General features: G+C 42.6%; 1 protein-coding gene and 1 long non-coding RNA gene across 3 annotated transcripts; both read left to right on the forward strand.

Annotated features, from left to right (window-relative positions):
- The first annotated feature begins 9749 nt into the window (after positions 1–9749).
- LOC125292561 lies at positions 9750–10827 on the forward strand. 2 transcript variants are annotated; one of them, XR_007193220.1, is made up of 4 exons: positions 9750–9826; positions 10362–10430; positions 10577–10703; positions 10817–10827. It is a non-coding gene; the product is annotated as an uncharacterized LOC125292561 (long non-coding RNA). The 2 variants fall into 2 exon arrangements; XR_007193221.1 differs by lacking the exon at positions 9750–9826 and having other exon boundaries at positions 10320–10430.
- Positions 10828–15373: 4546 nt separating this feature from the next.
- On the forward strand, positions 15374–40458 carry LOC125291770 (guanylate-binding protein 1-like). Its single transcript, XM_048238616.1, is given in 15 exon segments — positions 15374–15617; positions 15755–15864; positions 16062–16157; positions 17120–17222; positions 17225–17302; positions 17608–17685; positions 20650–20699; positions 21389–21498; positions 23116–23303; positions 24022–24264; positions 29862–30142; positions 30645–30857; positions 33495–33597; positions 39361–39540; positions 39992–40458. Coding segments are annotated over 12 exon segments (1902 nt in total). The 5' UTR covers positions 15374–15617; positions 15755–15864; positions 16062–16157; the 3' UTR covers positions 40267–40458.
- The last annotated feature ends 31631 nt before the right edge of the window (positions 40459–72089 follow it).

A 72089-nucleotide genomic window follows, 5' to 3' on the forward strand; every position in this document is an offset into this window, starting at 1 on the left:
TAAATCACATCACCATAGTCTAGAACTGACATAAAAACTGCTTCAACAACTTGTTTCCTACATTCCATAGGGAGGTTGGCTTTGTTTCTGTAGAAGAAACCATTTTTTTGTCTCAGTTTTTTTAACTAGGTTGGCTATATGGTAATGAAATGTTCCAGTGGCAGAGTCCTTCTCATGGCTAATTTACAGGTTGAGTAACTACGCCCAAGCTCGTCTGTCTGGGTTCTTATCTGCTTATCTGTTCTCACCTCCAGCTGCTCTACTTGATCATCAATGACTCATGGAGACATCCACGTGTGTGTGTTTATGTGTGTGTGCCTATATGTGGGTGTTCAACAGTCCCGCCCCTCCTCCGAGAGCAACCTAGACAACACAAATCTTTGGGACGTCACCTCAACCAAGAGCAACCTAGCGGCGAGCGCAGCGCATACCGTGTACAATGTTCAAGTTCAAAGTCTAATTGTCACATATACTTTGCAATACAGTGAAATGCTTGTGCCACAAGTTGCAGGGGGTAAAAGGGAGGTCTAAGAAGCACAGTGGTGCCATATAGGCAATAAATAGTATAGGGGGTGGGGGGGGGGGGGGGCATCATACAAAGAACGAGACATAATGTGCGGCTAAGCATGCACAGACACCCAAACATACACAGATACACAAGCACACCAGTCGACATGCACCCATTAGAAAGCCTACATAGAGCTTCTGTGCATACCATAGACTGTATATATAGAACTGGACAGTGTGGCTGCATTCAGCAGTGTTCTATGGAATTGAAGCCGCCGAGGCGACGCCATCTTGGAAAATTTGGAGCCCATTTGTGCGGCTGCGCAGCAGAAGTTGAAGCATGCGCAGTGAAGAGGAGCCGCGGTCAGGCACGCCCACTCAGCGAGTTAAACACGCCCCTTGTCAAGTGAAACCCGCCCCCTTCTCCTTTCCACAACGCAGGTCGACTCGGCGCCGAAGGCTAGCTGGCTGGATGAATTTTGCGGCCGTGAGTTAGCTAAACAGTACAAATAACAATCTTCGGTTTGTTTGATTTACTCGGATTTTATTAGTTTTTGCTGTTTTCAAATATCTCAATCTTAATGTATGCCATCTCAACATGGAGTAACCATTGACTGTACATGGGGATTAATAACACTAGACAGTCAGACAGACTAGTACAGTATATGATGTGATAAAGCAACGGTATGATGTGATAAAGCAACGCAAGTTGAACATAATGTGGTGAACGTAATGTGAAGCATGGACCTCATCAACCTGTCGTGTTAATATAACTACTAGCCAGTTTGCCAGCGTTGCATTTTTTCTAACGTTAACGACAAAGACACGTTAGAGCTACTTCTGTGATGGTAGGTCGGTAGCATAGACTGTAAAAAATAGATCGGTAGGTCGGTAGTTGTAGACCGCATAAGTGAATGATCAATAAATGAAACGCCTGCATTAAACACTACGCCTAGAACCAGTCACTTCCCAGGGATATCGGTGAACATTTGAGAAAGACATTAGTTTGTCATCTAACGTCCATGATCAGTCATACTGATAACGTGGCATGTCCTCCCCCTTTCTCCAAGTCCCCTGACATCCATCTCCCTGACATCATCACCCACCGTCACTGGATCAACCTGAAGCCCCTTATACATGGGACATGGCACAGCACCACTACGTTCTGAAAACACATGACTTTCAATAACTTGCGTGGCACCAAGAAAGGTCTGCCACTGCTCTGAACCTTCTGTTAAAGGAGAATTCCGGTGTGATATTGACCTAAAGCCTGTTGAAACATGATACCGAGTGTGAACGTATGTCTCATAGCCCATCCAAATAATTCAGTGGAAATGCATGGATTCCAGTTGCTGCTACTGGAAGAAACTGGAATCCATGCATTTCCACTGAATTATTTTTGGAATCTGATCCCTTATCATACCTGTTCATTCTTACTCGTTGCTCGACTTATCGTGACTAAATTCAAGATGGCTGCAAACGCTAAACTTCGTGGAGATACTGTCTGTATAAATCGTCTTGTAAGTAAACTACCAGTGCTTTTTCAAAGTTCTCAATGTCTCGTTTTAAATGTCAGGGCCTACGGTAGTCTACCAATGAAGTGTGGAGATACATTGAGCCTTGTAAATGGTGTAAAACAGTGATTTATTTGCATGGCTAGCCCGATGCCGAAGCACCACCATTGAAAAAGCTGTTGGTAGCATCGGCTAACTAGCGCCAGATTTTGGAATGCAGGGGACAAGCCGAGATGGGCTATGAGACATACGTTCACACTCGGTATCATGTTTCAACACACTTTAGGTCAATATCACACCGGAATTCTCCTTTAATGTGACATTATTCATACTTGAGGCTGTACACATCCCTTTGTTTCTATTTTCTTTATTGATGTCACCCAAACTTCAACTTTCTGTATGCCCCTGAACTCACACAAATTGTAAATTGCAATGCGCCATTTAACCAGTGGTGTAGTCTAGTTAGTTAGTTGTAGTGGTGGGTATACTGTGAGCAACCCCAAATGTTATTAAATACGTATCCTTGCCTATTTTAAATGGGTATACCGAAATGATGATGCTTTTTAAATGGGTTTACTGTGTAGTTCTGTGTATCACAGACTATACCACGGTCATTTAACTGCCTTGGTATTTAAAAGTCAGAGGCCATTGCTTAGTATTTAACAGTAGTCTACACAAAGATGTACACATTATAACTCCTCTCCTAGTTACTCTCCATTGGCTCCCTACAGTAGCCAGAATTAAATTTTAATCTCTCACTTTGGCCTATAGGACACTGACTGGATCTGCTCCTTGTTATTTTAATTCAATGATTAAGATATACATCCCCAACCACCTACTGCGGTCTTCTGATGAGCGTCTGTTGTGTCGACCAGTCTTAAACGCTAGGTCAAATTCAAGACTCTTTTCCTCAGTGGTTCCATGTTGGTGGAATGAGTTGCCCTGACTTATAATTCGTTCTTGTGATAGTTTTTGGTCTTTTAAACACTTCTTATACATTATGGTTTGTATGCAGTAGTACTGTTTTATTTTCATTATAGGCTGTTGATTAATTTGATTAATTTAGTTTATTATTGATATTCTCCTTAATGTAGTCTTACCGTGTTATTATTATTATATTATTGATTGAATGCGCATTATTATTTAGTATTGCTCCCCCTTCATTTTCATTGTTTATTTCATTAGGCTATTGATTGATCCCTGTTTTAAGTATTATATTGTTTTGTATTTGTTAAGGGTAACCATAACCATCATCATCATAATGTGGTATTTTCTTATGCACTTGAAACAAAGAATAAAAATGTTTCTTTAAACGTAGTACCACTTTAAACACATCACACACTGAACAGCAAAGTAGCTTCCTGATTATGTGTAAAATGTTTACAGAGTATCCTGATGTAGTAGGTCCATGTTCTCATATTTTTACAGCTGACATGAAGGCTGCAGCATTACATTTTTTATTTATAATGGAGCACCCTCTCTGGTGAAAGACTAGCAAGCCTGTGGTAGAGGCATACGATTACAGACATATTGAGAGAGCCTATCAATGAGTTGTCACAGTTTTCAATTTAGACAGATTATTTTGAAATGGGGTACGTCTACGGGAGGATTTACACATCACTGGCAAGACCTGATCAAATCATACCAATGCAAAATGCTTCTCCAGCAGTGCAATCGCAGGTAACAACGATACCTTAATGCATTTTCAGATACCGCTGTTCTGAGCATACTAAGCAAATTGCCCATTTGTAACTTTGAATCCCTCCTCACGTTAAGCTATGGTCCAATATGTGTTCACTAAAACACAAGTAACGTTATTTGTCGGGCTAATTCATAAATGGTCATGGTTGTTGACCTAGCAGGCTAGGTGACGTTTGTTGCCATTCGTGCAAAACTAAGCAAGAGTTAACGTTAATGAAACTTAACATCGCCTTCTCCCAGTGACTTAAGTGTATTCAAATGAAGTTGCAACGATGATGGCGGCAATCACTGGTTACGTTAAACCATTTGAAACAATCAATATAGCAGAGCCCCTTTTTTTTACCTATCAACTGGCTAATGCTAGCATGATTTAGCATGCTATGAGCTAATATACTTAGCATCTACGAAAGAACAGCACATATCTTTTTTCACAAAGAATCTGTCACAACTAACAACGATGTATCTTACAAACAACTACACAATGTATGACTATCAATATGTATTTAGTCAGACTGTGATAAGATATAGCCTAATGATAATGACAGCAACACTTATTTAGGTTAGATTATGTGTCGAAATCAGGTGTCGTTAAAATAAGGGAGCGATGACGTGGTCGTGTCTGCAGCCTAGATGGTAAAACATAATGGACAAAGTGTCGTGTCTGCAGCCAGCCAGCTAGCTGTCAATCATACGTGTAAACACGCCCTTTTTAGATATGTTAATATAACATAAAAAAACAATTTCAGCGAGAAAAGAAAAATTGTGTGTATTGAAGCATCTTGAAAACTATTTTTTCGAATAAAAAGTTGTTGATACAAAAATAGTTTTAGGTGAGAAAAGTGACATTTAGACCATGCCTTAGGCTAACCAGCTACGACGTGACTCATACTTAATACAACTAAAATCCCATGAGCCTTATCAAACTTACATTTTAAACATTTGCAGCGTAACGATGGTTTAACAAGGTTCCATTTTAATCTGAGACAAGAAGATGAGAAAACTGTGTTTTGTCAGGCGGCCACACATCGGTCCTGACAGCCCTGGTATCCATCTTGATTCCCAGTGAGTAACGAGACAACAGGCCCGGGAAAAGTGTAATAAACATTTCCATGGCAACGGCGATCTCCAGAAATCAAAGGATCTGCTTTTACTAGCTGTAGTACTTTTCCGTTAAATCGCGAATAAAACATTTTTTTGTCAAAACAAGTTTGACGTCCCATAGTCATCACATAGTCGCTTAGTCATAGCTGGTTTTAAGTCTACCATGTGTAACCTGCGCTGTGTTGAACCTGCGCGATTCAGCCCTGCAGACGTCTGGACTCGAACCCGCAAACAGCAGCACCTTGGATCGGGAGGCGAGCATGCTGACGGTTGAGCCAATAGCCCAGGCAGATGGTAGCTCTGGTAGATTATTTTCAAGATGATTTATACAGACAGTACCTTAACCCTTTAGCTGCCAGGGTTTAAAAAATATAAATTGGATTTTTACATCAAAATTTCAAAAGGCCATGGGTTGCAAGTGGTCAGATAAAGTCCTACTGTAAATGTGAAAATCATTGAGTATGACCAGAAGTTTATGAAGGGGGTACATTTACTCATCTGATTTGCATATTAAGACGTCACTGGATGGCAACCACCGTGAATTATGCACATTTCAGTAAATACTAGACGTTGAACATATTTGAACAGTTTTATTTTCTTTTTTTGTCATTTCACTGACATAACAAATGAACAGGAAAACAGTCACATGTAAATCAACAATAGTAAACTATTACTATAATCACAAACCCTATGCTACTATACAATAAAGTAGCCTGGTCAAATCAGTTCCATATCGCGGGTGACTTTGAAGTTCTTCAGAGCCCTATTTTTACAACCCCTGCTGTCTATACCACGTGCACTACACTATCATCACTATTGTCACTGGCACCTCCAGCTATGTTGGGCAGAGGGTCGAAATAAGCATGGTATGCTTAGTGGACACTGTCGAAAAAGATGCACCTCCATTCACAGGCGGCTCCGTGACTATCAGTCAATAGACGATCGATCATTATTCTCCAAAAGGCAGATATTCTCCTTCAGAATCAGAATAGGTGAATAACAGATCCAAGACTTCATCACCCGTGAATTTTTTTTTCAACATTTGGTGTATTTCTGCTTCAATTTGTGCAAAACTATGGCCCGCATCGCTTCCGCGTTATGGAGGAAGAGCACGTCTTCTTCGTGTGTTTCTCGCGTGTTTTTTGCGAGCTTCCTGAAAACTTTGAAAAAAAGGTTGAGCTTGAATCGAAGCTCTGGGTGTCTGCCAACTAGTGGTCAAGAGTACAAATGAGATTTTACACTGTACTCGCGTCTATCGTCTGTTTTATTCAGTAATGACGCTTGTCGCAATATTGCGACATGGGCGGTTAGAGGGTTAAGGAATTTTACCGTTCGACGCCATCTTGAATTTAGTCACGATAAGTCGAGCGACATCATGTTTCAAGACACTTTAGGTCAAAATCACACCGGAATTATCCTTTCAGCATATAGTGAGTTTAAGCATATAGTGAGTATATAGTGAGTATATAGTGAGTTTAAGCATATAGTGAGTTTAAGCATATAGCATATGAGTCGCTAACGAGAGAACCAGCCATGCGACTTTAAGAATAGCGGCCTGAAAACATCACGAGAATCGTGAAACATTACCTTGTTAGTGGATATAGCTCTTTGGAGATAGTTTTATCCTGCTAGTCCTTCACCTCCACAAACATTTTCATTATGTACAGGGGGAACAAGGCACAAGAAGTAGGCTATTTACAACGACAGACAGAGTGAAATTAAACACGGTATTGGATTAACATCTCTAAAAAAAGTAGGGTTAGGCACTGAAACACTTACTTTAAAGCAATATCACAAGCTCATGTCAAAATCTAGCAGTAGGCCTAACTAAATGTTAGCCTGGGTGCCATTCCGAACCTAGTCCCGCCCACAGCATTTGAGGTTGAGAAGTTCGGTCTGGCATTGCTCCATTGTTGAGCAACTATGCTCGCCCTAGATCGGGCGGACCAATCATTTCGGACTTTACGATGATGGACAGGTGAGCAACAGCGCCTGGTCTATCATGTCATCTGAGCACGATTAGATTAGGCTTAGCCAGAGACTTTCTAAAGAGGAGACACAACACTCAAACAATCCTCCATAGAAATGCATGGGGTTAGTTTGTAACCGTTGTCTACACATATCCCACCCCTTCCTCGGCAAAACGTCGACATGTGAATACATTGAGCCAATCATGTGGTGTGATGTGAATACATTGAGCCAATCATATGGTGTGTTGTGAAGACATCGTGCCAATCATGTGTTGTGATCTCGCCGCTGGAGCAAGATTGGTGTCGTGGAAGCCTTGGCGACGCCAGCGAGTTTGACCCAACGACTGTGCCCGATGAGTGCCCATAAAACGTTTGTATATGGCCGCCGAGTGGAGGGACTTGCCTAAAAGGACTTTGGCTTAGCCTATGTTTGTGTAACGGGTAGATCAAGTGTACTACATGTCTCAAGATCCCTGCCTATGTTCCGCCTTCACCTGACGTAGGGCATTCGTCTTTTTAAATTTAATGACCCCGCAAAAGCTCACCTGTGCTGTCTTGCTGGGAGAATTGTTTGGTGTCGGCGTTTGGTGTCTGCTTTCTCGTTGCTGTCCCTCCGAACTCATCTGCTGTACCATTTGTGTCGTTTCAGTCAACGCGTCTTTGGTATGTGTTACTTATTTTATCAGTATAAACAGACATTCACACTGGCGGGATGTTAATCCTGGTAATCACAACCAGTATTGCAGTGTTGCTTTATCTCTGTCGTGGTAACTGATTCAGTGACGCATTGCTTTATTCCACATTGTATTTTGTTGCAGCTTAACCGGGTGTTTTTGCGACTTGTGAATGTGTGCGGTTGTGCCGGTAGCGCACCTCATCTCTCTAGCCTACAGCCTGGCTGTCTTACTGTGGAGATTCTAAGTTCCTGAAACTGGTAGGCATTCGTTTAGAATGTATTGTTGGTTGCCTACCCTTTGCCAAGTCACCCCAGATGCTCACTATATTCATTGAATGGTTTTACTGCGTGTATGATTATGTTTAAGTAGCTCTTCTGAATGTTGTATGTCACTTGTTTACTTACTCGTTTTGTATTGAATGCATATCTTACTAGTGGCACGTTGGTTTTTAGAAATGCTTCCAGTGTATAGGTTTTGAGTATAACTATATTGGACTTCTTACATATATATTGATGTAATTCTGTGCTGGTCTATTTCAGGAGGTGTGCCGTTTCTCCGCACCCTCGAACGTCAGCATAAAGCAGTCAATCACTGTTTTCCCCTGGCCACTTTGTAACAGTGCACCCAAAGGTTGTTATTTTGTTTTGTGGAAAATTGTATGTTTTGTTTGGGTTTTTCTTTGTGTAGCTCTACTGTATAGTTGTCCTGCTCTTTGTGTTGCGGGCTGTCTCACCTGTCCGTGATATCCAGATCTGACCTCTTCAACTATCCCTCTCCCCCTGCATTAGCCTATTCAGAGTGTGTGTGTGCATAATATATCAGCTTGCCCATTTTGGGGTGTATTGCACTAGTCCGGTGGACCGCCCATAGAGCCCCATTGTGGACCCGGAAATGTTGATTACACCAAAGTTTTATGATAGAAATATATAGTATATAGTAGTAATAATAATAATATATAGTAGTAATAATAATAATATATATACTACTTAATGAGAGTAAGAACGTGACCAAACCATGTTTAAATAGTGATTTTGATTGCTGAGTCAGATATGGACTCAGCATCTCCAGTAACCCCTAAAAACATACTAACATTGACCATTTTGGCCAAGCAGCTCCTATAATATGATCAATATAGGCGATTAAGCTAATTTAGGCTAATTAGCTTAATTACACAAATTGCCCAACATATGCAAATTAGCATCCGGCAGTTTCTGCATGCTGGGGACCCATACTATATATTTCTATTATAAAACTTTGGTGTACTCAACATTTCCGGGTTCACCTTTCTGTTACTGGGTTCGTTGTGTGCGCATTTTGGGGTGTATCACTATTGTGAGTAGAGAAGTAATTTTTCCCATTTAAACGCTTATGGAATAGTTTCTTCTAGTGTGTGTGAATTGCTTTGCAGTCCCATAGACCCTCCCCTTGTGTTCAGTCTGGGTACTACGCCTTATGCCTCCACTTCGTCGTGGTTGGCCTGATACCCGTATCCGTCCCTCAGCAGTGGCTATAGTAGAGAGCTGCCCCCTTTTTTGTTTTTGTTTCCCTTGCCTGCCACTAGGGTGGGAAATGCCCTTTTCTTATTTTCTTTAGAATGTTTGAATGTCTGTGTGGGGTGCCTGTTACTGTCTAATTCTTGTGAGAAAATCACCGCTCAGAACCTTGAAAATAGTAGTGGTTGTAAAGAAAATCTATTTTTGTATTTTGGTAAATCAGCCGTCTAGTCATTCAGTTGTCTACCCTAGGCGGGACATTCTGTTACTGTCTAGTCATTCAGTTGCCTACCCTAGGCGGGACATTCTGTTACTAAGACAAAGTTACATTTAAAACAAAAACGCTGTGGCTAGAACCCACACAGCAGTAGACTCCTAGTATGGATCCTTCCAAGTCGCCAAACCCGCGTGACTGTCGCGATTCGCTTTGGTGCCGCGACAGAGGATCAGCTCCGCCTCCAGCTGCCCCGTGAATTCTACTGTCAAACAGCGGATCCTGAGTGGACCCATGTCGGGATCCGAAGGGACGCCTTTACTGTAACGGTTGAACATGACTGTACACCAAGAGTCAAGAAGAGTCATACTAGTGGATATTTTCTTTGCTGGGACACGGTTGCGCTTGAACCCTCTCGAGGTAAGTGATATTTATTATTATATTAGCACATTCACAATAGCTAAACATTGGCCTTTGTGGTTTTATAATCATCATGTTTATTGATTGTAATGACGTTGTTTGATATTAGGACTAACGTTAACGTTAGTGCAACCAGAGACGTTAACATTATTGTTAGCTGTGATGCTCATATGAGTCTGTAGCCTATCTGATTTAAAATGGGATAGCAATTTCGGCAGAATATGTTATGGTAGTGTGATTTAAAAAACACACATTGTTATTTAACATTAGTCTGGTCTTGTCTGTTTTAATGTGTCGCTGTTGTCCATATAGTGCTACTATGCTAGCGGCATATAGCTGCTAGGCGCAATTGCATAAGTTATTGCTAATGTCTATTAGTGCTATACATATATTGAAATCACGTTTGCGATGCAAACCTTGATTAAGGTGATACTGGCACTGGTATTTCAGAAGTCAATGAAGTCAGTGAAGCTTTTCGTCTGCTATGATAGCTACCTACAACTTTAGCATGTTGACTCACTGATAATGGTTTAGCCCTAGCCTCTAGCTAGCTGTGCATTAACGTTTGCATTTTGCCAAGTTTGGTCTCATACGTAACTTTAGTGTCTATCTGCCATCTTTGTAATGAAAGCCTCGGCATTTTAATCACTGTTTAAGTCGGTTCAGACAGCTATTGGCATCTGTTTGTGATTTATTATGCTAACGTAACTTAACTGAAACGTTATGGAACTTGGTCCCCATCTTCTATTTTGTTTGTTCTGCAGCGTCAACTTTTATCGGCTGGATTCTAGCATCTAACGTTACGATTGCCTCTGTTGGGTTTGCTTGATCAAGTAAGATACTTTCTGGGTTGTTAAAAAGTAATGTGAACACATTCCCGTAGCATTCCAAAATAGACCAGAGATGCTTGTAGTTGTACTATATGCATATTTGGAAATTTTGGGATTGCAATAACCATAATGATATCGTTATGTAACAGCCATCGTTTCGGGGACTCTGATGACAGTGAAGAGCCAGAAAATGGTGACTTTGCATCTCTGAGGTACCTTCCAACTCGCCTGGTATATCAGTTGAAGCCTCAAGCCCAAGCCAATTGCACTGGCAAAGTAAGTAATAATCTCTTAACATTGAAATAACTAAATCATAATATTAATATTAGAGATATGGTTAACATTCTTAGTGCTAAAGACATTCCCTCTCTTTGTATCTATTCCTCCAGCTCCACCATGTGCCGCCGGTGCCAGGCAGCCGAGTCACTACCCCTCAACCTGGAGAAAACTGTTAAGGTAAAGACTGATCTCTGAAATAATATTGAATACAGTGGCCCCATCTATATTAACACAGCAGTAGTCACTCCATTTCAGATCAACAGATTGCATCTGCATTACCATCTCATTTTCTGCATACTTCCATTACTTTCAAAATCTCAGCCAAATATTTTGTCAGTTAAAACATCTGCATTCATATTGCCTGAAAAGTTCATTCATTATTATCAGATTGTATTGAAACACATTGATTTCAATGTCAATCCATTCATGGAGTTGATATAGATAGTGCATACCAAAATATTGAAACATACAAATTCATGTCCATCATGACCAGAGATTTGTTTTTGTTTGCCATTGTTTGGCCCTGTAGCTCTCAGCCTACCATGGTTAACAGATCACAACCATTTATCTCCCTTAGCACCTCACCATGGGGCAGGACCGCAACACTCTTATTAGTGAATAGAAAGGCCCCATGTGTATTATCAGTCATGGTTAACGATTGTTTCCCCCTCTCGCACACCGCCAACCTCACTATGGGCCAGGAACGGCAGTCCCTCCTCAACTCCCTCCACCCCCACACCAGCCCTCAACGTGCAGTGAACAGAGGAGCTTTGTAAGTCATGTTTCTTTTTAAATTTAATCTCCTTAATACCTATCTCATATATAGTATTGTGTAGGCATACTTGGCTTTAGATGCTACATACCATAAACATAAACAAATCTGTCTGTTTGATTACAGGTGCTGTGAGGAAAAACATGGTGACACGGTCTGCCACGGACACTGAGGTCACCAAACGCGCCAATCAGTGTTTCAATGGCGTGGATCGCAACGAGGAGATGTGTTCGCCTCCATCCACACAAATGGAGTAATAGGAGAAATAAGCATTAAACAATCTTTTTATTGAACTTCTTGTCATTCACCAGTTATTCATGTTCTGATATTTTAGCTGTGCATAGCGCAGTATTTCATTGAAGTTGTAGCCTATTAGATAAAATATTTCATGTCTGCACTGACCTAGGCCTATAAAGCACTAAATTAGGTTTTGACCACAAAATGAATGTAAAGTAGCCTAGGCAATGTAGGCTACTTAACAAAAACAGAATAGCTTATAACCTGTAACTTTCCATAAATGTCCATTTTATATTTCCATTGACAAGTGATTACGTTTGTACAGTAAATTGATGTCTTGACTTAAACCTTTTCTGTTAGGTTTATTGACAGTATTGTTAAGTTAAAAATACGAGGCAATGCAGATTAATCGTAGGCCTATATTGCTGTAGTAGCCTAGGCTAGGCCTAGTGATAGTTTTACTTTTATCCTATAGTTGCCTAGTTTTATCCTACAGCAAGAACAGAAGGAATTTTGAAAATGAGATAAAGCGGGTCCAAAAGCGGATCGGGCCAGATGAAGCCTTTGAGTCCGTTGCAGGTCCGCGGCGGATGTATGTATCAATTTGCGGATCCCAAACGGACCCGCCGCGGAGGTAAGGTTTTAATCGCGGATGCGGAGTGGATGCAGTGCGGAGCCACGGCGGATCCGTTCCTGAGAGCATCTGGACTCCGATACGGGTCTGTTTCGCGGGTCCGTTCCGGAAGCCGTCATACCTCCGCGGCGAGTCCTTTTGCTGTGTGGGAAGGATACTTGGCTTTTAAGACCCCTTATGGAAAATGCATATTATTTAATGAGGTTTTATCATTGAAAACGATTATTTCTGAAAACTTTGGCCAAAGTTGAGATGTGGGAAAACTCGTGGTTTCACTTTCATCAAGGGAAAACAGCGCTGTTGTATTGCGACATGTTCCCTCGTTCGTTTGAAATCCAGAGGCGGACAGAGTAAACAGCTTCATTACTTGAGTAAAAGTACAGATACCCTTTGCTAAATGTTACTCAAGTACAAGTAAAAGTACAACAGTCAGATGTCTACTTAAGTAAAAGTACTGAAGTACTTGTTTTTAAAAGTACTTGAGTATCAAGAGTACAAGAGGAGCCTACATTTTCTAAATATTGCATTACTACTGCCACAGTGCTTACATTTATGTACATTTATGTACAGAAACGTCCTACATGAAGTTATGAACATTTTTAATGTTAATACCTTGGAGAATGTAAAAGGAATTGAAAGTAAAATTGTTAAGGAGAGTGGCAGTCACTGATCAGTAATAATTAGTAGCCGCTGTGGTGCATTGGATTAAAATGCCGGCGATGATGTACACTCAATGGTTGTATTTATTGCAGGAATGAATAGAGTTGGTGATGAATATTATTGTGAGTTTGTGTATATGTGAGTGTGTGGTTCTGGAAAAGAGACAAATACAAAAATACTTACTATTCACATCAATATAAACAGATTAATGCTTAAGGCTAACAGTGACACACATATGAGCCTAGCAGCAACCTGATATAGGCTAGCAGAAAATCTTCTCCTACAGTGTGCAGCCTAGTGCACCACATTCTTTCCATAGGAGTTACAGTCACGCTGCACAAGAGCCTTCAGAGGGAAAGGCACGATACAAAACATTATACTAACAAACTAGCAATATATACAGTAACCGCGAACCTATAACAATAATTAAATGATGCGCTTTTCGCGTTAATACGCTGACCCATAAACAAACACTTGCGTTCTAATAACACATTTACCACACGGAATAACACTGGCAACCTCAGCACAAATATTACAATATACATAACAAACAATTTGTAACTATGAGCTACGATAAACGTTAGCTAGAATAGCTAGCTTCTAAGTGTGGCAGCTAGTTATTATTTCATGTTCTGATATGACATTCTTAACGTTTTGACTATGTTACAACTGATAAAAGCAAGACAAATAAAGTAACCAAATCGCTTTGCAATATTTTAGTCCAGAAATACTTATGGGTGTTCATTTACCATAATGTTAATTACAGTAGCCCTAGCGTAGCGTTATCTCCCCTTGCTGTTACCACCAGTTTTAATAACTTTACATTTGCGATGATGACCCATTTCATCTAACAACACCACTGGCATCTTCTTTGACTATCAGACCCCAAACAGCAATACATTGAACTACAAAGATGTTATAGTAATGGTGTTCAGTTCATCATAATCTTTATGACATAATGTAATTTGCCGTCCGTCTCCCATCTTTTTGCCGTCCAGCATGGAGCCGTCACGTGACTTAAGTCACGTGTCTGCAAGGGGTGAATAGCCGTCTCCAATGTATCTGCTCCTTCTCGATTCCCGCCACTGAGCACCCTCAGCGCAAGCATCCCCAGACTCACACTCTGATAGGTTGAGCAAGTGGAGTCAGAAGGGGTGCATGCGCTGCGAGCATTACCCAGCAGCGACAACTGGCTGCTTACGTGAACAGCATTGTGGCTGAAACAGCAGTCCTTCGCAACAAAAATCAAGTCATTTTCATTTTTTTACCATGTTGCCAGGGATGGGCAGTATTTCTAATACATGTATTTAAAGTATTTCAAATACAAAATACTATTTTATAATTGAAACACTTGAAGCGAAAACTATCATTAACTTGTTCAGAAAATTGAAATAGTTTGGCGAGGTGGAGCCACAGGTTGGCACATTCCCGGGATGGACCTGCTGCGTCTTCATCTATTGTTTCGTCTATGGTTTCGTCTCTTACCTAAATCTGACCATGGAGTTGACTTTGGCGGAAAGCTGAAGGTGATTGCTGATAGGCTGTCCCAATCATTGGCGCCTGCACAATCCAATCACGTTTGAGAGGGAAACAACAAATTGAGGGTTTCCAAGATTTGTCTTTTTTCCTTTTTTTTTAGAAGTAATGGGTACTCACAGTTATGGATAGAAATGTAGTGGAGTAAAGAGTGCAATATTTGCCTCTCAAATGTACTTGAGTAAAGTTATGAGTACTCCCCAAAAATGATACTCGAGTAAAGTACAGATCCCTCAAAATTGTACTCAAGTACTCCGTTACTGTCCGGCTCTGTTGAAATCTCTGATTGACCACCTGTTCGAGGGATTTGCGACAGCCTTTCCCAGCTGTTTAACATGTTTGTAGCATATCAGTGTTCAACAGAATTATTTTTAAAAACGGAGGGGATATAGGCTATCATTTTTTTCCTAATAGCCTACCCTATATGTATCTTAGATTTCGCTAATGAGTGTATAGGCTAGGAGTTATTGACGGCACTAACCAGAAAAGACCAGAAAACAATGTTAAGGCATTTGTGGAGAAGAAGGATGGTTTGTGTGTTTTCTTCCTGCACCTCACAGTAAGCTATTTCGTTGCTCTGATCGGTTAGGTCTATCCAATTGAGTGCAGAGGCATTCCCCCCCTGTATCGGTTGAAACACGCCCCATAATTATGTCCCAATAGAGCAGTATCAGACTCATATTCTGACTAGAATTAAGTATGACTACGTCAGGCTAACTAAATGTGGCAAGAGCGGTATTTTAGCCTGACTACGCCACTCTGGGAATTACACCCAGAGAAATATAAATTCAGTAATGCAAACAAGTTCGTTTACTCAAAATGCAGGAGACGTGGTTCCATCCATAAAAGTATGTTTTATTAGGGGGCATGAATAGGCACAAGACAAAGAGGATCGCACATCAAACAGAGACACGTAGGCTACAGGGAAAGATGCTACCTGTTTACTTTCACTTTCAGCCAGCCGCGCCTCTCACGCGCTCAGCCTGTAGATTTTTCTGCTCGTTGGCAGCCCTGCAGTGAAAACCGTCAAAAACAACTTGTTTGTGAATGTTTGACAACTCCTGCAGCTGTGGTGAGCAACGCGAGCACACGCAAAGAAATCTGTTGAACGCAAAGAAATCTGTTGAGCTCTCAGACTGAGCTCTCGTAGGCCTATTGGCTGAAGTCAGATGTGTTGATGTAATATTGTGAGCTTGTCTCTCTCACAAGATAACGAGTGTGATCCGCACTGCGTGTGTGCCCTCCTTCTTCTGTGCTGTCGGGCTATTAGCCTACCAGAGAGGGTTAAACCGGAGGATCTTGGCAGTTAAAACTCTCGGGTAAGCGAATTGTGTAGTTGCTATAGGCCTACGCTTGGTCTTGTAGCCTATTGGCTAGCCAAGTCCGAGTAAGTCCTCCTCATTTGATAGTCGCTTTTAAAACGAAAAATGTAAAATGTAGGTCTTATAGACTGCCTTATAATGCGTTGACAGTTACAGATGCGGGTTCCTGCTCATTTCCATTCGTTTTCTTCAAGGGTTCAGCGATCTCAACATTCTATTCTACATCCTCACGCTGTTCAGTCTAAATCTTCTGTCGCACGCAACGCAGTTTGAATCTTCTGTCTCCAAAGGTAGGCTGCAAGACATAAACGTTTTATAAAATGTATCGGTTTTGATGGTGTGTGCATCCTAGACCCACTGCAGTTATGGGAACGTTATACAGTTGTTCTGAAATGCACTAAAATAATATTTTCATGTCCAGAATATTGCATTTCTGTAGCAAAGTGTAGGCTGCAATGTTTTTTTTTCCATGCTCAAACGTTTATATTTCCTGCATATGAACTGCATATGAACTGCATGAAGTAGGCTACATTGGTCTTGGAAACCAAGCCACTGACGACCAAAAGTAACAAGCCTAGCCTAACCAAAAGTAACAAGCCTAGCCGTCAACTTCGATACAGAGTTAAGCATCAAGCCCCATATCAGTAAAGTTACCCAGACAGCTTATTTCCACCACCTCAGAAACACTGCCAAAGTGCAACCTTTTTTAACTCAACAAGATGCAGAGAAACTAATCCATGCCTTTATCACTAGCAGGTTAGACTACTGCAATGCACTTTTTTACTGATTTTTTTTATTTATCTTGTAGCCTATTTCATCACATTATTTTACATTCTACTGCTACTATTTACAGGGTCTTCCTATTGTCACTGCATTAGTTGTATCTGGGAGCCAAAAAGAAGTGACGGCTAATGTTGGCCACTAGAGGCAGACTTTCAGCTGTTCTAGCAACAATGACAAGTTTGCCACTAGTGGCAAATGTGTTCGCCAGTAATTTGCCACCACACTGCCAATGATGGCAAACTTTGTAAGTTTGTAAGCAGTTGTAAATTTGTTTTAACTAATATCAGGCGTTTTCATATGACAATACCCATCTCATTTCACCAATACTGAGAGGAATTGTAATGTGTTTGTGTGTGTGTGTGTTAATTGTGGTGTGTGTGTGATGTGTGTGTGTGTGTGTGTGTGTGTGTGTGTATGTGTGTGTGTGTGCGCGCATGTGTGTGTGTGTGGTGTGTGCGCGTCCCCCCAGATGGCTCTCTCCATGCAGACCCCGGTGTGTCTGGTTGATAACGGGCCTGACGGGCACATGCGTGTCCAGCAGGAGGCGCTGCAGATCCTGGAGCAGATCCAGCAGCGGTGGTGGTGGTGGCGTGGTGGGGGCTCTACCGCGGGCAAGTCCTACCTCATGAACGGCTGGCCGGCAAACACACAGGTCAGAGCCACAGCAGACAAAGCAGTGTGTGTGATTGGTGGAGATGTAGTGGGCAGCCTAACCAAAGCGTGTGATTGGTGGAGATGTAGTGGGCGGGGTAATCAGAGCGTGTGATTGGTGGAGATGTAATGGGCGGGCTAACCAGAGCGTGTGATTGGTGGAGATGTAATGGGCAGGCTAACCAGAGTGTGGGATTGGTGGAGATGTAATGGGCGTTGTAACCAGAGCGTGTGATTGGTGGAGAGATGTTGAGGGGTGGGGCATGAAGCTCATGGTCTCTAATGAAGTTCCTGTTGATCTCTCAGGGTTTGCGCTGGGCAGCACCATCGAGTCCAAAACCAAAGGAGTCTGGATGTGGTGTGTACCTCACCCCTCTAAACCAGGTGTGTACACACACACACACACACACCTCACCCCTCTAAACCAGGTGTGTACACACACACACACACACACACACACACACACACACACACACACACACACACACCTCACCCCTCTAAACCAGGTGTGTACACACACACACACACACACCCCTCACCCCTCTAAACCAGGTGTGTACACACACACACACACAAACACACCTCACCCCTCTAAACCAGGTGTGTACACACACACACACACACACCTCACACACCTATTTAAGATAATTTTACATTCGTGTAAGTTCCCATTTATTGTAAGTTCCCATTTATTGTAAGCCAGAGGACTAACTGCTACAACAAGAGAAAAGGGGAAGAACCACCCACACACACACAACCACACCACCTGGTCAAAACAAAACAATGAAAGAAATGGCCTGAGTTCTGACCTTTTGTGTGACGTTTTGAGTAGTGCTGGCTAGCATGCAGTAGTGTAGTGGTTAAGGAGCTGGGCTAGCGTGTAGTAGTAGTGTAGTGGTTAAGGAGCTGGGCTAGTGTGCAGTAGTAGTGTAGTGTAGTGGTTAAGGAGCTGGGCTAGCATGCAATAGTGTAGTGGTTAAGGAGCTGGGCTAGCGTGTAGTAGTAGTGTAGTGGTTAAGGAGCTGGGCTAGCGTGTAGTAGTAGTGTAGTGGTTAAGGAGCTGGGCTAGCATGCAATAGTAGTGTAGTGGCTAAGGAGCTGGGCTAGCATGCAATAGTGTAGTGGTTAAGGAGCTGGGCTAGCGTGTAGTAGCCTGTAGGGTGGTGGTAGTGTAGTGGTGAAGGAGTTGGGCTAGCGTGTAGTAGTAGTGTAGTGGATAAGGAGCTGGGCTAGCGTGTAGTAGTAGTGTAGTGGATAAGGAGCTGGGCTAGCGTAGTAGTAGTGTAGTGGTTAAGGAGCTGGGCTAGCGTGTAGTAGTAGTGTAGTGGCTAAGGAGCTGGGCTAGTGTGCAGTAGTAGTGTAGTGGTTACGGAGCTGGGCTAGCATGCAGTAGGTGGTAGTGTAGTGGTTAAGGAGCTGGGCTAGCATGCAGTAGGTGGTAGTGTAGTGGTTAAGGAGCTGGGCTAGCATGCAGTAGGTGGTAGTGTAGTGGTTAAGGAGCTGGGCTAGCATGCAGTAGTAGTGTAGTGGTTAAGGAGCTGGGCTAGCATGCAGTAGTAGTGTAGTGGTAAAGGAGCTGGGCTAGCATGCAGTAGTAGTGTAGTGGTTAAGGAGCTGGGCTAGTGTGCAGTAGTAGTGTAGTGGCTTAGGAGCTGGGCTAGCGTGTAGTAGTAGTGTAGTGGTTAAGGAGCTGGGCTAGCGTGTAGTAGTAGTGTAGTGGTTAAGGAGCTGGGCTAGCATGCAATAGTAGTGTAGTGGTTAAGGAGCTGGGCTAGCGTGTAGTAGCCTGTAGGGTGGTGGTAGTGTAGTGGTGAAGGAGCTGGGCTAGTGTGTAGTGTAGTGTAGTGGTTAAGGAGCTGGGCTAGCATGCAGTAGTAGTGTAGTGGTTAAGGAGCTGGGCTAGTGTGCAGTAGTAGTGTAGTGGCTTAGGAGCTGGGCTAGCGTGTAGTAGCAGTGTAGTGGTTAAGGAGCTAGGCTAGCGTGTAGTAGTAGTGTAGTGGTTAAGGAGCTGGGCTAGTGTGCAGTAGTAGTGTAGTGTAGTGGTTAAGGAGCTGGGCTAGCATGCAATAGTAGTGTAGTGGTTAAGGAGCTGGGCTGGTAGTGTAGTGTAGTAGCCTGTAGCTAGGTAGTAGTGTAGTGTAGTGGTTAAGGAGCTGGGCTAGCATGCAGTAGTAGTGTAGTGTAATGGTTAAGGAGCTAGGCTAGCATGCAGTAGTAGTGTAGTGGTTAAGGAGCTGGGCTAGTATGCAGTAGGTGGTGGTGTAGTGGTTAAGGAGCTGGGCTAGTGTGCAGTAGGTGGTAGTGTAGTGGTTAAGGAGATAGGCTAGCATGCAGTAGTAGTGTAGAGGTTAAGGAGCTGGGCTAGCATGCAGTAGTAGTGTAGCGGTTAAGGAGCTGGGCTAGCATGCAGTAGTGTTGTAGTGTAATGGTTAAGGAGCTGGGCTAGCGTGCAGTAGTAGTGTAGAGGTTAAGGAGCTGGGCTAGCATACAGTATCCTGAAAGGTTGTGGGTTCAATTCCTGGCTACCAACGTTGTGCCCTCTTCTAACATCTGGTCATGTTTAATCTGGTCATGCTTATTCTGGTCATGTTTAATCTGGCCAGGTTTAATCTAGCAGTTTAATCTGGTCATGTTTAATCTGGTCATGCTTATTCTGGTCATGTTTAATCTGGCCAGGTTTAATCTAGCACTTTAATCTGGCCAGGTTTAATCTAGCACTTACCTCTATATTCTTCCCTATCCTGACTATTCCTTTTCTCCCTGTAGTGACTTTTATTGAACTGTTATCATATTCTATGGCTATGTGAACTGTTATCATATTCTATGGCTATGTGAGTAGTAGCCTACTCATTGCTTATTGTTAGTGATGATCTTGCCTCTATGCGAGTAGTAGCCTACTTATTGAACTGTTATCATATTCTATGGCTATGTGAGTAGTAGCCTACTTATTGAACTGTTATCATATTCTATGGCTATGTGAGTAGTAGCCTACTTATTGCTTATTGTTAGTGATGATCTTGCCTCTATGCGAGTAGTAGCCTACTTATTGAACTGTTATCATATTCTATGGCTATGTGAGTAGTAGCCTACTTATTGCTTATTGTTAGTGATGATCTTGCCTCTATGCGAGTAGTAGCCTACTTATTGAACTGTTATCATATTCTATGGCTATGTGAACTGTTATCATATTCTATGGCTATGTGAGTAGTAGCCTACTTATTGAACTGTTATCATATTCTATGGCTATGTGAGTACTAGCCTACTTATTGCTTATTGTTAGTGATGATCTTGCCTCTATGCGAGTAGTAGCCTGCTTATTGTTAAGTGATGATCTTGCCTCTTCAACAGGAAACACCCTTGTCCTGCTGGACACAGAGGGACTGGGAGATGTAGACAAGGTGATGTACAAGGACTCTTTTACCCTTACTGAACACTTTAGATGTAGACAAGGTGATGTACAAGGACTCTTTTACCCTTACTGAACGTTTTAGATGTAGACAAGTTGATCCCCCTGCTAAAAAAACAGCCTGACCAGCTAAAGGTGGTTTGCTGGTTGACCAGCTTGTTAACCAGCTTGTTTGACCACCCTATGATGGTTGACCTGCTAGACCAGCAAAACTCTTGCGAAAACATACCATTTAGCTGGTTTACCCTTTAGATGTAGACAAGGTGATGTACAAGGACTCTTTTTTTATCCTTACTGGACGTTTTAGATGGGCGGGCGTGATGTGCCCTGGATTTCCCATCTAAAATAGGGATAGTTGAAATACAGTTAAAAACACATCTGCAAGTCAAAAACTTCCTTTATACTTTCTGTACAACTTTATAGAATGACAGTTCATGAAGTTGAAATCAAAGACAAACTTTTCACAGGCTGCATTTATATTTAAGTTGATTTGTTAGCATATAGCAATAAGCCCATCTGTTAGTAATGAATCCATTCATTTAGCACGTTTTTCATCCAACATTCTGTCTGTTTATATTTTTCAACAACTGCATGTGAAACTGGGCAACACACACTGGGTGTGTGTGTGTGTGTGTGTGTGTGTGTGTGTGTGTGTGTGTGTGTGTGTGTTTCATGTCTCAGGGAGACTCCAAGCATGACACACAGATCTTCTCTCTGGCCGTCCTGCTAAGCAGCACTCTGGTTTACAACAGCAGAGGAACCATCGACAACAGGGCTGTGGAGGACTTGCAGTATCCTTGTGCACACAACGGTTGCCGTAGCTGACAGTGTTAAGGAACTTTAGCAATAACCAGAGCTTACAGTGTTAAGGAGATTTAGTGTTAGCCAGAGCTGACAAGAGTTAAGAGCATTAACGTTAGCCAGAGCTCGTAGTGATATGGGGCTTTAGCGTTAGCCAGAGCTCATAGTGGTGTTATGGGGCTTTAGCGTTAGCCAGAGCTCATAGTGTTATCAAAGTCCTTTTAGACAAATCCCTCCACTCGGCGGCCATATTGCAACGCTTTTTGGGCACTTATCGGGCATCTATTTCGGCAGAAATGCGCGTGCGCAAGGCTTCACAACACCAATCTTGTTCCAGCGGCGAGATCACAACACGCACAATGTCTTCACAACACCCCACATGATTGGCTCAATGTCTTCACAACACAGCATATAATTGGCTCAATGTATTCACAGGTCGATTTTTTGCCGCGGAAGGGATTGTGTTATGCGTAGACAACTGCCATATTGGCCTTACAAACTAACCCCATGCATTTCTATGGAGGATTTTTTGAGTGCTGTGTCTCATTAGAAAGTCTCTGGTGTTATGGGGCTTTAGCGTTAGCCAGAGCTGACAGTGTTATGAGCATTAGCGTTAGCCAGAGCTCATAGTGTTATTAGCATTAGCCAGAGCTCATAGTGTTATGGGCATTAGCGTTAGCCAGAGCTCATAGTGGTGTTATGGGGCTTTAGCATTAGCCAGAGCTCATAGTGTTATGGGGCTTTAGCGTTAGCCAGAGCTCATAGTGTTATGGGGCTTTAGCGTTAGCCAGAGCTCGTAGTGTTATCAAAGTCCTTTTAGACAAATCCCTCCACTCGGCGGCCATATTGCAACACTTTTTGGGCACTTATCTGGCATCTATTTCGGCAGAAATGCGTGTGCGCAAGGCTTCACGACACCAATCTTGTTCCAGCGGCGAGATCACAACACGCACAGTGTCTTCACAACACAGCACATGATTGGCTCAATGTATTCACATGTCGATGTTTTGCCACGGAAAGGGGTATGTTATGCGTAGACAACTGCCATATTGGCCTTACAAACTAACCCCATGCATTTCTATGGAGGATTTTTTGAGTGCTGTGTCTCATTAGAAAGTCTCTGGTGTTATGGGGCTTTAGCGTTAGCCAGAGCTGACAGTGTTATGAGCATTAGCGTTAGCCAGAGCTCATAGTGTTATTAGCATTAGCCAGAGCTCATAGTGTTATGGGCATTAGCGTTAGCCAGAGCTCATAGTGGTGTTATGGGGCTTTAGCATTAGCCAGAGCTCATAGTGTTATGGGGCTTTAGCGTTAGCCAGAGCTCATAGTGTTATGGGGCTTTAGCGTTAGCCAGAGCTCGTAGTGTTATCAAAGTCCTTTTAGACAAATCCCTCCACTCGGCGGCCATATTGCAACACTTTTTGGGTACTTATCGGGCATCTATTTCGGCAGAAATGCGTGTGCGCAAGGCTTCACGACACCAATCTTGCATTAGCGTTAGCCAGAGCTCGTAGTGTTATGGGCCAATAGTGTTAGCCAGAGCTGACAGTGTTATGGGGTATTAGCATTAGCCAGATCTGACAGTGCTGCACCTCAACTGTCTGCAGATATGTAACTGAGCTGGCTGAGTACATCAAAGTGAAGTCATCTGATAAAGATGGAGAAGATTCCGAGTTTGTGAAGGTCTTCCCCAGCTTCATCTGGGCCGTGAGGGACTTCACTCTGGAGAGGAAGATCGACGACAAGGATGCGACAGAGGATGAATACTTAGACTTTGCCCTGAAGCTGAAACCTGGTATGAAATATCAGCCCCAAACTCACACTTGGAGTCAGTTCCCAAATACCCAATATTGTTTTGCCTCTTCTGACCACATTCTTACAAAACTTACAAAAGTGAGGAATAAACTTAATAAGCTACAATTTGATGAGATGCTAGGTTCAAATTAATAATACACCATCCTACCTCCTTAGACCTCTGAGCTTCTCGCAGGGTTAGGTGAGCTTACCCCTGATCCTGATCTTATATTATCAACAACGTCCTTTAGAGCTTATCCCTCACCCTGATCCTGATCTTATATTATCAACAACGTCCTTTAGAGCTTATCCCTCACCCTGATCATGTTCTTATATTATCAACCACGTCCTTTAGAGCTTACCCCTCACCCTGATCATGTTCTTATATTGTTGACCACGTCCTTTAGAGGTTACCCCTCAACCTGATCATGTTCTTATATTATCAATCACGTCCTTTAGAGGTTATCCCTCACCCTGATCATGTTCTTATATTGTCGACCACGTCCTTTAGAGCTTACCCCTAATATTATCGACCACATCAATGTCCTAATATTATCGACCATATCAAGGTCCTTACATTATCAACCACATCCTTTAGAGTTTTAACTTCACACACTTCACATTGCTTTGACAGAACACACACAAACACAGACTCCCACCTCTTCCTTTCATGTGTAGATATGTCCACTAACCCAGAGCTCTGCTGGTCTCTCCTGAAGGCAGCTCTAAAAAGGTAAATGACTACAACCTTCCTCGGGAATGCATCCGGAAGTACTTCCCATCCCGGAAGTGTTTCACCTTCCCATTCCCCAGCCGCCCGGAGGACGTGATCCGTCTGGAGAGCTTGTCCCAGTCGGAGATGGCCCCAGAGTTCCTGGAGGTCACAGAGCGCTTCTGCACCTTCATCTTTGATCAGAGCCCTGTAAAGCAGCTAAAGGATGGACACACTGTCGACGGCAGGAGTGAGTCAGACTGGAGTTGTGTTGTCACGATAACAGAGTTAAGACTAAGTATCAGCAGAACAGTCAAACTAAAATAACGGTGTCACGATAAAAGGGTTAAGACTACGAGAACACTATGGTTCATAGAGCCCGACCGATAAAGGATTTTGAAGGACGATACCGATACAAATATTTGTTGATTTAAAAATCCGATACTCCGATATATCGGCCGATATATATATATATTTTTTCATTAACAGATTTCCCTAACATTAGTTATTTGTAGTTATTTATGAGTATTGACTAAAATAATATGATATTGCATTTTAAAAACAAACTTGTTTACAAGCCCGACCGTTCTAATTTCGTTAAATTTTTAACGATGACCAATCATTTAATATCTCAGCTGTCCAATGACTGATTTTATTTCTGAAATCTTCCCCGTAATGCTGACAACATAAGCTTCAATTTGATATGATTGGTTAAGGGATTTATGGCGCGAAATGTTTTGGATACTTGAAGATCAGTCGTGAAAAAAAAACTTTTCACTTCAGTCTTATATTGATATGGACAGCCAGATGCCACCTGCACTTCGTTTGAGTTTACCTCGACTGGAAACCACACAGCTGGATAAACTGAGGTAATATATGTTTTTACATTGGTTGTAGTTATGGTTAATCTTAATTTGTAGTCCTAAAATCATGTTATTTGACAGAAATATGCTTTCTCATCAACGTCAACATTATGGCATAGCGGGGGCTAAGTGCATCGTCATGTAACTTTAGCTAGCTGCATTACTCTGAACTGCTTGCAGTACTCTCGTTTGCTTTTGATGTCAGTTATTTTCATTTGACAATTTCATTTTAAAACCTGTTAGTATATAACCTGTAAGTAAGTTTGTTTTCTAGTACCAATTTGCTTGTTAGGTAAGCATTATTGGCAAGTCAGTATAACGTTAGCACATCAAAGCTGGATAAATCAATGGGCGCTGCGTTTGTTTGCGTCCGTTCTACATGAAATAAGTTGAGCGATATTTGTTCTCCTCTCAATATGTAGTTATAGAAAACATGATGTGAAATCACATATTATGTAAGAAATGTCATTATTGCATTTTCAGCAGTTAGTTACTAGGTGAAATGTAATCTGTCTTTATCTTGATGCCAGCCAGGCAATCAGATTTAGGGCAGCTAAACCCATGTGTAATAAAATGACTTTTCATTCTTCTGAATATTTTTGAGTTACTCAGAATGCTTCAATAGTTTCAAGGCTACCTCTTCTGGTGTATGTATGTGCACACACAGATACATCTGTAGTTTTGATTTTATTTTGTAAATTAATAAAGGTATTACATTTGTATGATTTTACTGTTGTTTCAGATGGAGGATAAAAAGACCTACACAGACCTCGTTGCAGGCCTGAAGAGGTAGCTGACTGCTGATGAGCTGGCGCTCACAATGTTGAAGACCATGTGAGGATGGAGGAAGAAGGTATAGATTTAGGTGGCGTGCATAGGGTGGTGTACACTGCCACTACAACACTGTGAAATAGACTTGTTATGTTGTTGTTTTTGTTGTTGTTGTCCCAGGCATATGTGGTTTTACCATCCGGAACGGGTGGGAGGTTGTGCTTAGTAGGCCGTCATATGCAAACACACAGTGCAGGGGCATGGGACAAAGAGACTCCAGAAGAGTTTCACAGTTTTCTGGGATTGATCATTGACATGGGGCTTCACTTCCCTCCCTAATATCCATTGCTAATGGGGAACCAAGTCTCTGAAGGGATCAGGGAGCGTTGACCAAATGATAAATACATATTGTGTACACTTTTTCTCCATTGACATTGCCGTTGTCAGTAGTTTCTTATTATTTCAAGTTTGGCAATGTTGAACCTACAGTAGGTTTGGTAGCTACAGCCAGAAAGACTTCACAACAGCTGGCAGGCATTTCCGTAAAAATTTCAGCCTCGCCTTCAGCTGCTCCAACTTCTAATCTGTCGTCTTTTCATCAAGTACATATTCCTGTACAGCAGGAGCCAAAGAAAAATGGTTGGCTTTGTTATAAAAAATAATACATAAAACACTAGTAGCTTGTATGGCCCGGAGTTTAGCGGTAGGTGACTTAGTTTTTTTGGTAAACAAAATTGCTGTCAGATTTGGCATTCTATAGGAGGGGATGCGTTTCGTTATGAGTCATAGGTCTTCTGTGTTCAACCTTCAGGATCCCCACCCCACCTTTCCCTATCCTCCTCTTTGTGTGTGTGTGTGTGTGTGTGTGAGTTTGTGTATAAATGTGTTTATTCTCAACAGGCTTGTTCTATGTAATCCACTTTCAAATGTTTAGAACACATTGATTTTTGAGTGATGTTGATTGTATTCCTAGCTTTTCATAAGTAATAATACATTTTATAGATGTATATAATTTTCATATTATACTGATTTATATAAGGAAGTTGTATCTGTTGAATCAAATGTATTTTATGTCTCTATTCGAAATGATCTTCAATAACTATACAGTATACTTACTTCCCGTATTACTGGTAAGGTACATGTTTTTTTTTATATATCATTATTATTGACTGTAGCATTTGCTTATATACAAATAAATGGTTTATTCTTATGGACCAAATAAATCTAAACCATTGTGTCTGACTTCATTATTAGTTTTTATGCATACTTTTATGTTTTTGGTGAGAAAGAGAATGTGAATTCTTTCAACATTCTAAATCCCGTTTCCTGCATTTTTACTTTTTTTACTGATCACTAAATTTATCATAACTTTTGAAAGGTTAATGATATTCCAATTCAGTTTTTTTTGTTAAATAGACCACAACTTGCTGAACATGTCATACACTCTATATTTTTCTCTATCTTGTATAGAAATATGATGAAAATGATTTTGGTATACATCTGGAGAGGATTTTCAAAGACTGTTCATTACTATATCAACATTACCATAGGTATTTTACACCATTTGATAGAACTGATCCTTCTGATTACAATGGTATGTAATATACTCAAGAAATAAGGTTTTTTGTGTAAGGAGGTCATCCAGCACCAAAAATGGAATGTTCGGCACGGGCACGAAAGGGTTAAATAATATTTTCACAGTGGAACATCGAAATATATTAAAGTTCTGATAAATAAAATGTATAAAAATAGAAACTTAAGATATGAAACTTAGTCTTTTGAACAAAAACACAATAACAAGAACAACCAAATCAAAGTTACCAGTATTGGTAAGCTTCATAAATATAACTTTGAAATAAGACTTAATAATTACAAAAAATAATGATGACATTATTACTATCATCATCATTTGTATTATCATTAAACAAGATAAAGGTCACTACTAAATGTTTAAGTGTGCATGTGTAATAATTAGTCCCTATTGCCTTATAAGCTACCTTATAATTACAATGTCAGCTTGCTTATCCCTTTACCTGCACTTTTAAAATTATTTCCATCAAGCTACATCAAACCATTTTCAATCATCAGTTGCTGCCTGCCTTCTAAAACCTACTATTTAGTGATCTAAATCCATTATGTAACTTGTTAATGCTGCGGCTGAACGATAGTCTGAAACGCACACTTGGCGTAATTGGATTTCACGTGTAAAAGAAAAACGTTTATGCACAAGCTACGTTTGATACTTTTTCTCTATGTCTAAATGTTCACTCCTCGCACGTCTAACTTGCGTTTTACAATGCAGGGACTGTAACTACAGATATACTAGTTATAAATACAGTAATCATTACTTTATTTAGGCAGAATAAGTTAGTTGTGGTTTCCAAGCTCATTAATGTTAATGTTAGCGGTCTTCCACTGATATTCATGGCATTAGCTAGCTTTGTGGTTAGCTAGTCTATGATGAGCCATAATTTAGCAATGGATAACGTCATACTGCAAATTGTAAAACATACGTTTTCAAAATAACAGACCGGGGAGAGATGATACGTTATGATAATTGTTATTCAAGCAATGTATGTCTCGTGTAGCCTGGGTGTTCCCATGCTGCCTTGCGCGCGATTTGATTCACGCTGCTAAGGCAGCCTGGAGACCATGGAGCAAATTTTCGCCTGAGATAGGGAACCAATCACAGAACAGGGGGAAGAGCAAGACGATGATGAGCTATGCACAGACGCATTTGATAGACCTCCGTGGCACCCAATAAACGGATCTGGGCATTTTTTTCAAATACGAGAAAATGAACGTTTGGTTCCCAGACCACGTCTCATTGAGAAGTGGTGGCGCTAGCCAAGCTATGTCTCGTGACCAAATCACCATGAACACACTTCACTGATGATCTCACTCGCGGATAACTGGTTCTCTCTGCCCGACTCTGGCTGGATCAGCAGGTTGCAGGATGTGTTGTGCTGAAGCGTTATACCACGAGTGTTGCCAGCAGGGGCGGTGTAGAGTGCCCTCTGGTGGACAAACTATACAACGCCAACACTCATGACATGGTTGAAGGGTGTTTCGTCCGTTTTTATTTTATTTTTAAAATATTAATTTATCGGCCATTATAAATGCCGATACCGACAGTTTGGAAAATGCCTAATATCGGCCGATAATATCGGCCCGCCGATAAATCGGTCGGGCTCTAATGGTTCATAAGTGTATTTAAAGGTTTTCGAGATCTAGTCCGTAAGAACAACTGTAACTAACTCATTCTGTTATGAATTAGCAAATAAATGTAAGTGTTACTGAATAATGTAATAGCCAACAACACTCTCACGGTGTTGCTCCCACACTGTTACTACACAGCCACTGTGTAGCTGATGCACGGACGCCTGTTCCAGAGTGTCTGCTCCAGTGTTGCTTAATTACTGCTATACTGTTCCAGAGTGTCTGCTGCAGTGTTGCTTAGTTACTGCTGGCCTGTTCCGGAGTGTCTGTTCCAGTGTTGCTTAGTTACTGCTATACTGTCCCAGAGTGTCTGTTCCAGTGTTGCTTAGTTACTGCATGCCTGTTCCAGAGTGTCTGCTGCAGTGTTGCTTAGTTACTGGTATACTGTCTCAGAGTGTCTGTTCCAGTGTTGCTTAGTTACTGCTATACTGTTCCAGAGTGTCTGTTCCAGTGTTGCTTAGTTACTGCTGGCCTGTTCCTGAGTGTCTGTTCCAGTGTTGCTTAGTTACTGCTGGCTTGTTCCAGAGTGTCTGTTCCAGTGTTGCTTAGTTACTGCTTGCCTGTTCCAGAGTGTCTGTTCTAGTGTTGCTTAGTTACTGCTTTACTGTTCCAGAGTGTCTGTTCCAGTGTTGCTTAGTTACTGCATGCCTGTTCCAGAGTGTCTGCTGCAGTGTTGCTTAGTTACTGGTATACTGTCTCAGAGTGTCTGTTCCAGTGTTGCTTAGTTACTGCATGCCTGTTCCAGAGTGTCTGCTGCAGTGTTGCTTAGTTACTGGTATACTGTCTCAGAGTGTCTGTTCCAGTGTTGCTTAGTTACTGCTATACTGTTCCAGAGTGTCTGTTCCAGTGTTGCTTAGTTACTGCTGGCCTGTTCCAGAGTGTCTGTTCCAGTGTTGCTTAGTTGCTGCTGGCCTGTTTCAGAGTGTCTGCAGCAGTGATGCTTAGCAATTGATACCCAGAGACCAAGTGCTTGTGTTTGTTGCCCCCTCTGAAGTCCTGGGGCACCTGATGAAGATGTACGTGGAGACCATGTCCAGCGGGGGAGTGCCCTGCTTGGAGAATGCAGTGGTTGCCATGGCGCAGATTGAGAATGAGGCTGCTGTGAAGGAGGGTCTGGAGGTTTACGAGAGCGGCATGGCGCAGCTGACCGCCTACTTCCCCGTGGACCTGCGTGACATCACCGCCGAACACCAGCGCCTCAACAGCCTGGCAACGGAGGTCTTCATCAAGCGCTCCTTCAAGGATGACGACGGGAAGCACATTAAGTCTCTGGAGGTAAACTAGACCTGGAAAACTAATAATCAATCGTTCTGGAGGTAAACTAGACCTGGAAAACTAATAATCAATCATTCTGGAGGTAAACTAGACCTGGAAAACTAATAATCAATCATTCTGGAGGTAAACTAGACCTGGAAAAACTAATAATCAATCATTCAAATGGCAACATGCTGGTACGACTACTGACAGAAGATCAGTAGAAGAAGATCATGTCTTTGATGTAGAGTTACCATCCGGTTCAGTAGTGTGGAGTTATTGAAGACTCATCCGCTTCAGTAGTGAGTCATCCGCTTCATTAGTCTGGAATTATTGAAGAATCATCCGCTTCATTAGTGTGGCGTTATTGAAGAATGTATCTGACAGTCTCATGTGCTGAAGAGTAAGATGTTTTTCAGGAGGCTGTCAACAAGGTGAACAGTGGATTCTGTTTTTTTGTGTGTCATTTCAGGAGGCTGTTAACAAGCTGTTCAGTGGATCCTGTGTTTCTGTGTCATTTCAGGAGGCTGTTAACAAGCTGTTCAGTAGATTCCTTCAGCAGAATGAGGAGGCCTCAGTCCTGAAATGCAAGGAGGTCCTCATAGGTCTCTCTGCTCCACTGAGGGAAAGACTCCAGCAGGGATTCTACATGAAACCCGGAGGATACCAGCTCTACCGCCAGGACATGGAGGACATCGTGAAGAAATACAAAAGCCAGACCCACCTGGGAGTCAAGGTTAGACTCGCATACAAACACTCCCCAACCAATAAGACCAGTGTTTCCCACATAATTGAATTCTATTTGTGGTGGTAGGTTTGCAGAATTAACTTGAATGCAAGTTTTTAGCAAATTAGCGCAGCGTGGTTATGATGCTAACCAGATTTAAGCTCAATTTAGTACAACCTGGAAAATCATTGTGTGGTGGTCAATGTTGATATTGTGGTGGGCCGCCACAAATTAGTCAATGTATGGGAAACACTGAAGACTGAACAACTCCACATATATTAACACTCCCCAACCAATAAGACTGAACAACTCCACATATATAAATTAGGGATGCACAATGGGCCCGACATCGGTATCTGCAGATATAAGCTTTATAATTGAATTATCGGCATCTGCAGATATTAGCTTCATAACTTAATTATTGGCATCTGCAGATATTAGCTTCATAACTTAATTATTGGCATCTGCAGATATGAACATTTCTGCCGATGTGCCTGGTCGATAATGTGACGTGTTAATTCTGTGCATGTGAAACAGTATGTTTCAAGTCTAGACTTAAAAATAGGGAGGGTGTCTGCTAATCAAATTGAGGGAGGGAGATTATTCCAGAGGAGGGGTGTGTGGTAACAGAAAGCTCTGCCTCCTACTGTAATTCTTGGGATTACAAGAACTACAGTATTCTCTGATCGTAGGGGACTAGGTGGGTTATATGGGACTAGAAGGTCTTTAATAATGCACAGCCATTTATGGCTTTGCATGTTAGAAGTAATATTTTGAAGTCAATGCAACTTTTAACAGGTAACCAGTGTAAGGATGCTAGGATGGGGGAAATATGTTCATATTTTTTAGTTCTAGTGAGTGTGTGAGCAGCTGCATTTTGTATAAGCTGTAAGGTCTTTAGACAGATATTGCAGCCAGCGTATAGAGCGTTGCAATAATCAATCCTTGAGGTGACAAAAGTGTCTGGTAAGGATAAGGACTTCCGTATCTTTGGAATGAAGTGATAGAATGAAGTTTTGGTTATTTAGTGAAAGTTCCTGGTCAATTATAACTCCGAGATTTCTAGCACTTGTGGATGAGGTCAGTGGAAGATCAGTAAATGTAGCCTGTGATGAGGATAGGATATCCCTCATCTTTTTAGGACCTAAAAACCATAACTTCTGTTTTATCTGAGTTCAAAAGCAAGAAGTTGTTTGTCATCCATGTTTTTACATCTCTTATACATGTGTCAAGTTTCAATGTTGCTCCAGGTCTCATCTGTGATTCTGTTATGTTTTCACTATCATTCAACAATGGAGTATGTGTATTTGGTGAAGCCGATTGGTGATTGATCTTATCTCTAATTTTGTCATTAAAAAAGTTAATGATATCATTACTGTTTAGGCTTATAGGGATAGATTGGGTTATTTCATTATGTCTCTTCAATCAGCGAGGAACAGTAAGCTGACTTGGCCTTGTTAAGTGCTTTTTTTGTAGTTAAGGATGCTATCTCCATGCTTGGTGAAAGACTTCCATTTTAGTGGTGCGCCATTTTTGTTTTGTGGCAAGGGGAAGTTCTGTTGAATGGAAAAGCATTTTGGTTCTAATATCGCTCAAAATTACATCAAATTATGAGTTAATTTGCTTGAAAATCTTATTAAGAAAGGACTTCAGAGCCACTCATGTTTCTCCATGAACAGTAAAAGGAAATATTTTTTCCACTATTCAGAGTAGCCTGTATGAAAATTGTCATCTTTTTGCACATCTTTTTTAAGCGAATTAACTTCTTAATGGAGCTTGAGAGCAGTTACACCTGGAAACAGAACTAGTGGCACATTATTGCATCATGATTTAACCACCAGATAGAACTAGTGGCACATTATTGCATCATGATTTAACCACCAGATAGAACTAGTGGCACATTATTGCGTCATGATTTAACCACCAGATAGAACCAGGCAGAGCCGATAGGGCGCTGGAACCGGGCAGACACAAACAATCTAGAACCATGCAGACACTAGCGATCTAGAACTAGGCAGACACTAACGATCTAGAACTAGGCAGACACTAGCGATCTAGAACTAGGCAGACACTAGCGATCTAGAACTAGGCAGACACTAACGATCTAGAACTAGGCAGACACTAACGATCTAGAACTAGGCAGACACTAACGATCTAGAACTAGGCAGACACTAACGATCTAGAACTAGGCAGACACTAACGATCTAGAACCAGGGAGATACTAACGATCTAGAACCAGACAACAAACACTCTAAAACCAGAGCGACACGAAGCACTAGAAGTCTGTTTCTTTTTGGATTTATCAATGATCAGGATTAACCTGATAGATTAACCAATAGTCCAGTTTTAAACCTGACTCAGCAGCCTTACAGAGAGACTGTTGAAGTGGAATCATGATCAGTGTTCCAACACTGAAGAGTACATCACTCAACCTGCTAATGCCCATCATCATCATCTTCATCAGGAAATGTATTTGTAGATTCCATTGATTATTGGATTGGACGGAGAACTTCATTTACGTCTGTGTGTGTGTCTGATGTGTGTGTGTATGTGGGCTGTGCGTGCATGGTGTGTGTGTGTGAGGGGTGTGTGTCTGACGTGTGTGTGTCTGGTGTGTGTGTGTGTGTGTGTTTGTATGTGTCCCAGGCTGAAGATATGCTGGAGGGCTTACTGAACCAGTGTAAGGAGGAGTCCTCAGCCATCCTGCATGCTGACAAGAGTCTCAGCGCCAGGGACAAACAGATCTGCGGTGAGTGTGTATGTGTGTGCGTGTGTGTGTGTGTGTGGAGGACTGTGGGAGGAGTAACATTATAAGGCTGGGATGATTCTTCAACACGGTTGACATGGTAAAAGACTACATAAATTCTGCAGTAATTTGCGCTGAAACCAAAGAGTCCAGAGCGCTCTTTAAAAGATGCGATTTCGGGGTATTGCAGTCTGCTTCGCTCAAAATCATTCCCAAATAAATGCTTAAATTAGAGATGCACCAATTGCAATTTTTTGGGCCGATTCCGATTGCATTTCAACCACTTTACAGCACACGCAAATAGTTATTTTCTATCTTTTATTTAATAGAATATGTTATAGAAATGTATTCAACTTATCAACAATGGAATGGCTGTAAAAAAAAAATGGGGCTGATGAGCACAGATTCTTCTTCAAGTCTAACTTCAGCTGCAACTGCAACTAAGGGCCAATCTCAATTCTCTGTTTTACCCCTTCCCCTATCCCTTCATCTTACCCCTAGCCCTTGTCCCTCGAAACCGAGTGGCAAGACATAGGGGTGAAGAATATTCCCCTTGGAAATGAGATACCACTAGCCAACCATAAGGGAGAGCGGGATGATTGAAACACTTGAATTAACGTAATTTATCGTACCACACTGAAAGTTAATATTTTGTCACTAGCAACCTGTCGTCTGTCAAATAGGCTATCATTTCATTATCATTTTCAGCTCAGAATAAAACAGTTCAGGAATTATTTCAAAAGCAGAACATGCCTATGTTCGTTCGTAGCCTACCTCCTGGTCCGGGTGAATGAAACAGGGATGGGGGACAAAATAAACATGCAGTTTGCTATGTAAACATCCCACAACTCTTTCGATATTTTACAATAATATCCAAATGGTTGTTACTTGACATCAGAAGCAATCGCTGCCTGTAATAGCTTATGCGAGGAGTCGGCAGCAGTAGGCCTGTGCAGCATTCAAATCAGACGAGTGGTAAAAAAAGTTCAGCGAATTTAGCTGCTGTTGGACTTTACATTTCTGACATGGGATGCTGCCAATTCGCGGGGTAGGCTATATCAGACATGGAATTATGTAAAATGCGAGACATTCGCGCAAATAATGATGTGCTGTTAACATTCACAAAACAGCGATTTTTTGAAAACTTCCTCATGAAGAACAGGACCTTCAATATATGGTCACAAGATTGAACGCAACATAAAACAATTACCATTTTAATTTTATAATCCTTATTAATGCCAACACTTCATGTCAATGAATCTCTCGGTGTGCTTGTTTTTCCGGTGTGAGCGGTGCATGTTGGGTATTTCTCTTACCCCTCGGTTTCAAGTAAGCTCCCGATCTTGCTTGGTTTTAAGGGGTATCTACCCCTTGCCCTTATCCCTACCCCTTGATCGAAATGAGAATTGAGATAGCCCTTCGTCTCACGTGCACGCGCAAAACTAAGGGGAAGGGGGAAGGGGTAAAATAGAGAATTGAGATTGGCCCTTAGTGGTTCCCAGTGTGGGACATTCATTTCACACACTGCTAATATAAATGCACTGTTATGGAACACCCTTTTTTTTTCGCATCCAATATCCAACTAAAAATACAAAAACAATTTTCATGATACATTTAAACATGCTACCATGGAACATATTTTTCATATGCATTGATGCATTTATGGGAGGGCGAGGGAAAAGTGGGAGTAGGCTCACTGCGTGAAAAGTCTGATTTTCGTCCCCATAAACGCCCGGAGATCTCACTAATTATTGGCAGTTGATGACAATTTGCAACCTGTGAAGGTCGCGTTTGTCTGTGCCACATATTGTCGGAGGAACCGTACTATGATGTATGTGGAGAGCTCGCAGAGTGCTAATGGCTCTAATTAGCATATAAATGCAGCGAAACCGCGCCTGGCCAAGCCTGGCTTGAATATCCTTACTCAATATTGGATGAAACCACAACTTTCAAACAAGAAAATCACTCGTGATTGGTTGGCAGATCTGTCACTATTGGTCACCCTGGCTCATAATAAATGTAAACCCCAATAATAAAATAATGATGTATATATATATATATATATATATATATATATATATATATATATATATATATATATATATATATATTCATATTATATGTTATTATGCTGTATATTCATGTCATTGGGTGCAGCCGTGGCCTACTGGTTAGCACTTCGGACCTGTAACCGGAGGGTTGTCGGTTTGAACCCCGACCAGTGGGCCACGGCTGAAGTGCCTTTGAGCAAGGCACCTAACCCCTCACTGCTTCCAGAGCGCCGCTGTTGATACAGGCAGCTCACTGCGCCGGGATTAGTGTGTGCTTCACCTCACTGTCTATACACTGTGTGCTGTGTGTGTTTCACTAATTCACGGATTGGGATAAATGCAGAGACCAAATTTCCCTCACGGGATCAAAAGAGTATACTTATACTTACTTATTGTTATTCTAAGTAGGCTACTGAATGAATTTATAGAGGAAAGGAACATTTGCCAGGAACATGTTTATGTTTATTAAAACAAACACACAACTATGTACAAAATGAGGATCTGCCCACACAACATATGGGTAGCTCACGAGCAGACCAAAAGCTACAACTCCGTGAACTGGCTGTTTGCCGCCTCAGGGCAAATAAGTAACTGGCGGTTCTTTCTGAGGCAGGCCCGTTTTGCAGACGCCTATAGTGCGTGGCTCTGTACTTCAAAGTCGCCTTTAACCAGGACTTTAGCGTGGCACAGAGTTCAGAGAGCTCCGGGCTACGAAAGGACGGCGATCGTACAATCCATCCAGACACCCATCCAACAACGCCGTCTTCTCATCATCAGGTCTATGGTGGCGGACTTCCAAAGTTCCAAACTCTAGGCTAGCCCTTCTGTTCTGAATTTGCCACCGCACACTGACTGTTGTTTATCCTATCAGCTGTTCTGGTGGAAGCACGACGGGCGGGTCTTCCACTGCTCACAAGAGGAAGTGTCTCCCCTGCTGGCGTGGGGGCGTAACGGTTGGACTTGGTTCACTGAAGTGACGTTTTCTCTGCTGTGGCATATAGACTGAATGTTTTGGACTGTGTAAGTAGTCTACTACCGGGGAAATAGCTATATATATATATATATATATATATATATATATATATATATATAACAATAGTGATAAAGACCATCATTTATATATTTGCCTCTGAAATTCTCATTGTGTTGGTGTGAAGGGAAAATCTGAATCTAAACTTGAGTCTATCGACTGTTTTAAGTCGGGTTACATTATTGGAGCTTGCAGGCATGTCATACCCAGCATCATTTCTGCCTGTTGAGCATATTGCTGGGAGTTGTGTGGTTAACACATCCACTGTTTAAGCAAGACCAAAAAAGGTCACAGTCATGCCACCATGCACAGTGCACTCCCCCTGCTACCCTGATTTGCATTTGTATAGCTCACAGCATTTTCATTTACATGTTAAAGCTCCTCCCCTAGAATTAGGAGGAGGGGGGTCATGGGGGGACGACTGCCAAGCAAGGCCCACGTCAATTTCTGACAATTCATGGGTTTTTTTGCCGTTGCCTGCAAATTGCCGTGAACAGCCATTAACCTGAACTTCCACGACAATTTACAGTGATCCATACTGACGAAAATCACACTTTTCATGCAGTGGCTATCACGCAAACACAGGGGAGGAGAAGTGCTAACAGAGATTGATTAGGTGCTCCACCATATGAAAACAGCGCATGTCTGTTTTGCAGTGAAAAACTTAAATCCAAATTCCAGTTAAATGCATCAATTATAGAAACTTTCAGTGCATCAGTTTTCTTCATTGTAGGCTATGTCAAAAGCAACTTTAACTTTGGTTTGCCCTTCTAATCATATGATCACTTTCACGACATCCACTTCCCAATCTGCTAGACTACGGTATTAAGGCATAGCCCTAGTCTACGTGCAGTAAATAGTTTGATCGCTAAACTTTTTTTAAAAGTGGAATAGAACTACTAGGGCTACTGTATGTCGCTGCTTGTTGACATCTTATCATGTAGCCTATGATCGCTAAACTTTTATTCTTTTTAACGTTGCAATCGGTTATCGAGTGCATTCACTGCAAAAAATGAATTCTAACCAAGTGTTATTGATCTTATATTAAGATTAAAAAATCTATTTGGTATTGTTTTTAGTATGAAAAGACTTACCTAGCGTCCTCTCAAAAGATCATTTTGACTTAATTTAAGAAGACTTTAACTTATTTTAAGGAGTCTTATCAAGACAAATTTGCTCAACGCACTGGCAGACAAATTTGCTTGTTTTCAAGATGAGATGTCTTAAAACAAGTCAAATTTGTTTTAAATTAAGTCAAATGATTTCACAAGAAAGCGCTAGGTAAGTCTCTTTATACTGAAAACAATACCAACTAGTTATTTTTATCTTGATATAAGATTAATAACACTTGGTTAGATTTTGTTAGATAAGCAGTTTTTGTAGTGTTTGACCGGCATAAAATCGGCATGTCTTAGACTGACCGGCCGGCCATGGCCGATCACGTGAAAATCGGCCAATTCTGGTCACCAGCCGATCAATCGGTGCATCTGTAATTTAAATCGCTCTGTATTACCCACTAATATGTGACTCGTAATTGGAAACAGACAGGATTCTTGTAGCAGCAGATTGTCATTTGTTTAACATTTTTCACAAAGGTTATTCAAAATCTAGCGAGAAACAACGACTTTCCTATCTGATTACACCATTGACTATTAAGGGTATAACGATTTCGATTTTATATCGGAATCGATCGAAATTACATCTCAATCTCGAACTTTGAACTTAAAAGTAGAATCAACGATGCAGCCACACCCCCAATGTCACGTCCAGCATGTACTGTATGCCAAGACGCACAAACACACACGCACGTGCTGGACTGCAGCGTCAACACTCTTCTAATTTTAGGCTGCAGCCAGTTAAAATATACACATCAACCTACCAAAATCAAAGCCCCTCTTGCTACTTTGAAATCACTGGTGTGGAAGTATTCATTCATTCACGTCAATTAAAACTAATTTGGTCTACTCAACTTAGCAAGTGAAAAGGTGATCTAGTTACAGTCCAAAGTTACTTTAAGGCTTAAAATGCACATGGATAAGTACATATTCCATGAACATTTACCTTGGGTCTCTTCGGAGTGTGCTGAAACAATCAAATTATCATTCTGTGTTGTTTAATTTCACTATGTTCACGTCTCTGTTTTAGCCTAATGTTAGTTCTGTTTACATTACAACCTCGCGGTTGGAACGGTTTCAAAATAAAAAGCGGTTTCAAAATAAAAGCCCCCGAAACAGAAAAGGAAAAGGCCAAAAAGAGTAAATAACATATAAGGACTGCATTAATAGTAATATTTAAAAAAAGATTGAAAATCGAATCGAATCGTGACTTTAAAATCGAAAATTACATCGAATCGAGGATTTGGAGAATCGTGACACCCCTATTGACTATACAACGACTTTACTATCTGATTACACCATTGACTATATAACGACTTTACTATGATTACACCATTGATAGCGTCTGGTTGGATGCATCTGTCTTTCTAATGTTAGTTGTGTGTATGTGTGTCTGTATAATGTGTGTGTGTGTATAATGTGTGTGTGTGTAGAGGAGCGTGAGAGAGCCGTGATGCTGGAGCAGGAGGTGAAGGCTAACGAGTGTGTGTGTGTGTGTGTGTGTATAATGTGTGTGTGTATAATGTGTGTGTGTGTATAATGTGTGTGTGTGTATAATGTGTGTGTGTAGAGCAGCGTGAGAGAGCCGTGATGCTGGAGCAGGAGGTGAAGGCTAACGAGGAGCGTCAGCGTCAGCTGGAGGAGCGCATGCGTGCGGAGCAGAGGAGTAATGAGGAGCGCATGCGACAGGTGAAGGAAAAGATGGAGCAGGAGATGAGAGAGCAGCGGGAGGAGGCACGACGCGCCACAGGTACACACACACACACATTATACACTCACACACACTCACACACACACACACACCACAGAGAGGAGGAAAATAAACTTGCCTTGCCTTGCTAATAAACGTGCCTTGCATAAACTTGCCTTGTCTTGCCTTGCCTTGCTAATAAACGTGCCTTGCCTTGCCAATAAACTTGCCTTGTCTTGCCTTGCCTTGCTAATAAACGTGCCTTGCCTTGCCTTGCTAATAAACTTGCCTTGCTAATAAACGTGCCTTGCCTTTCAAATAATTTGCCTTGCCTTGCCTTGCTAATAAACGTGCCTTGCCTTGCCTTGCTAATAAACTTGCCTTGCAATAGCGTGCCTTGCCTTTCAAATAATTTGCCTTGCCTTGCCTTGCTAATAAACGTGCCTTGCCTTGCCTTGCTAATAAACTTGCCTTGCCTTGCCTTGCTAATAAACGTGCCTTGCCTTGCCAGAGAGCCAGCTTGGTGAGCAGGCCGCCCTGCTGCAGAAGGGCTTCCAGGAGAAGGCGGACAGGTTGGGCCAGGAGATCCGTGAGGTCCAGCGGAGAGCCGAGGAGGCGCAGAAGGCCAGGAGCCAGGAGTTCACCCAACTGCTGGAGCAGCAGGACCGGCGCCACAACGAGGCCATGGCCATGATGCGGCAGCAGAATGAAGCCATCTTAAGATCACAAAGATCACAAGGAGGAGGGGGTCTATTGGGCAGGATTATCAGAACAATCTTGGACTGACCATATCTCATCTGACCAGATCGTTGCTGTTGAGTCATTGTTACTGGTGACTGATTGCTGTTGCTGGTGTCATACTGTAATTAATTGTTGACTTATTTTTACTTTATTTTTGTTTCATGATGTTATTTTGTACAGCACTGGTCAGTGAAAGCTGTGTTTGAATGTGCTCTATAAATAAATTTTACTTACTTACTTACGTTCCACTTTTGCTATAGTAATTTCTGAACGGTTTTGATCAGTGTGGTACGATCTCTTTGTAAATTAGGTTTATTTCAAAAGCGTTTGTCATCCCGGCTGTCCCTTATGGTAGGCTAGTGGTGTCTCATTTTCAAGAGGGATATTTCATCCCATGTCTTGCCACTCGGTTTTGAGGGACAAGGGCTAGGGGTAAGATGAAGGGGTAGGGGTAAGATGGAGGGGTAAGATGAAGGGGCAGGGGTAAGATGAAGGGGAAGGCTTATTACAGAGAAGTGGGATTGGCCTTTCATCCTAATATATCCTCTCTTGAGAAATTGCTTTCAAACAGTGTGTCTGTTAAGCTGGGAACAGACTTCCAGATTTTTTAACCCTGATTTTGAAGCAATGGAGCGTTTGTGATCATCATGAGTCGGTGATCAGTATAAGTATAAACTGTATAAGTATATATACTCTTTTGATCCCGTGAGTGAAATTTGGTCTGCATTTATCCCAAACCGTTAATTAGTGAAACACACTCAGCACACAGTGTACACACAGTGAGGTGAAGCACACACTAATCCCGGCGCAGTGAGCTGCCTGCAACAACAGCGGCGCTCGGGGAGCAGTGAGGGGTTAGGTGTGTTGCTCAAGGGCACTTCAGCCGCTTCCTACTGGTCCGGGTTCGAACCGGCAACCCTCCGGTTACAAGTCCGAAGTGCTAACCAGTAGGCCACGGCTGCCCATAATGATCATCATGAGTCGCTGATCATCTTGAGAAGTCAGAGGGAGTCAACGATAGTCGTGCTGTTCAGTCACGACCAGAAGCGTTATAGCGTTGTGTGTGTAGAAATGATAACGCAGGAGGCTAGTGTATCATTCACTGGTTTACTCCCAACTCTGGTAACAAGTACAAGTGTAAAGTGTCCCACATGGTTTCCTGGAACTACCGTACATAACATAGAACGTGCGCAGGCACATTTTAACTACCGTATATGACAGTGCAAGGATTAAAGTTCTCCGTCATAGGACGGATTTCCGTCGATTTGATTTTAGAAATGTCATATTTGAGATCGATGCAGATCTGATGAGAAAAAAAATAGGAGGGGGGCTATCACCTTTGCTTTTCCAAAGAACACATATGGAGGACTATAACGGCCTAAAAGTTGGATTATAGTGACACATTAGAGACAGCTGATGAGGTTGGCCAATCAGTTTAACTTTTTTGGATATGATATTGTGAGCTCTATGTGCTAATTCGAGAAGAAGCGTGAGGCTGTGTTCTTTCCGTGCATCAATGTAGACAATTTCTTACTATCGCGAACTCTTGTCAGGGAGGTCATTCATTTTGGGTGTCACCTATGACTTGAACAGATAGCCTTCTATGCCACCCGATGTAGGCTACTATTATTGTTACAGTTTTTAATCAATGCAACTAACATTATGTGTAAAGCGGCCTTAATATAAACCGTAGCCTATGCAATTTATTATCCCGTCTGTTATGACATGTACAACAATGTTTTTCACAATTTGCGACGGAAGGTTTTGACTGAGCGTGTTAGCATAAAAAAAAATAATAATATCACTGTCATCATCGCTAACTGTTGAGTAAGGGGGTCAGTCTGTTTGTGACGACAGACAGCCTTGTAGCCTATTTTGCTTAGGCCTCACTTTTAACGACAGTAGGTTGTGAGTGTATGTTGACAAAAAATAACCATACAATTAAAATAGTCAACTTAAAACTTTGCTATAAAATATTATTCATTTATAGCACAAAATCATAATCAGTAGGCCTACCAGAACCTCGCATATTAGCGTCATGATTTGTGTGCGTCTATTTGGCAAGGCCACTAGCTGTCATGGATGCATTATTGCTAAAGGAAGGCTGGTGTCAAAAGTTAAAAAATAAATGGAGATGGGCAGCTGTTGGAAACGGGGGAGAACTAACAAGCCATGGTGTAAAGAAATTAAAGCGCCGGGGGTTTGCTTTTGCACGGTTCGCTGCAAGAAAATTGTTTATGGATGCAATAGGAAAACGTTTTAGCACGCCACCAATCAGAAGACCGTCATAAGGTTAATGTTCGTGCACTTCAGGACATCTTCCCTACCTGGTGCAACTAGCCACCACGACAGAGGTAGGCTACGTTTATCTATGGCTGACCGTTTTTACGCTTAGAAAGTAGGCTACGATGTTCTTTTATAGCTAACACGACCTGTCCCTCACCATATCGCAACCCTTTTGTCAACCTTATACAATCTGTTGCTGAAGACAAAAGCACCGTCTCCAGATTGTCGTTATCAAATGCGCAGACCCTGTACCCTGTAGCCTCGTTTTGGTTTAAACAATGGCCGCCGTGTGAATAAGGCGAATACTCCCTTTACTTTGCTGTTTGCATCTTTTTGTACATTAAAAACCAATAGGTCGCGACCGCAAAAGGGGTGCTATCTCTATAGGTAGATGAACAACGTATGACTTATGGCCTGAAAAAAGTTCAGTCAAACGATTTTTTTTCACTTTAATCCCTGGACAGTGTGTTTGGGTGATAGGTTTCAATCCTTTCCGATTCTCTCCATTGATGACACAATAGGCTCTATGCACGTCACAATTCCGGGTTCGAGTGTACCAGGCTATCAACTTCCTGTTTATACACGGACAGATATGGCTCTCTATTATAGTTGCTGTCTTCAGGATTTACCTCGTCTCACGGTAAATAAACCGACATATAAACCGACTCGTGACATCATGTGCCGCTCCCAACAGCAAGCGGGAAAAGGGATTTGAAATGTATATCAGCAGCTATATCGACAACTATGAGGGTAAGTAGCTAATGTTATCATGCTACATTGTAAACAAGAAACTGACTGAACTTGTTAGGGTTAGCTATTTTGTTTCACAATACTCTACTATATTGAAACAGACAAACTAGCACAGTGTAAGAACGAGTGTAACCCAGTTTCAAAATGTGTGTTCATCTTTCTCCCTAACAGTGTCAATGAAAAACAAGGTGACAGGAGAGGTCAGCGTGAGGCAGTCTGTCATAGATCCATGAGGAAAAATGAAAAGCCACACGAACTGAGAGTAGGGTCAATGTTAGGGTGATCGTTAGCCCCAGCTGGTAAGTAACATTATCTAAATGTATGAGTCAGTCTACTGTTTATGGATGTGAATGGGGGCCTATGTGGCTCTCATGCTCAATACAACTGTCCATCCGCCTGTCCGTCACGTCCATCTGTATCAGTTATTGTTCACAAGATTTTTTTATCTTTTATTTATTATCTACCTCACAATATTGGGGCTATCAGTGTTAGGGGATGGATGTGGGTCTGTCTGGAATAATCACTGTTTGTACTTAATACATGATTTGAATTAAAAAATAAAATTGTCCTCCGACGAGGGGGGTGGTACCCTGGAAATCCAGAGTTCTCGCGAGAGCACAATGGAATGAGCAATGATGCATGTTACTTTTACCCCTTGCATCCCGTGGAACCAATCAAATCGGCGTATCTGATATAGGCGGGCCAGAGGCGAGCTAAACTGATGACGACAGAGCTGCAACGTTAAATGCCAGTTGGTGCCGCCCCTTGAGTTGGGCCATTACATTGTTTGTGGCCAGACCCTTAACCTTTCTAGATTATCAGGGTTATTTCCAGGCTAGAGGGGTGGTGGTGGGCAAAAAAAAAAGACTTCCCCCCTTTGCTTGCACCTCTGGTGACCATCATGGGCATGTCAGTAGAAGTCCCAATAGTCAGCTTTTTAGGGTAGTCTTGAGGAATACGCATGGATTCAGGGAAAATAGGGCAGAGGGAATGTCTCTGATTTCGAACAAAGCTTTTCTCAATAGCCAATCGCAGAGAGGTGGCAGACCTTGTGAATATGCACATGTACTGGGTGTTTCATAAAAATACCACCGACAGCGGACTAACAACCAAAACAATGGCGTTTAGTTTGCCTTTGTAGCCATCTCTGGTTAGTCTTTGCTTTTTGAGACATAACTTCTGCAGAGGTTTAAAGCCAATGTTGTTACAAACTTGAATTTCTTCAAAAATCGACTCTAAACATGCTTCAATTATGTTTGTATCAGCAGCCATTTCACACTGGTTTCAGTAGGAACTTTTGTGCCCATGAACACAAAGGAAGTGAGATCAGTGGGCCTCTCTGAAAGTAGCTGTTTTCCGGTTGTGAAAGTTTTGGCCCAGAAGTTTGTTCAGCATGATGCGAGCTTCTGGGTACCCAGATTACTTTTGGGGCTGTCCAGGCAGGGAGGACTGCAGTTTAAAAACTGTCAACTGTTCACCCTGCGGGTTCATTGTACATCCTGATGCTCCACGGCTGGGATGCTCCCCCGATAGAGTCGTGTTTGATCCTTCTGAAAACCCACCATTCGGCCTGCTGGAAATTAAATGCCCCAACATCAAGAGCTACGTTGACTGTCTGGTGTCTCTTTGCAGCTTAGGAGGCAGCACAAGTACAATTGGCAAGTACAAGATCAGACCCTCCTAACAGGTTTGGAGTGGTGTGATTTTGTGGTATGTGCGCAGGAGGACATGCTTGTTGAGTGCATACACAAAAATGTAGATGTAATGCATAACATTAGAGACAGAGGAGGTCTGTTTTTTTTACCACTACCTACTGAAGTGTTTCTGTGTTTAAGTCATTTCAGATTTCAGATAAGTTTTAGTTTTGGGTCGTTTAAGAGGGGTCTAAAGACATTCCTGTTCAACATGCACTTAGTTCTTTAAGCGCTTCTTATGCGTTTTGGTTTGTATAATATTGTTTTATTTCCATTAGGTTGTTGATTAATTACAGTGCATGAAAATGCACTGTACTGTTCTTCCTAGGCTTTTTCTTCTTCTTCTAACGCATTTAATGCAGCTTCAACCGTTTAACGTAGAAACTTCATTCAAACTATGTTACGTAGGTCTTACTTAGGACATGGGGGCTTTGTATTTTTCATCTTTGTAACTTCTATACTTTTTAAACTATTAATTAAAAACTACTCAAAATTTCCCCATAGACTTAAAATTGGGCTAATGACATCACAATAGAGCTGTTAAGCAATTAGAATCCTAGGCTAGGTGGCTAGGCCACCTGCAGCAACTGCCAGTCTCAGGCTTTATGCATACAATATCATTGTCTTAAGACTACACATCCTGTTCAACTGCTTCCTCTGCCAAAAACTCTTTCAAAATAAAAGTTCTCACCACAATAATTCACTGTTAAACAATTTAACCCTTTAAACTACTGAACTTTTTAACTGTTCAGCCATTGTAACTGTCACTTGTCATCAACTATGACTCCTACCCACTGTAGCTAGTTAACATTGTTAACATTGTTAGCATACTTAGCATTTTCAGGAAAACTGCTAGAAAACATTAGCTAAGTAGCATGGTTAGCATAGTTAAAAAGTTAACATAGTTAACATTTTTAACAAAACTGCTAGAAAACATTAGCTAAGTTAGCTAAGTAGCATGGTTAGCATAGTTAGCATTGTTACCATAGTTAGCATTTTTAGCAAAACTGCTAGCAAACATTAGCTAAGTTAGCTAAGTAGCATGGTTAAGCAGTGTTGGCTGTGATAGGTAAAACTTAGTCTAGACAATCCTACAGTCCTTGTGACGTGAGGTGAGTAGGTCTAGTGGTAACTGGCGAGGGTTTTTTTGTGAATGGAGTTGTAGTAGTAGGCGTGGTTAGGGCCTGCTGTTTACTCGCCTGGTTGTTTCAGTAACGCTAGGTTAAGGCAAGTTTGGGGATTGTACACTTAAATCTCTACACAAATTTTCAATCAGTTTTGTTGTGTGTGTAATCATGGTTTTCATTTAAGGGCAGCTAGTTATAAGAGCAAACGCTCTCCCCATCTAGAGCGCCTCCGCGCTGGGTTTTAGGTTCCAGTGTTGTGTGCCTTCTGGTTTTTCCCACCTACTGGTTTCTTTGCGCGTGCTCGCATTGCTCACCACAGCTGCAGTTGTCAAACATTCACAAACAAGTTGTAAAATAAAGGCTATAATTTTGCACACTTACGAGCATTAAACTTGATTCGAACCTGCAATATACGCACACCTATAAACCAGACCGACCTATTCAGCGCATTATCTCTTTGAGCTAGTCCAATTCTCTAAACACGGTCATCAAATCACCTATCAATTAACCACGTAAGCAACACCGTGGCAACATTTTGTCTTAGGTGACACAAATGGTATTGCCCTTATCTTATAACTCCTTGTCTGAGCGACTACCAGGCCTATGGGTTTGAAAAGTCAAATGTTCCCTGACAAAGACATTCGAAAATTAAGAATGTTTATTGACTTGAACAATACGCTAATTTTTGCAAACTCCATTAAACCCTTGAAAACATTGCGGTCTGGTGCGCTAAAATGTAGATCGTTTCCTCTCCCGTACCATTTAATTCCTCAGAATTTAGGTCTACTAGGCCTACAATAACGTCATCACCAAATACATCTTTTATTTTTAGTTGATCAACCACAAAGAGTAGCCTACTATGCACAGTGCACTGATGACCGTAGCAGCCCAAGGTAACCAGTTGTTTTAGATGAAGGGCAACCACTTGTTTCAGATAGCCTTCCTCTGGACAACATGTTACCTGGGTGTTGCCTACGTCATTAATTGATGGTAGCCTACAATAGTTAATTGTATCAGATAGTTGGCTCAATGAGTAGGGAATCAGGCTGGAGAGAGTCATGTATGTGTTGCTTTTGCAGCATCGAATCCAGTTTAATTCTAGTTTTCAAAACACATATTTTTTTGTCATATCTTTTGTCCGAGTGGCTGTAATGTAGCCTCATGGCGTATATGAAAAGCGACTTCAAACCACCTAAAACAACTTGTTTGTGAATGTCTGACAACTGCTGCAGCGCATACATGAGCAAGGAAACCAGTAGGTGGCCTGCTGTGATAGTTGCGTTGCACCTTGCTTATTTGTTTGATTGAAATTTTGTTGATGGAGAGATCTAGTGTTGGCCATGAACAGGGGTGATTGCATTTGTTATTTTGCACTCCGTTGGCTTGTGAGAGAGGCCTGTTGGTATTGTTGTACTGGTTATGAGCGCAGTGGCTAGGTTTTTGGATGCTCCGTCAGAGAGTTTGTTATTAACGCTAACCAGTAAGCAGTTAATAAAAATCGCTGAGCAGTATTCTATTGATGTTACGCTGCTTAAGTCTGCAAAGAAGGACAAGTTGTTAGGTTTTATTCGCGAGAATTTAAGGTGTTGCCATTTTTTTGTTTGGCTTCGGATAAGACGACTGGTCAAAAATCAGATGCTTTTGCGTCAGCTATGGCTCTTACTATGTTAACGTTCGAACAGAGAAAAGAAATTTTGCAAATGCAAATGGAACAAAAGCGATTGGAAGCTGTTGAAAGGGAAAAGGAACGTTTATTGGAACAGGAAAGAATACAGGGCGTAGGGGAGAGCGGGTTAGATGGCACATGGGTAAGTTGTCACACATGTCATATCTCAGCCACTAGGTGGCGCTGGTCAAAACCATTAGTACAGAAATGTTCGGAATTAGTGTGAGAATAAATCTATGTTGGAATTTCAGAGCAGAGCAGCATAACCTTGAGGTGAGATGAACTGTTTTTCATTTGTAAAAGTAAATTTTAAGACATGCATGGTTTTTCTTCTGACTCATTACACAATGGGGTATCAAGAACATAATTAGTACGATTTAAAAGTATAAAGAGAGGGCTACAATTTAGTAAGCTTTGCTCTTAGCTAGGCTAAAATATTTGGTTACTAGCAGTGAAAAGAACTAGCAATGTCATTTGGGGTTAGTTGTCACATTCCTGGAGGGGTTAGTTGTCACACGTGACAACTTACCCCATTCTTGGCACATGCATGCATGCGATGATATAGCTGGTCCTTTTGTTCTTTTTAGATAAGAAAATGGGAAGAACTTATGACAGGAAGACAACTAGTGGACAAACAGCACCAGATGTTATGCTCAGGGCAGTCAGGGAGGTCAGGAACAACAACAAATCCATCAGGAGCACAGGAGAGAAGTTTGGCATTAATTACCGCACACTGGCAAGATATTGCCAAAAGATAAGTCCAGTGGAGATAGAGGGAGAATGTGTTTGCCCGTCCCTGCCAGTAGGGTACCTCAAACCCAGAATTGTTTTCAGTGAAGAGCAGGAGAGGCAGCTGGAAAAATATATTCTGACGGCAGCAGATATTTTGGCCTCTCTCCGGTTGAAGTGAGGAAATTGGCATTCACATATGCAGTGGCCAACAATGTGCCTTTTCGGCAGAGTTGGGTTGAGAAGGAGATGGCTGGCGCCGACTGGTTCTCTGGATTTCTAAAGCGGCATCCGTCTCTCTCAATCAGAACGCCAGAGGCCACCAGCTTGGCCCGTGGCAGGCGCTTTAATAGGCACAATGTTGGCACGTTTTTTGATAATCTGGAGGAAGTGATGAGAAGGCACAAATTTCAGCCACAGTCCATATGGAATATGGATGAGACGGGCATCACAACGGTACAGACGGCCAAATAGGGTGGTAGCCAGGAGAAGATATAAACAAGTGGGGTCATTGACCTCTGCCCCCTCACCTGTGCGGCACCACTATACCTCCCTATTTCATATTCCCCCGAGTCCATTTCCATGACCATTTCCTGATAGGTGCCCCCACAGGAAGCATAGGAGGGGCAAATCCATCTGGCTGGATGAAAGAAGACCACTTTGTCCACTTTCTGAGCCATTTCATCAATCATACCAGGTGCAGCAAGGAAAGGCCATGCCTCCTGCTCCTGGACAACCACAGTTCGCATTTATCAGTGGATGGGCTGAATGTAGCCAAGGACAATGGAATCGTGATGTTGTCTTTCCCCCCCCACTGCTCCCACCGCCTGCAGCTGGTTATGGCCCCATGAAGACGTATGGCAGCAAAGCCTCATCTGCCTGGATGATGAGTAACCCGGGAAAGACTGTTTATGATGTCCAGAAAATAGTGTCTGTGGCCTTCCCTCAAGCTGCTGACATAATGAATATCCAGTCAGGTTTCAGTGCAAGTGGGATCTATCCTTTCAACAGGGATAAATTCCCACCCACCGCATTTGCTCCTGCCTCAGTGACTGACAGACCTCTTGACCCCCTTCCTGCCTCTGTGACTGACCCAAGTCTAAATGCCCCACCGGCTGCTTATGAGGTAGAGATAACGATGGAGAACATGGAAGTCAGCACAATCCTGTCAGACCCTGTGGTACCAAGCACAAGTAGCACTCGTGTGTCTCCAGAACAGTTGAGGCCGTTCCCAAAGGCCCCACCCAGAAAGACCATCAGAAAAAGCAGGGCCTTGAAAAGTTGCATACTGACCGACACTCCAGTTAAGGAGAGTTACAGTTAATAGAGGCAGAATAGAGAGAGCAACAAAGCAGAAAATGAAAAAGTCCTTGTTTTCTGTGGTCAAAAAGAAGAAATTATCTAAAAAGAAAAGGGTGCAGCCCAGAAATGATTCCTCCTCGGACGAAGAGGATTGTTTTTGTCTGATTTGTGTAGAGCCGTTTTCAAATAGTCGGCCAAAAGAAACATGGCTACAATGCGTGATATGTAAGGGGTGGGCCCACAAGGACTGTACACCTGGTTTGGCAGTTCACGTGTAATGGTGATGGAATTTAATCGTCTTTAAGCTGTCTATGGTTGATAAAAACTGTTAACTTCTGTTATGGCCATATATAGGTTCAAGTTCATTGCAAACACACAGACACGTACCACTTTATTCTTCGTGTTCTGCTTCAGTATTTTAACTATTAGACTATGTACGTTCATGCACACACACACGCACGCACACACACACACGCACACACACACACAAACAGTCAGACACACACACAAACACACACACAGACTTTTGTTCATTCATATTATTGATTTGGGAAGTTTTTTCATCCTATCACCCTGGTGTTTTTATCAAAATTGTAAAATGAATGTAAATTAATGCATTTTTTGTATATATTTATATAAATGAATGACAATGAATGAAGATAACATGTTTCCTTTTCATATCAAGTTCGAATTAAACTTTTTACATAATTTTGAAGAATATCTCAATTTGTGATTTTATTCCATTGGAATAACATAGGGACAACTAACCCCATAGCATGTGACAACTTACCCCGTGATGGGGATAGTTGTCACATTTGTGCAAGGTGCATTTGACAGCCCACATACTTCTAACTGACTGGATTCAAGCAGATCAAGGTCCCTCTATTTGTACCTGACACATGAGGCTTCCTGTGTGTCCTGAAAGGGAATTTGTGCAGGACACGGTTTTTGTGGAAACTAATTTTAAGTAAAAAGTGTGACATCTAACCTCACTCTCCCCTACTCGTTTAGACCTGATGGCCGAGGGGAAATACGGTTCCAATCAGCCATCAGGTTTAGCAAATATGGTCAAATTTCTACCAAAGTTCAATGAACGGGACCCAGATGTTTTCTTTTCTCTGTTTGAAAGTGTCGCTAGTGATTTGAAGTGGACTAGTGAGGACAAAGTTTTATTGTTACAGACTGTTTTACACGGAAATGCACAAGAAGCTTTTGTCGCTCTCTCTGCTACTGATCGTAAAGATTACAAAACAGTAAAAGATGCGGTACTAAGAGCATATGAGCTTGTCCCAGAAGCTTACCGACAGCGGTTTCGCAATTATCAAAAGTCTGATAGACAAACATATGCCAAGGTAGCCAGGGAGCTGTCCAGTCTGTTCCTCCGTTGGCTTACAGCTGAGGCTGTTGAGGATTTTGACTCATTGTGCAAATTGATGATTGTTGAGCAGTTCAAAAATATCTTCCCTGCAAGGGTGGCCACTTATGTTAATGAACATAATGTAAAGACGGTGTCTGAGGCCAGTTCCCTCGCTGATGGATATGCTTTAACACACAAGAATGAGTTTGCGTGAGTTCCCTCTGCGCAAAGATTACTATCGGCGAGAGCAGCGTTTTGGTCGTGTTGATGCGAGTCCTCCCGTGAGATCTAATGCTGTGTCTGAGGGTAAAAATAAAGATGGTCATTTTGACGATGCATGCCATAAGTGTCATAAGCCAGGTCACTACAGAAGAAACTGTCCTGATTTGTTCCGTAAAAAACCTAAAGAAGGAATAGTCAGCACTAAAGATGTTGGTTGTGTGTCTTCTGTGAGAAATGCACAGAAAATAGATGCTGTTGATACGTTCCATTCCAAGTGTTTTTCAATATCCGAGGAAAACGAAAACGTGTGTGTTTTACCCAAAACTGACGCTGACGCTGATTACACGCGACACTGGAGCCTCAGAGAGTTTCATTCGTCAGTCTGTTCTCCCTTCTTCTATCCCTGACGCTGATTACACTCTGTTTGTTTGTGATGGTATCGTGTCCTTGGTTGGTGACTCGCGTAGAGTGCCAGTCAAAATATTGCGCGACACTGGAGCCTCAGAGAGTTTCATTCGTCAGTCTGTTCTCCCTTCTTCCTCAGCATCAGACACTGACAGTGTGGTCTTGATTCGAGGTATTGGGTTACATTCGTTTTTGTGCCTCTGCATAGAATTGAACTGAATTCTGGTTTTGTAAACGGCGAAACTATTATTGCTGTTCGTCCATCGTTACCTGTGGATGGCATTGATTTAATTATGGGCAATAATTTGGGAGATTGTGTTTTTCCTTGTCAATTTCCACCACCGCCTGTGGTCAGTCACCTGAAGTGTTTTGAGGATTTCCCGGAGGTGTTCACTGAGGTGTTCACTGCCTGTGCGGTTACTCGTGCTATTCGTGCGCAGGTGGAGAAATCGTTGGATGTTTCTGTGACATCGTCTAGATTGTTCATTCCCGAGTTACCAGCACCATTATCTGCAGATAAGATTATTGATGCTTAAGAAAATGACACTACTGTTGGATTCTCTGGTTGTTGCGTTTTGCGTGTTGTGTCTGTATTGAAGATGGTCAATAAAGCTTGACGGCGGGATCAGGATCGGCGATTAGATGATGATTTATTGTAGATGGTACAACAATGAATAACAGAACACAGGCTAAGTCTCAAACAGTAAAACTGTGCAGAGTCTAACAGTTGTGGTTGTTATTAGAAGCGGCTGCTGAGCCTTCCGACAGAAGATGCCCCTTGGGTTGCTTCCTCGATCCGTCTCCGTGTCAAAACCTAAGACAAAGCCTGTTATACTAAAACATACAAACGTCAATCATGCCAACGTGGCAGGTGCCAACCAGTGTACACAACTCGGCCCTGGCCAGATGGAGATACTAGCCCGAATAGGCAGACATGCTGTCTCCCTCGGCCCATGTTATCACTGATGTTCCTCGGATGTTCCTAAACATCGGCCTGTATGACCTTCCTGCTGGTACACAGGCCTAAGGCACAGTTATGTACAATAATATGGACTTCTCCCTGTTGTATACTACACACAGATGTAACATATGAACACATCAGAATACAGTAAGAATACCCCAGAATTCTACAGTCCCCCCTCTTGATCAATCAAAAACACAGATTTTTATAGATCATACAAAACAAATAAACAGGAGTCTAATGTGGTCTAAAGAACAGATAACAAACCAAGCATTACCTCTCAGGCACTTTAAGGAAAAGAAAAGAAGTGCAGGCACCTTGAAAGAAAACTTAAAAACTGATTATGTTGCTGATGATTATCTCACATTCTAAGAGTTAAAAGAAAAGGAAAACAAAGTATTTTGTAAGTTCAGGAAACCGGCCAGCAACAGTTCAGTTCAAAGGCAAAGTCTCTGTCCCAGATGTTGTCTGTGGCTCCCGGCAACCTCATAGGCACATGTGGAGTGAAAAGAAAGAGCAGTATCAGTTGAAGGATAGTCATGAAAACAACAGTATATATATAATAATCTATTATAGGGGTGTAGCATCCTCCCAATCCTGGTCCCCCAGTGAGTCCCCGGTTAACCCGTTGCTGCGTGTTCAGCTCCCTTACGGGTTTTCGTATTCGTACCCTACCCAAGCCGTCATGTTTCAGGCGGTTCTATTAGTTTGCCATGGCTCGCATGTATCCACTTTTCTCTCACCCTGGACCTTCACTGCCGACTATGTTATGGCAATCCACATCGGGGAATGATGTCTTTCACGAGGACTTTGGCAGTGTGTAGTGCAATTCCAGATCGTGCAGGGAATGCCTCAATCCCCCTGGAGAACTTGCACAGGACAACCAGAACATCTCGGTAGCCTTTGCACTTGGGAAGAGTGATGTAATCTATCTGGAGAACTCTGAATGGTCCTGGTGTCTTCAGCATTGGCAACTTAACCTTCTTGTCGTGATTGTTTTGCCGACAGGTGACACACCACTTGACGATGTCTGTGGCCGTTGCTTTGAACTTCGGTGACCACCAGACCTGTATGAATCTGTTCCTCATCTTCTCCACTCCCACGTGTCCAAGCGAATGAATTTGCGCCGTCAGATATGGTAGACTTTCTGGAGCCACTGTTCGTGTTCCAAACCTCCACAAGTTGTCATCATGGAGCTTCGCCGCATTTTCAATCCAAATCCATTTCTTCTTCTCGGCTCGAGCTGTTCTGCATGTCTATGATGTTGGCCAAACTTTCCCGTTTTCCCTCTTCAGATGTTTCCTTGACCTTCTTTGTCACTCTCATCATGCATTTCTCGTTGTCATTTTCAAAAATGTTCCTGTTACCGTCCGTGTTTCCATTTCCATGTCCATTCTCGTTAGTCGCTTCATTATCTCCTCCTCTCTTTTTTTTCTTGGGCTGTTCTTGACACCGCGATCCGCCATTGCATTGCCTCTTGCTTCAATGGTGTCTTGCCTTGTATGTGCCTTTACTTTGATCACTGCCAGTTCCTTTGGCAGCTGCATTGCATCCAACAATTCTGCCACAATCTGTCCGTTCTTGATGGGACATTGTTTCTAGTGTTAATTTTGTCACCTATTTTTAATTTAGTCTTAGTCTTAGTCTTGTGACGAAATGTCCTTTTTAGTCTTTGTCATATTTAGTCATTCAAATATCATTTTTGTTAGTCAAGTTTTAGTCGACTAAAAGTCTCGTCATTTTAGTCTAGTTTTAGTCAAAAGAAAACTAAAGGTATCTTAGTCTTAGTCAGTTTTAGTCAACACATTTTAGTCTTTTTTTATAACAAATTATTTCTGATTACCATTTGAGTCAAATAGTGTTTCACACATCTCAATTTTCCAACAATATTGTGTGTCCACAGGGCTACTCGTCTGTTATAATTACTCATTCAGATTTTTTGTCAGTCAGTATGTTTACATGCACAGGTAAGTCGAGCTACAGTTATAGCTCGGCTGGGATTTGACCATAGACAGTAAAAGATTTGACTGGACCACTGTCATATTCAGAGACCAGTGTTTCTCAAAGTGTGGTCCGGGAATCACTGGTGGTCCTAAAGTTATCCCAAGTGGTCCTTGAAAGCAGGCGTGGTAAAATATAATATAGATGAGTTGTTTGCAATATTGAACCAACTTGTATGTAAAAACAGTTCTGCAACACTGTCTATGTAAGATATGCCAGTTTAAATCATACAGTATGAATCCACACAATAAGCAAAGTGCAAAGACAATAAGCAAGGTGGTTCAGTGAGTAGGCCTATAGTGTAGACTAATTATAGGCTACTGTTGAAGTAGGTCTAATCTTTTTTTTTTTTTTTAGCTAGGGTTAGTTAAGTGGTCCTGAAACTGAAAAAAGTTTGAGAAACACTGTCGAGACCAAAGTATTAATGTTTTACTCCGCCTACCGCTAGGTGGCGATATGCTTCAAACACAACACATTCCCCAAACAGACTCTCCATCTTAGCCATAGCTAACTTGCTAGCTTAACTTTCCATATTAGCTTACTTGCTAGCAAACTTTGCATCATCAGTCTAACTGGTTAAATAGTTGACATTACATGATGAACATTTTCAGATGGACATTCTGGTGGATGTTAATTTGTATGAGAGAAGCGTCAACTTCTGGGTATGTAGCATTGTGGCATAAAGCTTAGGTAGTTAGTTGGCTAACTCTGGCAGAAATCTCCAGTGTTCTTGTTCCATGTAGTTTCGTGGTTGCAGCCACAGGGTTGCAGCAACAGCACGTAGACTAGCCTACAGGAAAGCTGTTGCGTATGAACTCATTCGAATATTTTGAAAACGTAACAGCTAGATATTCTGTCTTCTCATTTTGTAGACTAAAAATTAAGAGATTTTATCTTAGTTCTTATTTCATGCAAAACATTTTAGTCTCGTTTTTTCGTCAACAATAATTCATCTTAAGATAGTCTTAGTCAGTGTTTCAGGACATTACTGCCGTCTCGTCATCGTCTCGTCTTAGTCATGAAAAAAAAGGTCGTTGACGAACATATTTCCTCTCGTCTCGTCTGACGAAATTAACACTATTTCACACATGGAGGTGGTTTTCCAGTCAGTCTGACAGGTTCCATTTCCAACAGTCCACAGTCATTCCTTCCCTTAGCCCATGCAGGATGTTCCAGGAGATCCTCTCTTTTTAGCCTTCTCAGGTTCCACAAGACTTCTCCATCTCCTTCTCCAATGGCTATGGTGACTGGGGCTGTCTGCTTCAGACTGAATTTTTCTCCAGTTGGTCCACCAGCTGTCTTGATGACGCCTGACAGAGGTATTTTGTGTTTCTCCAATAGGTCGGATGAAAAGACTGTAAGTTCAGCACCAGTATCAATCAAGAATTCAATTTTGATGTGTTCTTCAAGCAAGGCAGTAGCATAGAGGGTGTTGTCAGTTTTAGCTGGTTGGTAAAGCACAGACACTGGCCGGGTGGTGGCTACTGTAAAGCACAGGGGATATGAGTGCCTCGTCAGCTGACTCATCCCAGGCATCCCAGTCCTCCATCGCTGGCCTGGTTTTCTTTGTCTTTGGCCTTGTTACCAGAGCAGTCGCTCCCTGGGCAGCATTGGATGTAGATGCCCCATCATTCACTGGTGCAGGTGGGGGTGGGGGTGGGTGAGGTAAAGAGTTGACAGGTGGGGGTGGTGGTGGTGGTGTAGGGAAAGAGTTGACAGGTGGGTGAGGTGGGTAAGGGCTTTTAGCCAGTGGCATTGGTAACAACAATGGGGGAGGAGGAGGTACTGAAGCTATGGCTAGTGGCTGTGACTAGCCATACTGGAGTGGAGCAGTTTGATGATGGTTGGTTGCAGACGTTGTTCCTTGTCTTTGTGGATTGTAGAAAGCAGTGGCTGTTGATGGGGCCAGAATGATTTGTTTTGTGTCACCTGCTGGCTGTTCGTCAGGTGGGGTGCTGTTTCTTGGCCCATGTGGGGTCCCCATAACAGCAGCATTCTGTCCAATGAAGCTGTCTTTATCAATGTCCACTGCACTTCTAGATGTCTCTACCATGGCATATGGTGCTGTTGAGTCCAAGTCAGGCAGAGTCGGATTGAGCCGGGTGCTTGGTTGCCTGTTGCGACCATGGTTGCGACCCCCGCCCCCACTAGGTGCCTGTGTGTATGGGAGGAGTTGGCTCCTCCCCGTTAAGTGGGCCTCTGAGACTACTCCTCTTCGCCTCATTCCACTCTGTTCTGGCAACACATCCGCTTCCATGAGTTGTTCCTCCAAATCACGTCTCTCAGTCTCATGTCTGCAAATCCTGTCTCGGATCTCTAATTCCAACTTCTCTATTTTTCTTTGTAATTTTTTCTCAAATTTGCCCAATTGTAATTTCACTGCCATCCAATCTGACACATAGTCTTGTATCTCAGCTAAGGCCTGTAACTTAGTTTTCCTACCAAGAACCATATCTGGATTGTGCTAATATCAAATCATTAAATATTAAATTGTACTATGTGTTTCGTGCAGTGACGTATTTTTATATTTTTCCGTGATGTGGTAGTGATATAGTGACAACTTTGCACTTTGAAAATTTGGTTAGTAATTTGTTCGCCTCTCAATTGTTCACAAGTTGTGAGGCGAACAACAAACAGTTTAGAAAAGTATTTCGCAATGGCTGCTGATAGGCAGGGTGTGGATCATGGTTATTTTGTCCAAAATGGGTTGCTGCTTCGCAGGTGGTTGCCTCATGCAGATACTGATGTGGCAGGTCAGGTGCTGCAGGTAGTAATGCCTGTAAAGTATTGTGAGTTAGGGCCCTATCATGACATTCTAAAGTGCATCGTCACTCGTCAAAAGTCTATTCAAATTTAGTAGGATGTCCAGTTCACATTGGGAGGGGTTTCGTTATCAAAAGTGGAGCACATGGCGCAACAAGGTGTTCCTAGCTTTTTTAATCAGTCATATGGGTGTGTTTGGGGCGTAACATTATTTTAAACCAATGAGAATGATATCTGTCATTCCCTTTAACAGCGCAAAGCGCGATATGTCAAATAAATGCATCGGTATTTTGGCATTCAACGGCGCATTTGAAGGAGGCTGTTTGCGAGACCGTATGGAATAGTCATTCTTAAACCATGCTTTACTAAAACCTAGCATAGCCTTCACGCATTTCCACTCGTCTATTATTTGAACTCATTGGCAAAGTGAAACTAACTTCACCAAGGAGTTAGGACAGTTATATGCAGTTACTTTCACTATTGACTGACAATGGGTTACCACCGAAAACATAGGCTGGAAAAAGCAACACTTATCCTAATATTGCTCAAATGACTGAATAAAACAACATTTATCCTGCAGAGGAGTTGCTTATATCTCGTGACAGTGCGTCTTCAGCTGTGCTCCATACGTGTCTCTCGCCTCTCCCCTAATCACTTTTAACCGCCATTACCAATTTGCAAATGATGGTGAATAACTACTTATCATGAGATGTACAGTATTTCGTAATATCTTTATTCTACTTATGTTTCCCATTGTAATTGTGCAATTTGTAATGCTTTGCATGGACGTGCGCTGGTGTGCGTTCATGAATGATAGAAGGATGGTGCGTGCACCTGCCAATATGACTGTTGACATGCGCTCTTAAAATAGCATATGAACAACTCGCCATTGACTTCTGACCAGGTTTAGGTGGTGTATGATAGCGATTTTTAGACAACGCGCCAGGCCCCTCCCTAGGTTGTTAATTGCCACACCCCTGGGCGCAATGTTTAAAAAATAAACGTGCAAAATACCGAATTCAACTTTGCACGGGTGAAAAACAAACTTCACGCCATGCGCTGGTGCCCAAAATACAGCCCTTGGTGTTAAGAGCTGCTCATGGCGAAACATCCGGACATTTTGGTGTGAAAAAGACTTCAAAGTCAAAGTCAAAGTCTGCTTTATTGTCAATTTCTTCACATGCCAAGACATACAAAGAGATCGAAATTACGTTTCTAACTATCCCACGGTGGAGACAAGACATATTTTACCAATTAAGTCCACAGACAAACATAACATTCAAGTAAACAATCAAAAGTAAATAAGAAGGCACATACAATGAAGAAATAAGAGCAGCAAATTGGGTTGAAATTGTGCAATTGTGCATAGACAGTCAACATAATAGTGCAAAGTCAGGCCAATAAATGGCTGAGGTAGTTCTGTTTGACCTAAGTAAGCAAGTGGCATAGTGGTGCAAGTTATGTAAGAGCAGCAGAAGTGTGTTGTGTTTTCAGGACAACAGGACAACAACAACAATTTGCAAAGTGTGCAAGTGTACAAGTGGAGTAGTGCAAGGCAGCCGTTGTGGGTCCAAAGTCCAGGATGTTATGTAGCTGAGGGGGGAGAGAGTTCAGCCTGGTGTATGAAGCTGTTGGTGAGTCTGGTGGTGCGGGAGCACAGGCTTCTGTACCTCTTCCCAGAGGGCAGTCGATCAAACTAATTGTGAGCGGGGTGACTTGCATCACTCACAACTGTGGTCGCCTTGCGGGTGAGGTGGGTGGTGTAAATGTCTTTCAGGGAGGGGAGTGAAGCACCAATAATTCTTCCAGCTGTGTTCACTATGCGCTGCAGGGCTTTCCTGTTGTATACAGTGCAGCTTCCGCCCCACACAGCGATACAGCTGGAGAGGATGCCCTCAATGGTGCCTCGGTAGAATGTGATCATGATGGCTGGTGGAGCACTTGCTCGCCTGAGTTTCCGCAGGAAGCAGAGGCGGCGCTGAGCTTTCTTCGCCAGTGATGCAGTGTTGGTGGTCTAGGAGAGGTCTTCACTGATGTGCACCCCCAGGAATTTGGTGCTGCTCACTCTCTACACCACAGCACCGTCGATGGTCAGTGGCAGGTGTTGGGTGTGACCTCTCCGGAAGTCAACAACAATCTCCTTGGTCTTGCTGACGTTCAGCAGGAGGTTGTTGTCCTTGCACCACGTGGTCAGAAGGTCGACCTCCAACCTGTATTGAGTCTCGTCGCCCTTGGTGATGAGACCCACCAGAGTTGTGTTGTAAGCAAATTTCACTATGTGATTGTTGCTGTAGGTTGCAGTGCAGTCATGCGTCAGCAGGGTGAAGAGCAGCGGACTGAGCACGCAGCCTTGGGGGGCCCCCGTGCTCAGTGTGATGCTGCTTGAGATATTGTTGCCAACATCGCATTACTACTTGAGGCCTCTGACAGAGGAAGTCCAGTAGCCAGTTGCAGAGGTAGGTACTGAGTCCCAGTTTGTCAAGTTTGCAGATGAGTTGTTGTGGTATTATGGTGTTGAATGCAGAACTGAAGTCTATAAACAGCAATCTCACATATGAGTCTCTTTTTTCCAGGTGGGTGAGGGCTGGGTGGGGAGGGCAGAGCAGATTTCATCCTCTGTGGACCGTTTGGCTCGGTATGCAAACTGGAAGGGGTCCAGGGTGGGGGGGAGAATGGATTTGATGTGTGACATGAGAAGCCGCTCAAAGCACTTCATGATGATGGGTGTCAGTGCCACAGGGCGGTAGTCATTGACGCAGGATGGAGCAGTTTTCTTCGGCACAGGTATGATGGTGGCAGCTTTGAAACATGATGGGACGATGGCTTGCTTCAGGGAAGTGTTAAAGATGTCTGTGAAGACATCCTTAAGCTCCTCTGCGCAGTCCTTCAGCGCACGACCTGGGATGTTGTCTGGGCCTGCTGCTTTACGGGTGTTGATAGCAGCAAGTGTCCTCTTCACGCTGTTGGCAGAGAGGCACAGGGGCTGCTCGTGTAGAGGGGGATGGGTCTTCTGTGGGCAAGTGCTGTTTTGTGCTTCAAAGCGAGCAAAGAAGTGGTTCAGATTGTTGAGCAGAGGGATGTTGCTCTCACAGCTCTGTGGCGCGGGCTTGTAGTCCGTGATGGCCTGAATGCCCTGCCATAGGCTTTGTGTGTTCCTGCTGTCTTTGAAGTGGGTGGTTATCTTGCGAGTGTATTCCTTTTTTGCTTCCTTGATGCCACGGGACAGGTTGGCTCTCTCTGTTCTCATGCCAGCTTCATCCCCAGCTCTGTAGGCTTTGTCTCTGGCCCTCAGCAGCCTCAGGACATCCCCTGTCAGCCATGGCTTCCAGTTAGCCCGAGTGATGATGTCTTTTGTGTGGGTCACATCATCGATTGATGTAAGAGGTTACAGTGTCTGTATACTCCTCTATGTCTGTCTGGTTGTTGTAAGTGGCTGCCTGCTTAAACATTTCCCAGTCTGTTGTATCAAAGCAGTCTTGAAGAGCATCGGAGGCTCCCTCAGGCCACACTTTTACCTGCTTACGAACCGGTTTGTTTGCTTTTACTCTTTGTCTGTATGCGGGCATTAGCATAACAGTGATATGGTCAGAAAGTCCAATGTGGGGGAGGGGGGTGGCTTTGTATGCTCCTTTGTGTGTAGTGTAGACCAGGTCCAGGATGTTGTCCCCTCTTGTTGGAAAATCAACATGCTGGTGTAGCTTTGGAAGAACAGTTTTAAGATCTGCATGGTTAAAATCTCCAGAGAAGATGGTGAAACCGTCTTGGTGTAAAAAGGACGGCACTTTATGATCATAAACTCAGCCAGTGGTGAGCAGTGTTTGCATACTACTACAGTGTCCCGGCACTATTCGTCACGGATGTAAACACAGATTCCTCCTCCTCGTGATTTTCCTCCCTTTACAATGGCCCTGTCTGCTCGATAGCATGCTAGCTGCTCCAGTTGTACAGCAGAGTCCGTAACTTAACCAAGTCTCAGTGAAGACGAACACACAGCAGTTACTCACTGTCCGGTTCGTTGATCTCAGCAGTCGAATGTAATCCATTTTGTTGTCCAGTGATCGTACATTTGCCAGGAGACTGGATAGTATGGCTGGGCAAGTTGGGCTGGCCGCTAGCCTGGCCCGGACGCCTCCAGCTTGACCCTCTTCTGCTTCCCCGCACACCGCTTCCGGACGCTTTCTTTCCGGGAGGAGTAGCAGGCGAGTCCGGTGTTGTTGCAGGCCGGAGTAGTCCGAGTTCCTTTAGCGTCTCTGTTGCAAAGTCCAGAACGCTGCAAAACTTGCTTTTGCAGATATCAAGTAGAAACTTCCTGCTGTACTTGTAGTACGACGTAGTAAGACGAGACGAACACGTAAAACTTTCGGGCAAACACTTTTTAAACGAACAAAACACCGTACGGTTGGGACAGAGAGAGGTCGCTGCGTGTGCACGTGCCGCCATCTTGCTAAAATGGAATGTGTTATAACCATGTGTTGCAGCATTTTTACTGGCCTCGTGTTAAATGTGATGTTGCGAGATTTGTTAGATCATGTCATGTTTGCCAGGTCGCTGGTAAGCCCAATGAGACCATAAAACCTGTGCCTCTGAAGCCTATCCAGTCCTTTTGAGCATCTGATTATTGACTGCGTTGGACGCGTGCCAAAGTCAAAGTCTGGTATGGAGTATATGGTCACGGTGATGTGCCAGGCTGCCCGTTATCCTGCAGCACATGCCGTGAGGTCGATTAACACAAAGACCATAGTGAAGTCGTTGTCTCACTTTATTTCCATATTTGCATACCGAAAGTTATTCAGAGCAACAGTGGCTCAAATTGTACTTCTAAGACTGCTGAGGCACTGAAGCAGCTACGTATTCTACGCATACGTACGCATAATCTCAGCACAAAGCCAGGGGGCACTGGAGCGGTTTCATGCTACCCTGAAGTCCTTGTTGCCATAAAATCTGGTGCAGAAATCACTCTCAACGGAAGAGGTCCCAGATGGATGTGAGTGAAGCTAGGCGGAGCTAAGTGGAACGAAATTCATCTGGCGAGAGTCAGGTTAGCAAAACAGCTTTGCCATGTGAACCTGCTCAAGCCTTATTTCTCTTCATCTTTGCAGATGCAGGGAAAGGAGACAGTGCTGAAACCGGTAGGGCTTGCTGTGGGGCCAGCAACACCCAACGTCTCTCAGGTGGCAGCTGAGGACGGTGTGTGTGGACCTGATGATGCAGTGTTGCAGGCTAGGCTAGATAATAGCAAGATGCTAGCTAATTTGGATAGTCTTCTTGGTCATTTGGAGGGTGAACATCGGGAACAACTGAAAAGTTTAATTGTTGAGTTTTCCTCTTTATTTTCTGATACGCCAACCTGTACGAGCATGATATAGATGTGGGAGACGCGAAACCGGTTCTTCAGAGGTTTTATCGTGTTTCGCCTGACAAGCAGAAAAGTCTAGACTCATGTGTGCATTACCTCCTTGATAATGGATTAGCCGTACCATCTTATTCCAGCTGGGCTTTACCTCCTTGATAATGGATTAGCCGTACCATCTTATTCCAGCTGGGCTTTACCTCCTTGATAATGGATTAGCCGTACCATCTTATTCCAGCTGGGCTTTACCTCCTTGATAATGGACTGGGCTTTACCTCCTTGATAATGGACTAGCCCTCCTTGATAATGGACTGTACCATCTTATTCCAGCTGGGCTTTACCTCCTTGATAATGGACTAGCGTACCATCTTATTCCAGCTGGGCTTTACCTCCTTGATAATGGACTAGCTGCATTACCATCTTATTCCAGCTGGGCTTTACCTCCTTGATAATGGACTAGCCGTACCATCTTATTCCAGCTGGGCTTTACCTCCTTGATAATGGACTAGCCGTACCATCTTATTCCAGCTGGGCTTTACCTCCTTGATAATGGACTAGCCGTACCATCTTATTCCAGCTGGGCTTTACCTCCTTGATAATGGACTAGCCGTACCATCTTATTCCTGGGTGGACTAGCCGTATTCCATCTTATTCCAGCTGGGCTTTACCTCCTTGATAATGGATTAGCCGTACCATCTTATTCCAGCTGGGCTTTACCTCCTTGTTTACTTGTAAAGAAATCGGATTCTTCTTTCAGGTTTTGCACAGACTATAGGAAGGTAAATACTGTAGCAAAAGTTGACTCGTTTCCGCTACCCCGCATGTAAGATTGCGTGGACCAGGTGGGTAGTGCTCGGTTTGTGCCTATTAAAGAGCTACTACCAAGTGCCATTGACTCCCAGGGCCCAAGAAATGTCCGCTTTTATAACACCTTCTGGACTCTACTCCTATACTAGGATGAGTTTTGGACTGCGCAATGCTCCTTCAACCTTCCAGCGACTCATGAACCGGGTCGTTGAGGGGTTGGAGGGGTGTGCAGTGTACTTGGATGATGCTGTCTGTTATGCAGACACCTGGAATACACGTCTTGGCCGCATTCGAGTGTTGTTTGAGCGGTTTCTGGCAGCCAACCTAACAGTAAACCTTGCAAAATGTGAATTCGCACAGGCCACTGTGGTTTACTTGGGTAAGGTGGTAGGGCAGGGTGTGGTGCGGCCTGGGAGGGCAAAGGTATTGGCCATTGACAGGTTCCCCCCTCCCACTACGAAGAAAGAGCTGATGCGTTTCCTGGGCATGGCTGGGTATTACAGGAATTTTTGCTCAAACTTTTCAACAGTTGTTGCTCCGTTAACCAATTTGTTGAAGAGCTCTGTCAAGTATGAGTGGTCTTCCGAGTGTCAGAAAGCATTTGATAATGCAAAGTTGTTATTGACCTCTGCTCCGGTTTTGGCTGCGCCAAGACTGGAACAACCTTTTTTGTTACAGGTTGATGCCAGTCAGGTTGGTGCAGGTGCAGTTTTGCTGCAAAAGGACGACGCTGGTGTTGACAGGCCAGTGTGTTTTTTTTTCACGGAAGTTTAATAAGCATCAATGGAATTATTCGACAATCGAGGCTTTAGCATTAATATGGGCTCTCCAGCATTTCGATGTTTATGTGGGGGGAGGCTTACATCCTGTTGTGGTGTTTACGGACCACAATCCCCTCACATTTATCCATTCTCTCCAAAATCCTAATGCGCTGGGCACTCTTTCTACAGCCTTGTCATTCGGCACCCTTTCTCGAGCCCCGGAGGGGTTGGAATGAATGTGTGTATCTGTCTGTCTGTCTGTCTGTCTGTCTGTCTCATGTCTTGTTCTGTTTCAGGTCTCCTGTGTGTCCAGGCGCCGGATATATGGGAGGACTGTGATAAGGTCATGAGCGACACTGGACGGTTTGGCTGGTTCAGTGTGAATGTACAGCCTGTGTGGGTGTTCACTTAGGCCTATGAGTGTGTGCACAGTTTGTTTTTTGGGGGGTTTGTGTTTAATAGCTATAGAATAGATTGTGGTGATGGCGTTTAGAGAAGTTTTTTTCCAGAATCCCATGATATGGGCTCCTGTCTTTTGGGGGGGGAGTGATGTGACGCCCCGGCTTTGCCGTGCCGTGAGGTGTGACGCCTTTTCCTCCCTTTGCCTTTATGGAGCCTCTGAGCACTAGGCATGTAGTTCCTGCCTTTATGGAGCCTCTGAGCACTAGGCATGTAGTTCCTGTCTGTCATGTCTGTCTTTCGACCTGCAGGAGGAGCTGGAGGGTTCAGTGGTCTCTTGTTAATGAGGGGCGTGGCTCCGTGTAATGGACTCCAGAATAAAGCCACGTTCTCACGTGTAGGATTCTGTCATATATCTTACAGGTGGAGCTCCGCCTCTACTAACATTTTGGATCTCGAATGCGCTTTAATAGTGCTGTGCGTGCAAATATCCCACTGTGGACGTGCATACCATACAACAAATGATGACAATTGATTTTTTTGATGTTATAGGTTAGACCAGGGGTCTCCAACCTTTTTGGGACTGAGGGCTACCTGAAGACCCGAAATCATATGGAGGGCTACTCATTTAAAACAAACATACCCTCACCCCTTTTTTGTGAGGGTAGTCCTCCTAAATAATAGGCCTATGTAATTTTTACTTTTAAATTATCAATATTGTGCAGGCCTATACGTCTTTATATATTAAGCAACTGTATTTTCAAATTTAATATCAATAACCTATGCAACACTACCAACATTTTTGTTCAGTTTGTTCATTTCAAAGTTTGCATGGGGAATCTAATCTATTTTTTCTATCTTTTTGTGCAATTAATAATTTGGGTTACAATTTGTACCCAATTTATACCCACCCACCATTATGAATTCAGGGGTTGTTTAAGTTCTGATTTCAGTGGACAATTCGGTTTTAACATTTCAATAGTAATCGCCCACACCACCCTATCATATGAAAACTCCTTTTAAAGTTATTGCACACCTGAAATGATCCATGATCTGACAAAAAAGGGTAATGCACAGTCCTGCTCAGTCATGCATGCTATAACATTTTCAGCGCTATTATACGGCAGTTGCCTACGGAGGAGAAAAGGCCTGTGAGCTAAAGCAATTGTTTTTCAGTCCTTGAACAATCATGCAAGAACCGTATTTGACGAACATGGAATGGCCACAGAACTTTGCAAAGATATGTTTCCATTGGCTACACCAGGCGAGCAAGTTTTTTCCCCTTTACTGTCTATGCGTCGCGAGAAGCGTGTATCGCGCTCGCTTCCGTTGTTGTTTAAAGATTGAATGGGAAACGGATTTGGAGCCAAAGGCTAAAATTTCACGCAGCTACAATTTGTAAGGCATCACCAATATCAATTTAATGTTACAGATGTATGACTACATAAATTCTTAAAATGGTTCTGGTCTAGACTTAAATATCTATTGAAAACTTCATAATGGAGCGTGTTTTTAGAGCGTGATCTGCAGGCGACCTGTTTAAGTCTGGCTATTTTTAGAAAGTGTGCTGGGGGCGCCTCATAGCCGTCCCGCGGGCACCGTGTTGGAGACCACTGGGTTAGACACAAAAAATGACCGCAGTGTAGATTAAGCTATCGCTCATGAATGCGGAAGTAATTGTTTTTAAATAGAGGCGGTCTTGTGCGTCTCCACGTTTCCACGATTGGCCAACGTCATCCCAACACGAGAACAGCACAGATCTGAGCTGAAAGCCTAGTTTGACAAATATATCACATAACTGCTATCGTAGTATCACTTAACGTATACCCCTGAGTCAAGGCTTAGTCAAGCCTCGATATGTCTACATAGCCTAGATATGTCTAACGTGCTTCGTAGTATACCCCACTGGTCTGGAGCAGGCTAGCTCCACAGAATAAATCGCCATGGTGATTTATACCATAACATATCCTGCTGCCCCCTATCCCGCTTTTGTGCAACTGGATCATGGATAAATTGAGCCAGGATAACCAAGATATCCCGGCTTAATCCCTTATCCTAGTTTTGTGCAATAGGCCCCTGGTGTGGAAGTCAGCAAAAACAACAGTAGTGCAGTCTTAATGCACTAAAGGCACATTTAGTGATTACAACTCAAGAAGTTCAAGTGTTTGTTTTTATTGTGTGTGTGTGTGTGTGTGTGTGTGTGTGTGTGTGTGTGTGTGAGTGTACACACAGAACACATGGAATTAAAACACGTGTTAAATCACAGCAACTGCATGTGTTCATGTAGAGTTCAGAGAGAAAAAAATGTATATGAATGAATAGCCTATTCAGGACATTTGAATGTAATGAAAACTAGATGTACCGCAGAGCGGTACAAAATATGACCGCCGCCCAGTCCAGCACATTTTTTCCACAAAAATAAATCACGCTGAAAGGCATTTATGATTCTAACTGTCTCACTAAATTGCATTATCCACACTCAATTCTCACTGGTATCTGCTAGACAACAAGTACCAAAACATGATTAGTTCATAGATTTCACATGTAAAATTCATTTTATACAACCCCAACCCCATCTTGCCTGTTCATAATTCTGAGAAATTCTTGAATTGTGTGCATGTGTGCATTTACATGTTTATGTTTATGTGTGTGTGTGTGTGTGTGTGCGTGCTGGTGTGTGTGCCTGCGTATGTGCCTGTGTTTGTGCATGCATGGGTACATATGTCTACTGTGTGAGTATGTCATACGTATGATTACTGTGAATGTACTGTATGTGTGTGCGTGTGTATCTGTTTATGCACATGTGTGCATATGGAATGGGTTAACATGACCCCTGGAGGCAAACATACGGAGAAAATTGGTCATCCTAGGCCCTATGGTTCTCAAGATATTCACAGAAAAACTCTGTTGGTGTACGGTCACTAAATGTACACATAAATTATTTTATTGTAAAGCCCCCCCATGAACAAAAGTTCACGAAACTTGGCATGCATTTGGAGGGTGTCATAATGATCCTACACTTTCAATTTCGTGCAGTTTTGACCATGTCAGACAGAGATATTGTGATGAAAACTACTAATTTTTTGCTTTTTAATTTTTAACTAGGTGGCGCTATACATGAAATAAATGGTAATGAGATGGGTTGACATGGCCCCTTAAGACCAACATACAAAAAAAAGGGGGTCCTCCTAGGCCCTACGGTTCTCGAGATATTCACAGAAAACTGTCTCCGGCCACCTACAGGCCAGTTGGTGTATAGTAACATAAATTAATTTATTGTGTGGCCCCCCATGAACGGAATTCCACGAAACTTGGCGGGCATTCAGAGGGTGTCATAATGATCCTACACTTCCAATTTCGTGCAGTTTTGACTATGTTAGGACACAGATACCTGCGAATACAACACCTCATTTTTACTTTTTTGTATTTAACTAGGTGGCGCTATACATGAAATGAGTGGTTATGTAATGGGTTGACATGGCCCCTTGAGATCAACATACAAAAAAAAATGGTTCTCCTAAACCCTACGGTTCTCGAGATATTCACAGAAAACTGTGTCTGCCCTACCTCGTTTCGGGGGGTCCACAGATCGAAAAACGATGGTTCCATGCTATCCATGTGGGGTTACATGCCCACCAACCGGTCTTTCAGTGTCCCGGGAATCCTTGACGGAAATTTGGACATGTGAAAAAAAAATAAAAAATCTGACTAAACCTATATGACCGCCGAAGCGGCGGTCATAATAAGAACAACAAAAAGAGACATGTGACAAATCCTATTTGTTCCCCTTCTATTACTTATGCAGCCACCAGGGTTGGAGAAGCGAAACACCAATTTGTTAGCGACAGAAACGACAGTGAACAGTGATGTGAATTCAGCTAAAAGCCCCTTGATCTGCAGAGCCATATTTTTGTTTTCTATGTATGCATATATTGTAAGTACACAAGTATGTGAATTGCAACACAGCCATATTGAATTGAATTGAAATCAGTTCAGAAAAGTTCAGTCTCGTCCTGATAATGCATCAATGCACCGGTTCAGTCTCGTCCTGATAATGCATCATCCAGTTGTGGAGAGGTGAAGCAGTGTGAAGCCATTGCTCCATGATTGACCACACACGACTTCATTGTGGATACTCCTCATACCATAACTAAGAACAGTCTTCCACCTGCTACTGTCATAGACTCACACACCAAACATGATAAACATTGGAAGATTATTTATCAGAAAACAAAAAAATGTAAAAACAAAATAAAACTATCTTAATAAAATGAGTTGATTACATAGCATTGACATTTCTGCATCTATATGTGCATTCCACATTCCATGTTCCTCTCTCAGTAAGTATATTACAATCTCACAAGGATCACACACACCTTCTTGTTAGAATAAAACAAACAATAGTATTACAAAACTCTAAAACAACATTCAAATGTAATTGCCCATGCCCTAAATATATGCCTGACCTTTCTGTCGGTGTAGGTAATGTGGATCTTATTGAATATTACATTCCTGATGTGATTCCACTCTGGACTGACTCCTCACATGGGGAAGAGCAGGTGGCCAGAGAAGGTGGTGTGATGGTCCTGACTATCGTGCACCCAACCGTGGGCCACAACATCACATAGACCACATCTCCCACCTCCAGCAGCAGAGAGGCTCCATTTGATCCTTTTTCACCGCCGATCGTATGATGACTGTAGGCAAGGACAACATGCTCTCCATTTTTATGAAGAGAAACTGCTGTAGGTCTAGATACATGACCTTGACCATATTCAAACAAAACAAAGTGGGAAACCCCTCTGACTGGAGCTGTGAAAACACCTGTAACAGAACAAAAAACAAATTACATTAATATCGACACTCAAAGTGCTTCACAGTGAAGAGGGAACCTCATTATTCACCACCAATGTGTGGCTCCCACTATGCGCCAGAACACTCACCACACATCAGAGTGGGGGAGTGAATGAGCCAATCACACGGGGGGATGATTAGGGGGGCAGATTGAATGAGCCAATCAAACGGGGGGATGATTAGGGGGCAGATTGAATGAGCCAATCACACGGGGAGATGATTAGGGGGCCAGATTGAATGAGCCAATCACACGGGGGGATGATTAGGGGGCCAGATTGAATGAGCCAATCACACGGGGATGATTAGGGGGGCAGGTTGGGAATTTAACCCCCTACTCTTTTACTATTAGTGCCATGGGATCTTTAACGACCACAATGAGTCAGCAGGTTTAACGTCTCATCCAAAGGACGGTGTCAGAGGGAGGAGTGCCACCTACTGGCCACCCACCAACACCTCTTCCAACAGCAACTTCATTTTCCAAGGAGGTCTTCTATCCAAGTACTAACCACCAAGCCCACACCTGCTTAGCTTCAGTAATTCAGCAGAGACAAGATATCCATTGGTATGGCTGTTGGCAAGAAATTGCAATGAGAGAGGGATGAGAAAGAGTTTTGGAAACTGGGTTTAAATTACAGCCTGTGACTAAGCACCTGTAGCCTGGCGGGCCATCCTATATCATTGAAATGTATAGTCTGGAATCGACCCATTCACCTCGCTTAATCCAAGGGGCGGGCAGAGAATTGTCTTCCAAACTGCCTAGGCATGCAATAGGCCAGCGCTATGACCAATCAGAACAAAGCAGAGCGAGTTGATATCAAACTTTTACCGTATCCGGTCGGCAAAACGGCAAATACATCCTTCTTCAAAAGGAATGACTTAAGTGCATTGTGTTGCTCAACTTTCAAAGAAAAGCACAAGTCCAACTCCTCCAAAGTTGACGCCAACACCGATTCAAACAACCGCCTTCGTCAGCCATAGCCACCTTCCTTGTTGTTCACCGTCTTGGGACTGTTAAGCCCGCCTTAAGACTCTCTAAAAAAATAGAGCTGTGATTGGATGACGCCCCCCACGGGCCAACCAATAGAAATCCCTATGGTTTGCTACTAGACGTACAGGCTGAGCAAATTAATTTGCCGCCGCTAGGGTGCGTCTAGATTTCATAAAAATATAAAGCACCTGTCAATATGGCGTAAACAAAGGAAAATGAACTCCAGCTACAGTGAGACATTCTGTGAGAAATTCCTGATTATTTACATAGCTATCATATTTTTCCTGATTATTTACATCTATCATATTTTTCCTGATTATTTACATCGCCATCATATTTTTCCTGATTATTTACAGCCATCATATTTTTCCTGATTATTTACATCTATCATATTTTTCCTGATTATTTACATAGCTATCATATTTTTCCTGATTATTTACATCTATCATATTTTTCCTGATTATTTACATAGCCATCATATTTTTCCTGATTATTTACATCTATCATATTTTTCCTGATTATTTACATAGCTATCATATTTTTCCTGATTATTTACATCTATCATATTTTTCCTGATTATTTACATAGCTATCATATTTTTTAAGGTCTGCCTAGGAAATACTAACTATAATAAATGGTGTGCCTTAATTCTCATGTTGTAAGAAAATTTGAGTGCAAGCAGACAGAGGCAGGTTTGAAAACTGAAAACATGGTGAAACATTTATTGGTTAACAATGGTGTTAGAACTACGAGCTCAGAGGCCAACACATGAGCTGAGGCCAGCACAGCTCACCGCTTATGGCGGTGGCCAACTGAACCTCCAGAGCAGTGTCTTCCCTCTGCATTTAAAGCGTAGCCCACCTTCTTTGATTGTGTCAAGAGGAAAGGACTCATCATCAAATGATTAATTGTCGTCATGTGTCCCCATGTGGTTCTCATGATCGTCTAGTAACAATGGGTTATGTGAGCATTTGATTGACAAAGGTCACAAGAGCAGTTTGGTCGACAAAGGGTTTGGCATGATCAAAGGCTAGGGTGATGATTAAAATGTATGTTAAATGTATGTTAAAATGCATGTACTCTGGAATGTTAAAATACATACACTCTGGAATGTACTACACTTACAAAAGCATAGAATCACTGAGCTCAACTTGCTGACTAGATTGAACTACAACATGTAGCCTAGATCAAGTCACTCTCATGTCCTCCTTATCTTCTGATACAGCAATATGAGCTTTCTCCACCGTAAACCCCATCCCCTCATTGCCTTCACCTTTTCTTTTTCAACATTATTATATAACAATAAAGGTTTTCTTTAGTGAATTAGTAAACTACCACCAGAAGCCAACAATAACAAAACAATCATAAAATATCTATCCATTCACATTCAAGAAAGTGTTTGCATGCAGTAAGTTTAGAAAACATCGGAACATAAAATCATAGCAA

The sequence above is a fragment of the Alosa alosa genome, chromosome 3, assembly GCF_017589495.1.
Source record: "Alosa alosa isolate M-15738 ecotype Scorff River chromosome 3, AALO_Geno_1.1, whole genome shotgun sequence".
In the NCBI taxonomy this organism is placed as follows: domain Eukaryota; kingdom Metazoa; phylum Chordata; class Actinopteri; order Clupeiformes; family Clupeidae; genus Alosa; species Alosa alosa.